The 72,089-nt window shown below is 32.2% G+C and overlaps 1 protein-coding gene and 1 long non-coding RNA gene across 2 annotated transcripts; one reads left to right on the forward strand and one right to left on the reverse strand.

Annotated features, from left to right (window-relative positions):
* Nucleotides 1–2,674: 2,674 nt before the first annotated feature.
* LOC140445353 (uncharacterized) lies at nt 2,675–33,132 on the forward strand. Its single transcript, XR_011951387.1, has 3 exons — nt 2,675–3,188; nt 24,194–24,299; nt 32,963–33,132. It is a non-coding gene; the product is annotated as an uncharacterized lncRNA (long non-coding RNA).
* Nucleotides 33,133–47,625: 14,493 nt separating this feature from the next.
* On the reverse strand, nt 47,626–51,677 carry LOC140446744 (uncharacterized). Its single transcript, XM_072539335.1, has 3 exons — nt 51,520–51,677; nt 49,385–49,490; nt 47,626–47,829 (listed from the first exon to the last, which is right to left on the reverse strand). Exons 1-3 carry the CDS (start codon nt 51,609–51,611, stop codon nt 47,671–47,673), a joined length of 357 nt encoding a protein of 118 aa, XP_072395436.1. The 5' UTR covers nt 51,612–51,677; the 3' UTR covers nt 47,626–47,670.
* Between the last annotated feature and the right edge of the window lie 20,412 nt (nt 51,678–72,089).

Below are 72,089 nucleotides of genomic sequence, written 5' to 3' on the forward strand. Positions count from 1 at the left end.
TTTATTATCAGTTGTACAGTCGGTTACTGTATCAGAGTTTAGTCACAAATTGCTATATCCTAGTTTAGTTTTGTTGCGTATATCGAAAAGCAAAGAACACGTTTTAAAACCTCTTATTCGGAACTTTCTCTAGAAGGAGATGGAGCATTTTGTAAACCATGCGGCAAATCGGTAAGTTTTATTTTTTCTCTTTTTTTCTCGTTCCACAACATAACTAAATTCTAAAGCGGTTTTAGAATTGTAATTTTTTTTTAATTCTCCGATTTCAAGTAGAAAAAAGTACTTTATTGACCAGCATTGTGGAACCCCACTTCATAAACGTAATTTGGAAAAATTAAATTTCTCTAAGTTAGCCCAAATATCTCTGCGGGATAGTTTAAGCAGTTCAAAAAAAAAGGAGGAAGACGCATTTAAATTTGATTTATGCCAGATGATGATTGCATCCTCATTCCTCTATATAAAGTTAATAACCCTAGTTTTAAATGCTTTTAAATCCTTACCGGACGAGAGTACATTGAGAAAACATACTGTGGAAAAATGTTATGTGGAATGTATTTCAAAAATTAAGCGGGAGTTAGAGGGCAATTTTTGGTATATTACCGTGGATGAAACGACAGATGTATGCGGCAGGTATATAGCTAATTTAATGATTGGAATTTTGAACGAAAACTTTGGGAGAAAACCTTATTTAGTTGCCGTTAAAAATTGGAAAAAACAAACAATTTAACAATAAGTCGATTTATACAAGATAGTTTAACAAACTTCTTTTTACCCAACGCTATACCAGTGAATAAATTTTAATGCTTTCAGATGCTGTGGCATATATGTTAAGAGCTGCTGTTAATTTAAAGATTTTTTATCCTAATTTAATTCATTGCACTTGTGTAACCCACGAGGTAAATAGAATTGCTGAAGAGATAAGAAATCTGTTTCCGTTGGTAAATAATTTTATAAATTTTATGAAAAAAGTTTTTGTAAAGGCTCCGTTGAGGGTGCAAATATATAAAGAAAGACTTCCCGGTGTCCCTTTGCCACTTAAACCAGTAATTACAAGGTGGGGAACCTGGCTCGAAGCAGTTTTTTTTACTTTGAACACTGTAATGAAATAGAATTAGTTATGTCAAAATTTGATGATGATATTTTCGAAGCCATTCGAGAAGCAAAAAAAATATTAAAAAATCCCAAATTGAAACAGGTACTCGCTTATATCAATGACAATTATAAATTAATAGTTACCACAATTCCCTTATTAGAAAAACAAGAGATAAATTTATGTGAGTCAGTAAAATTAATAGATAATTTAAAGACGAAAATTAAATTGGCACCTGGAAGTAACGGTCAATTAATTTAAAAAAAAATGAAATATGTTTTCGACTTCGAAGGTTTTTCGTTTTTATCTAATGTTGCTAAAGTTTTAAATGGGACATTTTCCGAGGAATTTCAAATTATGCCAAATTTATTATCCGCTCTGAAATATGCTCCAATTACATCTGTCGATGTCGAACGTTCGTTTTCAATCTACAAATTAATTTTAAGTGATCGAAGACATAGTTTTAAGACCGAAAATATTGAAAAACATTTAGTTGTTTCTATTAATGATAAAGTTTTAAGTGGTTACAATGTTTAATTATTAATTTACAGTTATTTAGTTACTAGTTTATTTATACTAATGTTATGATTATGATGTGTAAATATACCTGCCTTAAGTTAATGTTACGTTAATTCACTTTGTACAATAAATAATAAGTTATATTCCTTTATTGCCTATATTTTGCCTAAATGTTAATATTCCTGCCTTTTTAATAAACATCTTTGCCTATACAGGCGCCTGTTTCTTCAATTTTTGTTGCCTATAAATCCGAGCTTTACTGATCACAACTGGATCGAAAATAGGGTGAGGGCCAGAATTTTAAAAGTTCAAAACAGGAAATAGGTTCTAAAGATAAACGATACAATATGGGACTTAAAAATACAAACAAAATAGAGTATGTAAACAAACCATACACATCAAACTGGAAAACAGACTAAAACGTAAAAACATAAATAAAGAGTATGAAGGGTACAGAAACATCAGGAAAGAAGCAGCCAAAGAATTACTAGGCATGAAAGGTAAACAAAGAAGAACAAGAACGAATTACTGTTCTGACAAAGAATATTAAATTATAATAGAGAAAAAACAGAGCATATTTAATGATGCAGCAGGGGTACAGAACTCGGCCACTAGAAGAGGAATATATATAACTACGCAACGAAGAAAAGAAAATCCACCGCAGAAAGAAGAAAGAAACTTTGACAAAGAAATTCAAGAACTACAAGATCTAAGTAAGCCAATAGAGACCAGAAAATTTTACCATAAAGTGAACAAGAGCAAAGAGGAATTCAAACAAAAGAAGTAACGAGATAAGGAGGGTAATATTGACAGAAGAGCAAGAAAAACTAAGCAAGAAGATGGTATTCCTGAATGAAACCAAAAATGTTTTAGATTTTATTGATTTATTAGATGTTCATTTGTAATGCTTCACTTAACGTTTTTTTTGTAAAAATATTGCTTTTAGTTATATATTCTTCATATGACATACTCAATATAAAAAATAAATTCTCCGCTACTGATACGCTTCTTGGTAAAACTCATAAGGACAGCCAAATTATACGATAGCTTACGATATCACGCGTATGTTTCATTTCATCATTTGTTTGCTGGAGTATAGTTGAAAGTTACCGGTGGTGCAAAAAAAACGAAAAATAATTTGTCACTTCGAAAAATTACAGTTCTGGCGGATGAGTTTAAAAAATATAGTTTGTGTCGTCTCTCTTACTTCAAATTTAAATGCAGAATATTATTTTAAAAAAAGCCACAGTAAAAATTAGTAACATTTAATTGTAAACTTGATTTGTATCTAAAATTTATGGTAAAAATATGTGTTGTCAATAGAATGGTTACTAGTTCATGATACACAAAAATATTTAGGTTATGTTATAAAATATAAACTTTGTAACAATAAATACTTTAAGATAAAATATTAATATAAAACACGTTTATATATTATCCAGCAATATAATCGACAGCGTATGCTTAAAGTAAACATCATGAAATATTTATTGTTATATATTGTTATACTGTTAAGTTTTACAGCTAATAAAGCTGTTTATTGTGCAAACATACCAATATGTCCAAATCCCAAGGAACAGTAAGTACCGTTTGCTGAATACAATTATGACTATAACTTAAGCTTTTCTCAGTTTTATTCAAAAACATCATCCACTAAGAACTCCTTTCATGATTGCTTTACAAGTAAATTATGTCACTTCTAATAATAATTAAATATAACATTTAAATATCCACATCGTTTTGTTGGTATTTTGTTCCAGTAATAATTCTGTTCGTTTTCTTCGGTAGAAGGTTTTAGTAATGGATCATATTCTTCTCCATAAAATATCATTTAGCTGCTATTTTTCTAAAGCTATTTTTATGTGGCATTTTAAAGTAATTACTATTTTATTGGGAATAAGCCACAATTCAAAGTTAAAGTAAGTTAATTGACGTTTCAATTTCCACTTCGGAAATCGTTCTCAAAATACAAACATTAATAATATGATTTACTTGATAATATTTGTATCTTGAGAACGATTTTCAAACGATATTCCCAATAAAATAGTATTTTATTTAACTGCTTAAACCCATTAACGACCATATTATTTTTCAAATTTCAAAATTTTACTTATACATAATCATCAGTAATATTGTTCTGAATATGGAAATATTCATGAAATTTTCCAATAAAATCCTTTATAAAAAGGTATATAAAAAACTCCGTCGGGCTATGTTAAAAAGACAAAACGTTTTCGGAATAAGTATTCCATCATCAGTGTCAATATATTACATGAATCTAGCCACTAAATATGAGGGTAAAAACCCTTTAAAAATTAATATGTGAAGTTGAGCGTCCAATCCAACGGTAACTTTACCATCCTATTTGTAAACACGACATAATGTAAACTAAACTTCACATATTAATTTTTAAAGGGTTTTTACCCTCATATTTAGTGGCTACATTCATGTAATATATTGACACTGATGATGGAATACTTATTCCGAAAACGTTTTGTCTTTTTAACATAGCCCGACGGGGTTTTTTATATACCTTTTTATAAAGGATTTTATTGGAAAATTTTTTATTATATGGTATACAGCCAACTACAGGAACTTAGTTTCCTTGTGGATTCATGAAATTGTTTTATGAATTTTCATTTTTGAATTTTGACCCGTTCTATAAATAGATCACTGGGCGTTAGTGTTATAATTTTAAGTATATATAAATAAGTTAAAAACAGTTATGGGAATTAACATTTTTACTTGCATTTAATAAAAATTTAATCAAATAAAAACAATTTTTAGGTTTGGATTTACATTTTTTCTCCTGAACATCGTCTCTGCTCTTTACGTTTCTCCATGAAGTAATCTTTCTGATTTAATTGTATGTCCGTAAATACTTTTGATGTGTTCTAGATCTTTTTACTATAATTTTTGTCTATAAGTCAAGTTTAGGTAGGGAGCTGCTATATGTATGCTGAATAGACCGACGAAAATCTAATAAAGTCATATTTGATCTACTAACTCGTTTTTAGAATATTTTAATACTACTTAGCCCCCATTTTAATAGCATGTTTTTCAATAAATCAGTAGTGCTGATTCATACCTCCTATGAATGTATTATACAGTGTGTAAAAGCCAAATGGAATAAATTCATTATTTAGTTTACTGTACATATTTATAAAAAATCCCGAAACACGTCAAATTTAAATTATAACTTGACATTCTTTAACGTGAAAATGCAACCCCTACCTTCAACCCCCATAGAATGACAGGTACAACCCCCAATTTTTAAAATAGGAAGTATAGGCTTGTGATATATCGTTTGAAAGGTCTTTTCATTCTTCATTCAAAAATGTTGTCGCTTTCAAGTTTATTAAGATTAATTAAGATGAAATAAATTAAAATCATGTGGTTACCGAAATTTGCTTAAATATACTCAAAACTTATTTCCCGTTTAGGTCTTGATAATGAGAAAGTGAACAAAAACCATGGCAATGTGGTTTTTAGATGGTAACCATTAAAAAACTTTAAAGAATTTCCGTGGCAACGTTATTTTAACACGCATTAGTAATTTGTTTTATTTAAGTTGTCAGTATTTTAATTTAAGTAAAAAGTTCGTTCAATTCAATTCTGAAAAATGGTTAGATTAACGGAAATGCATAAAATAACAGTTTTACAAATGATTGGTTACGGAGATAACACCCGAACACAACAGGAAGTAACTCGCCTATTTCATGAGAAATTTCCTAATTTACCGCCTATATCCCAAGGAACAATAAGTAAAATAGAGAAGCAGTTTCGCGAGTTTGGTCATGTCAGGCAGATAAAAAAAGCAGCTGCCAATGCACTGAGTGATGAACTCAAATTAGATGTGTTGCTTGAGTTTCAGGAAAATCCACATACAACGAGTAGACAGGCATCCACTACATTCAATGCTAGCCATAAATCGATAGTAAACATATTAAAAGAAATAAATTGCATCCCTATAAGATGATACCTACTCAGGAGCTCATGGAAGACGATTTTGATAGGAGAACTTTTTTTTTGTGAGCAAATGATGGACATGTTGGATAACAATATTATCCAATAAGAAGACGTTATGTTTTCTGATCAGTGTACTTTTTCACTTAACGGGCATGTTAATCGGCAAAATTGCCGCTACTGGGCTACGGAAAATCCTCACTGGATGAGAGAAGAACACAATCAATACCCTCAAAAGGTTAATGTTTGGGCAGGGATTGTAGGAAACAATATCATTGGTCCCTTTTTCATTGAGGACAACTTGAATGGCAACAATTATTTGGCACTACTTCAAAATTATGTCATTCCAACGTTGGCAAATTTATATCCTGATCTAGAAAACCCTCAAGTTCTAGCGAATACGATATGGTTTCAGCAGGATGAAGCACCACCACATTACCAACTTAATGTCCGGCAGTACCTCGATACTACAATATTTCCCAATCGGTGGATAGGGAGGCGAGGATCGATTGAATGGCCAGCGCGATCACCTGATCTTACATTATTAGATTTCTTTTTATGGGGATATGTGAAGAGCCATGTGCACAAAACTAAACCTTCTGATTTAAATGACTTAAAAGAACGAATAACGCTTGCGATTAGATCGATCACGCCTGTTATGTTAAATAATGTTAGAAGAGAGTTTTATTTGAGATTAGGATGTTGCCAAGACGTTCGCGGTGAACATTTTAAACATCTACTTCATTAACATTCATAGTTCTTTTTCGTGTTCTACATTTTATTACGTTTTGCATTACATTTTAATTTTTGATTATATTGTAGCGAATTTCGGTAACCACATGATTTTAATTTATTTTATCTTAATTAATCTTAATAAACTTGAAAGCGACAACATTTTTAAATGGAGAATGACAAGACCTTTCAAACGATATATCACAAGCCTATACTTCCTATTTTAAAAATTATGGGTTGTACCTGTCATTCTAAGGGGGTTGAAGGTAGGGGTTGCATTTTCACGTTAAAGAATGTCAAGTTATAATTTAAATTTGACGTGTTTCGGGATTTTTTATAAATATGTACAGTAACCTAAATAATGAATTTATTCCATTTGGCTTTTACACACTGTACACTTGCGGTTAATAAATAAACGTTTTACTTTGAGCTTGTGATTCTATCTACTAGCTTGTGCGAGAGTTTCTATATTATCTGTTATAAAATTGGATGCTATAATAACACGCTTATTATCTTCCATCTTTTAACAAGTATTTCTTCATTTACATCAAATCATAAATATGATCCATGCGTTTCTTTACCAATAGTTTTTATATCTTGTATAGGACACTTCGCTTACTCATTTTTTCGATAGGTTCCTGTTGCTCGGTATTCACATTTTTGTAAATGAAATAATAAATTTTTGCTGGTAAATAAATTGTAAAAATAACACCCAGTGGCTTGCAGGTTTAGCATCGCAATCCAACATATCGAGTACTGCTCTTGATCCCAAGCTATTCGCGATCATTTGTACACTGTAAAAAGGGGAAATGTGAATCAAGTATAATTGTGAGAAAACTGATTTTAAAAGTTTAGTATTTAAATGGGAATAAGCCACAATTGAAGGATAAAGTAAGTTTATTGACGTTTCAATTTCCACTTCGGAAATCGTTCTCAAAATACAAACATTAGTTTAAAAGTTTAGAGCACCACATTTTAAACACTTTTACTTTTGACTACTTTTCATATATACTGTTTTGATTGTTACACTGTTTTCGAAAGATTGCATTATAATTTTTACTTATTTTTGACATTATTTATTTCTTGGCTAGCCTTTTTGAAGTAGTGTAAAAATTAAGAACCGGTGTTATTGCAGTATTTATTCGTAAATAACTAGGTGCTCGTTTAGAACTATATAACTTAAAATAGTTAAACTCTGGTTTTTTTCTTTTTTTTTTTTTATTAGTGGCTTGTGTGACTAGTAGATTTTCAAAATATTTTATTGTTTTTGGTCCACAAAATGTCTTTAATTGCTACAGATCTTTAAATTTAGCATAAGATATTGGTGAAAGTGCTAAAGGAAACATTTTTTAAAAACAATAATAATAATGATATACATACCATTGTATAATTTTTGTGGCAACTTAAATTGGCCTTTTGGGCATACTTCATTTAGGTTTTTGAAAGGTTTACGAATCACAGAAGATTCCCAATGACCATTGTAACTTGACCTGTGTTCATGACCATTGTAACTTGACCTGTGTTCAACTGTTCGGGGATGAGCTTTAGAAATTTTAAACTGTCTGATGCAAATGAACATTTCTTTTTGTAATAACAATCCCGAAGTATTGACCAATTCCTAATCATTAGTAGATCTACTTCAATCACCTGAAATGGAGAAGGCTTGGTCCTGCACGTACGGATTTAAGTAATTAAATCTTGAAGATCTTTAGCTTTTGTCTTTTGACATACCAATGCCATGTCTCGATCACACTCTAAATACGAATGTCCACGCATTGGAAAAGTGACAGCTGATAGCCTCTTCGCAATGTGAATAACGTAGTGTAGGAAACGTAACATTGTAAAGTTTTTCCTTTGTCTGCCACATAAATCTTAAAATATTCATATACGTTGCTTACGTTTCCGTCAAGACAAAAAAATATAAAATAATGAAGAAATGAGACAACTTAATTTGAGCTTTTTCTTTCAACTATCTCTGGATAGCAATAAATGAAAGTTAATTGTCTTACGTCAATTATAGTATACATCATTTGTTGTAATATAAGGAAGAATTAGATTCTTCTGGTAGTCTAAACCAATGGCTTTCATTTCAATTGTTTTCATTGCTCTTTTTATGGGCAGATTGTTTTCTTTTATAAAAATCTTCAGCTTTTGCTTTGTGTATACTGTTGGCAATATATAACTTTCCAATCTGTGCTTCTATTTCTTGACTTAAGACTTTAGTACCAACTGGAAGATGTTCTAAAGATAGTTTGAGTGATTTCATTTTTGCTAAAAATTTGTCACACTCGCTGCATGTATCACTGCGTGTATACCCGAAGGCAATGTTGAATTTTGTATTAAATATCCCTCTATAAAACTCATATGAAACAATAGGATTTTGAAGAGCTTTGTACATTTTATACATTTTTTTTAATATTCAGTTTATCAGGTAAGTATAATTTACTGCTTTTGTTTTATTTCTGCTGTACTGGCTTTCTCTACCCTTGACTGATTGAATATAATTTACACAATCAACTCGTTCGGTTTTTTGTTGGATTTTTTGGTTAATCCACGTTTGTATTTTGGAGCAATCCCAAACATTTTCAAACTGAATTGAATAAATGCTAAATACGCTAAATGCTAAATAATATACAAAGGTTTCGTTTTACGATGTTATCGGCAGTATATCTAACTTTGTATGAGTAGAATGCATCATTTAATTTAGCCACCTCTTCTGGTTTCCTGCTTCTTCTTTAATCAACTGGTCGCACAGAAATAAGGCCACCCAGATAATAAATTTGCTCATTATAATTTTGTAAATTAAAATGATTAATTATAAAATGCTTATTCCCTTCTGTAATTTTATTAAAATATTTCAATCGTTTGCACTTACAGTCATCATCTGTTTCATGAACTCGCAGTACTTTCATAACATTTGTCATGCGTCCAGTTTTTCTTTTTCTCTTCGATGGTTCGTTCTATTTTATCATTTGCACAAAATGTCTTAAACACTCTTTAATAATTACTATTAATCTACGTTGGTCGCACCTCCGGCAAGGTTTTTTTATATATATACACTCAGGTGCAAAAAAATCGATCCATGGGTATTATTTGCTGAAAAAAAAAACGTTTGAAGATATTAGTTTTAAATCAGGTATATATGTAAAAGTATATATTAGATTAAAATAATTTTTACAGATTATCCAAAAAATCATTTATTTATACAGACATACGCCAAAACTCAAAAATACAAGAATATTCAAAACTTTCTGAAATTAAGAAAAACATTGATAATAAATCAATATCTAGTGTTTCCCCCTCGGATTCTTATAACAGCCTGTACATGTCTAGGCATTGGGGTAATTAATCTCTGGATATCAAATTGATCCAATTGGTCCCATATTTCTTGAAGAGCCGCTGTAAGTTCAGCCAAGTTGTTTGGACGGGGTACTCGTGCTCGAAGACGTCTTCCCATCATATCCGATAGATGTTCTATGGGATTAAGATCGGGACTGCAAGCTGGCCAGTTCATACGGACAATTCCCACCTCATCTATATATTGGTTAACGATTCTAGCACGGTGAAGACGCGCGTTGTCGTCCATAAAAATAAAATTAGGTCCATTGAAAGGAGCAAAAGATACCACATGCTAATCTAAAATACTTGTTATGTATCTTGTAGCAGTCATAGAACTATCTGAAATAACTAAATTAGTATGGGCTTATGATTTGATGCCAGTCCAAACCATAACGGAGCCCCCCCCCCCGATAACTTATTCTTTCCGCAATATTACATTGAAAATATCGCTCTTCGTGTCTTCTCCAAACCCTTTCTTGGCCGTCTGGTGACCTTAGACAAAATCTGGACTCATCTGAGAACAATACATTGCTCCAATCTGCATCACTTCAGTTTTCATATTCTCTTGCAAAAGCAAGGCGAGTTTTGCGATGTTCTATGGATAGTATTGGAGATAGGGCTGGCCTTCTGGATAATAAATTATCTTCTACAAGTCGCCGACGAGCTGCCCATCTGCTTACATCTACATTTCTCACTTCGCTCAGACGATTTAATAGTTCAACTGAAGTTAGATGCCGATTTCTCAAACATGATGAGACCAGAAATCGATCATCTCTTTCGAATGTTACCCTTCTACGACCTCATCCTGGTCTTCTTGTGAAGTTACCGGTGTCGCTAAAACGCCGAACTGCTCTTTGAACCGAAGATCGACTAACACCCAACATTTCAGCTACATAATATTGGCTACGACTATCTTGAACTAAAGTCAATGCCCTTGCAGCATCTGTCGGAGTTAGAGACATTTAGGAAGGATAATTAAATAAAAATATAACACGTTTTGAAAATAAAATCACCACACTAGTATGGTTGTTGAATTAAAAACAACATTCAATAAATATTACTTGCTTCAGACTCTTTTTGACAAAAACCTCAAATACCAATTTGTTTTAAGAAATATAAAAAGCAATATTAAAAATATTATTTTATTTCTAATATACGAGGGTACACCTACATTTACTAAATTGGAAGTAAAAAAATATTGGATAAATGCCATTTTTAAATATACAACACAAACTATACAATACGCGTATTTTACAGATCATTATCTGGCCGCATTTTGGCTTTCTGTCGTGCGCGTTGTTCCATAGGAGTACTGTTCGTTCTCGTTGCAAGATATTTCGGATTTAATCTTCTAGGTATAGTTGTATACAGGGTAGGACTTATATATTGATACATTTGATCAAACTTACGGCAATACCACAAAGTAAAAGAAAAATACATATAAATAATGCTTTTGTATTAAAATATATATTAAACATAAATATTGAGAAAATACAAATAAACAATAATTTTAAACTTAACTATCGTCTACATTAAAAATCGGTATCACTATCATCGCTATCGTTTAAATCTATAACTACTCTATTTATAACGTTTTAGAACTATAAGTATTTTTATTCTAGTTTTTTGACATGCTTTATACATTTTTCCAATTATCTGCTGTAGTAGGTATTATTACATTCGGTCTTAATTAAATCTACAGCAGTCGAAAATGATTTAGGGGAATTATTATTTTTCCTCACATTACTTTTTAATTGAGACCAAAACAATCCTATTGGACTCAGTACAAAATAGTAAGGAGGTAATCTTAATACTTTATGGTCATAATTTTGAGCTAGCCTGTCGATAACATAATTTTTTTCACATTTAACTAATTTTAATAGTTCTACAAGTTTGTTTTTTTTTTGTGTAAGAATCCATAAAATATATTTCATCTTTTGATAAAAATTCTTTAAATTTCAGCTTTGTTTAAATTAGTGTTTGGAATTTTACTCTTTAGTCTACAATGACACGGAGCATTATCCAAAATAATAACGCTATTTCTGTTTAATTTATGTAGTAATTGCTACTCAAACCACTTTTCAAACAAAGTACTGTCCATATCTTGATGATAATCTAAGCGACAATCACTTACGCTCTTAGCAGAAAGTAATAAAGCATCTTCTCCCCATTATGATTCTACCCCACAATGTAAAATACAAACTCTGTTCCCTCTAGAGGGAGGAATATTGGTGACGCATACTACATCGGTCCAATATTTTTTAACTATATCGTGGGTGTCGAACCAAGTTTCATCCAAATAATACAAGTTCTTCCTTTCACTCCTAAAAGACCTTAGACCCTCCAAATAATCGAATCTCTACTTTATTAAACGGTTGGATTCCATAATTGCCTGCCGTTTACTCACTGTTTTAAACATAAAATCATTAGATTTCAAAAACCTCCAAAAAGGAGTTTTATGGCACTTGGGGATTGTTTCTTTGTTTCTTAATTCACTCAAAAGTTTATTTAAAGTTGATAAGTTATTTACTGAATACATATGATATATTTTATTTTTCGTATAGCTGATACATGAAAATTCGGTAATTTCGGATATCCTTTCTTTTTTTTTTTCGTAATTCTGGACCGTTTTTTATAAGTTAGTACACAACGGATCGTGGCATTTGTGTCAAAAAACACCCGTATTTTTTATCGCTTCTGATTTAACCATCGTCGAAATAAAAATATATTATGTTACTTTTTAAGGAATTCTGCTCGGAATTCTGTGTTTTTTATTAATTAATTATTCGGTAAATATGATTAACCTTCCTAATACCGGGTGGGGCGAATTCTCGCCCCAGGTCTTACTTTTTTAATAATATCTGTAATTATGTTTCATCAATCGCTTTGACGGTTTAGGACATTGGTAGTTGATGTATTAAGATCACAAAGAAGTAGTAAAAATCAAAATAAGGAGAACAGAAAATTAAATATTCTCGTCAGATGTCGCGGAAATGTATGTGGGGCGAGAATTCGCCTCACGTGGTATCGAGTGTTTTCACGTTCTACAAATCTGATTTTATCAGTTTAGACAGAAAGTTTTGGAAAATGGTTACTAATGACTGTACTAATTACTTGCCATGATTTGTCGCATTTTTAGAAAGGTTAACTAAAGAGTATTTTAACGAGTACTTACCGTAAACGTTAAGCATGATTTTATTTTCATCGTGTGTGAGATAAATATATCGAGAACGTTTTTCAGGTTTGGACTCGTCTTCACTTTCTGAAATAGTGGCAGGAATGTACAAAACATTGTCACTAAACATTTCTATATTACTCATATTTATAGTTATTACACTGACTTCTGTTCTAAATGAACGACAAAAGAAAAATGAAGTTCTTTTTTAATAAATTTTTCTCTCACAAAAGTCCATTTTTCCCAAAATTCCAAGAAATTTTCCAATCTCTTGTAAACACTGGCTCTACGTACCTAGAAGTTTGTAATTCTAAATTCCAAGTACAAATGCAATTAACTGATTAAATTTATATAGGTACACAAAATTATGTTTAAATTTTTATTAACCAATCGTTAACAACTCAAAATTGAAATACGTACCTGGCTACATCTAGTTTGTATCATTTAGTAAACTACCTTTAAACTTTGGATAGCATTTAAATTTGAACCTTATATAACGAAAGACTAAGGGTGACTATTTGTTACAGCATTAAGGGAGTACAGTTATTTTGTATTTAATATCGGCCCGGTCTTTTAATCTGGGGAATTCCATCCGAATTATCTTGCAACGGATAGTACATACTTACTTTGGTGGCAATGACCGGCTGACCGGAAGCTGATCGTATCGACGAAATATGACCGGCAGTGCTAGCTAGCTCCAACAGACCCGTGCTTGTTGGCTCGTTACAACTTATGTAAAATTGGCCCGATCCGACCGCCGCTATCCTGGCTGTAGCAGGAGTCGCAATAGTGCGCGTTAGCTCTTAAACATTGAAAATCTTTTATACATAAACTTTTAAAAAATATTTTAATTAAAGATATACTAGATATGGATAGAAATGGTCTGCGAATTATCCTAGGTCTCCTAAAGGGGCACTGTTGTCTTCAGGGCTAAACACAAGACGGCGGAATACTTTCTCTGCAACTGCGAGAATACTTTCCCCAAGACTTCGTAAATGTGTCACAAAAGGCCCCAATAGACTTCGTTAAAAAGGCTGGTCTGAAAGGATAACTTTAGTCGAGGGCTGAGCCACAATAGACCACTTAGGTCGAGTAAAATGGTGGTTAAGATCCCGCTTGTGTTGATACTAACATAACCTATCATACGTGTATGCAGATATACGGGACATAATAGTTTAAAGTCGAATCCGAATGACTAAAAGTAGACGAGGAGCATTACTAAGATTATGACTTCCTTGTTTGTTAGTGCCTTAGAAGCGGCGACCAAGACAATACTTTTTAATACTGAATATTTATGTATAAAACATATTATTTGTTTAAATCCAAAGTAATTATAATTACTCATAATTTTTAATCTGTTATTTTTTCAATATTATTTTTAACTTCAAAATGGTCATAGTGCTTTGTCGTAGCCTAATATCAGTGGTCTTCATCACTATTGTAAAGTGACTGACACAAATCTTATTTAGTCGTAACTTAATTAAAAAAATCATCTTTTGGCAGCTAATTTTACGAAAACTAAATAATATTCAATCAGTACATGAAACTTAAGGTTTAATAAAAAACAGGCTCAATTCTATTAGCGTATAAGACTTATTTGACGTCTTTTTTTGACATTGAACTATCGTCAAGGTTAATATTTTTGATTTTATTCAAGTTATTTTATCAAATAAATGCTCACAAATAGATTAAACAGATAAAGAAATATTGTTTAAAAACAAATAATATCAAAGATGAAGTGGTTACATTTTTAATGTCTACTTATAATTAATATTGTTCTGAAGCTATTTTCTTGTGGCATCTTAATGCAATTACCATTTTTATTGGGAATAACCACAATACAAAATTAAAATAAGTTTCTTTTTGACGTCATGATTTCTACTTTGGAAATCGTTCTGAAAATACAAAACATTTATAAAGTAAACAAGTTAGGATTTTTGTTACTTGGTGAAAAATTCTTCTAATAAGTTATTTTATTTGACTCATTCGTATTGACAATTCAGACATATATTATACATTAGTAGACGATTTTAAAATGATATTGCAAAATTTGTTGAGTTGCGATCCTTGGACGACTTTATTGTAAGGTAGTTCATTTGATTACATGAAATCAACTTGAAAATACTCGTCATAAAAATTATAGCATGGAATTCGTCTTTAAAAAAACAACCACATGCTTTGAGTATTTGGTCTCACATTTAGTTTACTCTCAGTAAACATCAAACTCTTATTTTATATGTAGGTTATTAATAAAACATAAATGATGTATCCTCCATATATGTTATTTACTTACTTCTAGTGGTATTTTCTTTTCATTGGTTTGCTCCTTTTAATACGGGTAACCAGATCCTACTGAATTCTGCCGAGGAATTTGCCACGCATTTAGTATAAATAGAGCAGCTTCTTTGATTTTTTTCTTTAAAAGTATTCTAGGCAAACTATTTACCAAAATTAAAGTATACTGATTTATCAAAAAGATTCTAAAGATACAACTTTTTAAGTGCATCCTGTACAGTATCACCTACATAAATATTCTAGGCCTATCGCTCGTGTCGGAAGAGATTTGGGTGTAGTTCTTTCAAAATTCATGTATAATGTGTTTGTGTTATCTTTAAAATTAAAATGAATTTATTATCCTTAATAATAAAGAAGCAGCTTCAAAAGGATTAGAAATCAGCTGGCTCAAAAGAAGTGATTTAGTCTCGCTGCGTAAACAAGAATTAAAAGAAAACTGGGAAATTGAATGGAATGCTTTTTGTAACAGAAGTAACAACCTTTATACAAAAATTCACCCTGTTTTACCTACTGTGCCTTTTGCTGCAAGAAGTCATCCCAGTAGAAGAGTATATTCAAAGTTTGTTAGATGCCTTGTTAATCATGCTACTGTGAAAGCCTATCTTTATAGATTTAATTTAAGTGAAACCGAACTTTGTGATTGTAATGGTAACACTGATGATATCAATCATTGGATGCTCGGGTGCATATATAATGATGCTGCTATTAAGTATCTATTGGAAAATCTGATAAAAGAACAAATACCTCTTCCTCAGTGTCAATCTTCCATTTTATATATCTCTCGTCATAATATTAGGTTTAACCAAATTTTTTGGGAATATTTAAAAAGGACTAAAAGAAAAATTTAGGATGGAATGTGTAATGTGACTGTATAAATCTAGCTTTGTTCCCTCTGTCTATCCTTATGTTATATAGTTACCTCCTAACCGTTGCCTGTCTCGTGTTGTAATAAAGTCGCTATGAAAGGCACCTTAGCGTGAAAAGTATCCCTACATTATGTAATCGCTTGTTGGTTCTAAATATTCACTTTAAGTTGGTTAGGGCATTGAATGAAACGAATGAATGTATGGTTTTTTATTAATCTACTGATTCTTGTGATACTGACGTTTACATTATATTTTTAATCTACCTCTATGCGAAGTACTATTTTGTTAACAAATGCAATAGGTCAATACATCATTAACAAATTCAAGTAGTCAAATACATTATCGTGGCTGAATGGATCAAGTTATCCAAAGCCATTAATTAAATAAAAAAAATCCTTAATAATTTACACTCGTAACAAAACGAGCTCAGGTAGAGAAATAAAATGAAAAATTTAAAGCAAAGCTTTAACAAAGCTTACCTTTAATATTTTGTAACGAACAAAAAGTTCTTAAAAGTGTCTAGGAAAATTGCATCTTATTGCAAAAAAGTAAACATTCTGAATTTAGATATTAAATTACAATTGAGAAGTGCTTATATAAAACTAAAATTATTATTGCATCATATTGCAAGAAAATAAACATTTTGTATCTTGGTATTTAGTTCAAAGATAATTTTCACTGTTCAATCAAAAAATATAAATTTGTACAACTTGAATTATCCAAATGCTTGTGCGGCTTGAAGAAAGGATATAATTCTTACGAACTAGGTATTTAGGCTGTAATTTTAGAACGTTAAATCTATTGGCAGCAGAAACATATATCCACCACAAAAATGTATTGGATGGGGCGGTTAAGCAAACGGGATATTCCACAAAAGGCACTTATAAAAAATAATAAACCATAATATATGTAATGGCGATCAATTATACTTTCTGGCTTCAAAACATATCATACTCTAAATTCATAATGATTAAGGTAACATCGGGCCAAAAAACATAGTTCTTGCAACTATTAGTGTTCCCGGTCTAAAATAAATATATTTATTTGAAATATAAAAGAAAAAAGTGATTTTTTGGCTTATCTTATCAAAAGACCACCTAAAAAAATTTCGCCCTGTATGCTGCAAGTTTAGAAATATAAAAAGAGATAAATTGCGGGGAGGTAACCATCAGTCGAATTTTTTTGAGCTAAAATCGAAACTTACTGAACTGCAGCTGAATCATTGGCAAGGTGATTTAGATGTTTCCGTACTTGACATATAGGTGACGGGATAAACATTAATTTAAATATTTAATAATAATTACAATTTGTACGAATGATAAATAATTCACTTTTGAAACGGTTACGGTATAATACATGTCTGAACTTTTAATATGAATGAGTCAGATAAAATTAAATTATTAGAAGAATTTTTCACCAAGTAACAAAAAACAAAATTTGTTTAATTTGTTTTATATTTGCTTTATATTTTAAGAACGAGTTCCAAAGTGGAAATCGAAACGTCAAAAATAAACTTATTTTAAACTTAATTTGTAGTTTATTCCCAATAAAAATAGTAAATACTTGTTATTAAAACTCTAATGGTTTTGCTTCTAAACTTTATAGCTAATTTAATTGGACAGTGACCGTGAGGTTGTAATATATATTGGGAAGATCTTTTATATTGGCCTATTATTGATACAATTTTGATCTTTGTTTATCGAAATCATCTCCAATATACATCTTTTGTTTTAGTTCTTTTCTTTTTCCAAAATCTGTATATTTTTAAAATTAAAAGAATGGCTATTTTTGGAGTATTCCCTGGAAATTATTCCAATCATCCAATCTCGTTTCGCAGAATATTGTTTCAGATATTGATTTAAGTTTTTTTAATAAAAGTAACTAAGAAGTTACTTTCTTAAAAGTTACTTCTTCTGCCATCGACTCAATGTTTCAGCTAATAGGTAGTAGGCGGAATGTATATTTTCCTCAGTATCTTCCAGAATCTTTTATTTGACATTTTAATTTTTGATTTATTAAAATAATAATCTATTAAAAAAAGATTTAAAAAAGTTCTTGTCTAAAGAACATAGGTGATTTTCAATTTCAATCGTCCGAAAGATAAAAATCTACGACAGAAATCATATCAGGTTGAAAGGCTTAGAAATATCCTCAATATCTATTTAAACTTGCCTACAGCTATAATAGATTGAAAGTCAATACGGGAAAAATTAGAAATATCCAGAAGCATCAAACTCATAGGCCAGACGGATCAAAATTAGGGCCAACTAGAAACGTGAAAGAGAAGCTGTAATAACATTTATAATAAATACAGTTCATTCCATTATAAATAAATAGGGTCAATTGAACGAATAAATGACCACAGATGAGATGGGTGGACGACATAAAAAGATTAGTCAGAACAAATTGAGAGTATGTTGTTCAGGATAGACATCGATGGAAGGAGTTGAGAGAGGCCTTTGTTTAAAAATGGACGAGAGAGGGCTAAGCCCTAAAGCGAAAGTTAGTATTGTGGTACAACTACTTCTTTTATTATCTGCTATAAGTGTCTTCATTTGACCTTGTCAAATGCTATGCGATAATCTATAAAACAAATGTATAGTGGGACATAAACTCCCTAGATTATTTGTTTTACGTCTAGAAGATGTTCTCTAGTACATGTAGTTTTGGTAAATCCAGTTTGATTTTAAGGTATTTCTCTCTCTAGGAAAGTTTTCAGTTTTTAATATATAAGATATATAATTTAATATATAAAAAAGATAGTTCTACAATTATTGTCGTCTTAACAGAAGCTGCCTTTTTATGTATTGTTGTTATTTAAAATTTGGTCTAGTCGTCAGGCCATTGCTTGGAATGCCATATTTTACTACAGAGTAACTGAAGCAATTTTATTCTGGCTTCTTTTGTGGCTTTGAGCATTTCTGCTGTTATCATATCTGGACCTAATGCTTTATTATACTTCATTTTACTGATATCCAGTCTTCTTTTATTCTGGAGTATATTAGATTCTTTGTCGATTTCTTCAGGGGTTTAGTGAACTGCGTTCACTGAAGTTCCTGGCGTTAATCATCTTTATATAGGATATACGAGCCCCTTTCCATATTAGTTTGCCCATCTATGGAATTTGCAGTTTAAGTCGATTACAATAAACAAATTATACTCTGCAGGTTTCTTTAAGTTTCCATATTAATCAATATAGCAGTTTTATTAATATTTGTTAAAAACACCACCCTTACAGTTTTTTAATTATTTTCAACAATAAAAATAAATTCATAAAACCCCTGGCTATGCATTCACTTTTGTCAACATACGTTGATTTTTTCATAATTGATTTTTTAATAATAGAGGTAGCTATGGAAAAATGACATCAAAACCATAATATGGTCAGTTGCTGTCTGTCAAATGTATTTTGTAGTATTGTAAAGCTTTTTATTTTTTAATTCTGGAAAATCCAATTCGGAAATCACAAATATGCTGCAATTGTCACGCTATAGTGTAAGAAATATAGTCAGAAGATACAAACTACAGCTTCGGTCGTCACAAAACATAGAAATGTACGAAATTATAAAATAACCGAAGCAGATCGAAGGTTCCTATTCATTATAAAAATTTACGAGCAAATTATTTGGAGGTAAGCGTTTTATGGAGTGACGTTATTGGAAGATACGTTTCTAGTTCAACATGTCACTGAAACGCCCATAAATGAGGATTTGGTACTTACAAAGTAAGTTTTATAGTTGAAAAAATTAGTTATTTTAAGAATTGTTTTTAATAAATTTTATTTTACTTTAGGCTAAGGAAAAACCACTTTAAAAAAACAAAAGAAAAAACGACCGCGATAAACAATAGAGCATAAAGATTGGACTCAGTCGCAATGGTATTCAATAGAATTGAGTGATAAGTCAAGATTCGAGTGTATGTCGGAGGCAGTAGGAGTCGCGTCATTCGCAAAAAAAAATTAAGCTAAAATGTGTGGGAAAGTTACATTTTATCGATAGATTTGTAAACACAGACAAATATTTGAATATTTTAGAAGAATCTCATCGATTATGGAACACCGTTTAACATCAGCGGAAAATTTTGTCTTCCAACAGGACGATGCAGGTTGTCATACCTCAAAAAAGAGTAAAAATGGATTGAAGATTATGGCATACCACTTCTGAAATAAGTTTCTAACAGTCTTGACTTGTCCCCGATAGAGACTTTGTGGCGCGAAATGAAAAAAGCTTTGAGAAAACATCCTGCTAGCTACATCAACGAGTTGAAGAAAAAACTGCAAGAAATATGAGATTCGTTTACATTAGAATTTTCTCAGAACTTGTTAAAACCTCGAAAAATTGTGGTTGTCATTAAAAATAAAGTGGATGTAACTCAGTGGTAAACTTTCACATTTTTGAAGTTATACTTCTATACGCGCATTCGACGTTGGGAATTTGTACAGGAGTGAATCAGCAAAATCATGACATATGTAAGGTATAGGTAAGAGAGAGACAGAAGACATATTTTTTTCTCTCTCGAGAATAAAAATGTTGCTTTTGTAAATATATTTAATATTTATTAAGAATATTATAACAATGAATAATGATTATTAGCACTTAATTCAAGCACAAAAAAGAGCACAAAGTAACGTGGCTAATACCTTGAACAACAGATGGAAACCAAATAGACCACATCCTAATCTCAAAAAAATGGAGAACAATTTTACAGAATGTAAGATCTTACAGGGGAGCCAATGCTGATTCGGATCACATTTTGGTGATAGGCGCATGAAATTGAAGATGCTTAAAGATAAAAACGACAGAAAGAAAAGAAAGAGGTGGAATCGGTCGAAACTAAATACAGATAATGCAAACAGAAAATTCTGCACTAAATTGGAAGAAAAACTACTAGTCCTAAAACCATCGAACATAGATAAAACATGGGAAGACATAAAAGATAGTATCTTAACAACAGCAGAGGAGACGATAGAACCAATGGAAGACAATAAAAGAAAGGATTGGTACGATGAAGAATGCGAGCAAGCTAGTAAAGACAAGGACAAAGCAAGACACAGGTGGTTGGCCACAGGGAAACAAGAAGATCTCCTACACTATAAAGAGAAGAAGAAAGAGTCAGACAAATGCTGCAAAACAAAAAAGAAGAAATGGATCGAAGAATTACTGCAGGAACTCGAAGCCAATAGTAATGACAATGCAAGACTATACAAATACATAAAATCACAGAGAAAAAAGAGATACCGGCAAATATTGGAAAAATGGAATGGGAAACACACTACAGAGAACTGTTTAAAAAGAAAGACGATGCTGAAAACGCAGAAAATGAAGAACAAACAGAAAACAGGAATAGAGAACAATCAGAGCCTCCCTCATACAGCGAAGTACTGGCGACCATAAACAGATTAAAGACAAGGAAAGCAGCAGGACCAAATGACATTATAAATGAGTTCTTCAAGAAAGGGGGAGAGGAACTAGCCCACAGAATCCACAACCTAATAGAACGAATATGGGAAGAATAACGCATGCCGAACCACTGGAATTGTGGTCTGACAACACCAATCGCTAAAAAAGGCGACAAGACGAAATGCACTAACTACAGGGGAATCACGTTATTAAATACAATGTACAAAATATTAACTAATTTGATCAGACAAAGAATAGAAAAAGAAACTAGAATAAAAATAGGTGAATACCAACATGGATTCAGAGAAGGTAAGTCAACAATAGATGCAATAGACATTGTAACGCAAATCGTCGAAAAAAGTTACGAGCACGGAATAGATCTACATATACTGTTTATTGACTACAAGCAAGCTTTTGACAGTGTAATAAGGGAGAAGCTAATTAAGGATATGAATCAATTAGGCATCCAAGAAAAACTAATAAGTCTCACGAAAATGACGATGAAGAAATCCAAGGCACGAATCTTAACAAGGGAAGGCCCGTCAGATGAAGTACAAATGGAGGTAGGTGTCAGACAGGGAGACTCCCTGTCAACAACATTATTTAACATTGCCATATAGGGGGCAGTAAGAGCAGCCAAAATTATGGGAACGATTATCGAATCTTCAGCCCAACTGATAGCGTATGCAGACTATATTGCACTGGTTACTAGAGATTTAAAAACCATGCAGAACATAATATTCATACTAGATAAAGAAGCAAAGAAGAGAGGGCTAGTAATAAACCAAAGCAAAACGAAATACCTCAAGTATTCAAGAGAGTATACGAACATAGAGAAAGAAATTAAGCTTGGTGCATATACATTTGGAAGAGTACACCGTTTCAAATACCTGGGAGTGATGGTGAATGACAGAAATGATAGAACGGATGAAATAAATGAACGCATCCTACTGGGTAATAAAACCTACTGGAACTACCAAAAATTCCTGAAAGAAAAGCACATTAGTAAGAAAACCAAATTAAAAATTTACAAGACTGCAATCAGGCCAGTGATCACCTATGGTGCAGAGACGATGTGCCTAACACAAAAAGATGAAATTAGGTTGGAAATCTTAGAGAGAAAGATAATTCGACGAACAATGGGACCAGTGAGGATAAGTGTAGGCGAATTTAGAAGATTAACCAATGAAGAAATTAAAGAAGTCATCGAGGGTGAAGACATAATCAAGTTCGTGAAGACGCAAAGGCTCAGGTGGCTGGGACACACAGAAATAGCTAACCCAGACTCTACGCTAAAGCGAATAACTGGATGGAGACCAACAACAAAGAGACCAAAGGGGAGACCCAAAACAAGATGGAGAGATCAAGTCTTAGGAGACATAAAGAAGCTGAGAATCTACAATTGGAAGGAGCGCTGTAAGAACCGGAAAGAATGGAGGAAAATTGTAGACAGGGCCAAGTCACACACGCTGCTATATTAATAAAAAAAAAACAACAGCGGACTGACTCTCCGCAATAAATGAATCAGAGAGCCCAAAAGGGCGGCAAACACTCCGCCAGGAGTAAATAAGCCATGATGATGATGATGATGATGATGATGATGATTAAGAATATTATTATTATTCCATTCTGTTCAGATTTGTCTTGAGCCTCGTTAGGCATGTTAAATTATAAATTAAAACGTAAATATCTCAAGAAAGTTAAAATGTGTACTTATATACACAACAAACGACAATGAAATTTTGTATCTGTAAATGTCAGACAAATTGACAGTTGTATCACGAAACAATATTTTTATTTTATTAATATTATTATCATGGTAAATTACATAAACATAATATGTGCGTGAGTAAGTTATGTATATTGTCATTTTTAAATACTTATGAATATTGCATTTTAATTTGTATTGTCTTATTATATTGAATTATGTTGCAGTGTATTGTATTGTATTTTATATAAGTAACAAACTAAACAATGAATTTTACAGCAGAGTATATGTAAAAAAATTTTTTTGCATTCAACTTCTTTCATACATAATATGAAAATAAAAATATACATTTTTATCATAATAATGATTCAATCCTTCATTTACTATTTTCCTATTACAGGTCAAATGTTGTTTATATACAGCAAACGATGCACCATATACATATATACCTAATTCTGTTTCTCTTTCTGCTCTCTCTTACCTATAGCATTATATATGTAATGATTGTACAGATTGACTCCCATATAAATTTGTAACGGCGAACGCGTGTATAGAAGTATAACTTCTACCGGCAGTCCCACTGGACTTTTAATATTACATATTCTATGCCTTTTTTTTTAATTTATTATTATTCTGTTTAATCAATAGTTTTCATTACGTTATAAAATATTTCCTTTAATTAGGAAATTCAAAAATGTTGGTTGATGCATTAAAACTTCTAAAATTTACGCTGCGCTTTTATTTTTGTTCTCTAAAATGTAATTTTCTAATCAATCTAACGTTTAGCGAATTGGTATGGGAAGGGGCTCGTATATTGGGCACCTAAAACATAAAAATTTCATACATAATATATACCACAAGTAATGGTTTTAATGCTCCAGTGGGAGGAAGAAACTTCAATAGTCCTTTCACGTGGTCCACAGTCACACCTCGTAGACCTCCCAATTTTTGGCAAGTCGAAGTCGACACCTGGGGTCAATATAGATCACTTTGTGAAACTATGATATAGACTTACCACAGTATTTTTTTTCTATATTTTATTTGTTTGGTAAATAATTTTGTTATTAAAACTAATTTACACGTGCCTAATATATGATATTTTAGGGGAACCCTAGTCGCAGATATTCAGATTGAAAAAAATATTTTTGACTCAATTTATGTCCGAATACCAGAAAGTGGACTTCTTGATGCTGCCATATCATGTATAAAGGTAAATAAACTGATTTGAATACGGATCTGTTATAATATAATATTTTGCTGGCTTATGTTCGTTTATATAAAAGAAGAAAGGTATTAAAGCACATAGATAAAAACCAGTTTTTTTTAAACGAGGTCGTACTTTTTTGTGTCTTTATTCACAAGTAAATAAAAATGGTTACAAAAATAAACTTACCTTAGTAAAAAACACAAATCCTTTATATTTTTAAACTTTTAAAATGACCAATAGTGATGTAAAGAAAAGAACAAAAAAGTAAACAAAGAATAAAACTATTAAATGGTAAAAGTGGCACTATTTTAGTCGATCAAACATTCAGTGCAAATATCCCTGGGATGATCCTTGCGTGCAAGTTTTCCACATCTTTGGTATGACAACTCGTGGGCAAATATAACATTGCTTCACGTATATTTGTTGGAATATTAGGAGGAGGGGTACGATTTCTTGAACTGCGAGCAGTACGTGAGCTCGTCGTCTAATTTTTCTTGGCAGGGGAGATATAGTTGATCTATATTCAATTTGGAGTTTCATTAGATGCCATGCTAACTTTTAAACGAAGTCGCTTTTTGTAACTTCATATACACAGCAGGCATTTATCGCAGATATATTTTTAGCAGATCATATAATATAACCTTGAGCCACCGATTTGTGTTTCTTGCTACATTGTATTTTTCACATCTTTGGTCAACTTTATCTACAGTTATTTTAGTATGGTTGTAGGTGACGATTTCGTGTTTCTTCTTATTATCAGTTTCTGGGTTAATCGCATTATTATTGTGCGTAGAAGAAATTAATAGAACAGCCTTATTTTTTTAGCACAATAAGAAACCATGGTGAAATTTTTCTAAATACCAAAAAGTATTTCACGTTGGTTCTTTTTCATGGTACCAAGTAACTTGGTTTTTTTTTCTTCTAATAGTTTTTTTGTTAGTGGCACACAGGTAAACCAATTATCCCCAGTTGTGTTGAGTTTTGTTCCTTCTACAGGGTGCACTAACCTCAGAACTATATCTTCACCAGAATAACTCAGCTTGCATGGTCCTTCAGGTTGTGTTGCAACGTAGGTTTCGAGATTAAATTTGTACAAGTTCTTTATATTCACTAATGCAAACATCTTGATTTCATTTCTGACAGGCTTACCAGGTATATATTGTTTTTAGTTATTTATTGTTACAACATTAAAATAAATTCACGAATTTCACCCTATTATACGTTAATCTTGCATCTCTATCCCTTTCGAACCTATTTTTCATCATCATCATCAACTAGCCTTTAACGTTCACTGCTGAATATAGGCTTCTCGCATGCTTTTCCACTTGGTCCGATTTTGCGCCATCTGAATCCAATTTGTAGTCACTCTTTTTATGTCATCTGTCCAGCTCGTTGGGGGTTGACCTCTATTTCTGTTAGCTTGTATTCGGGGTCTCCATTCCAAAATTCTTTTTGTCCACCGGTCATCAACTGATCTTGCTACATGACCTGTCCATGAACCTATTTTTACCTTTTTCAATATATGTAATATTCGAAGTTATCATTTCAATAAATACGTTACTTAGGAAAATATTTTTTAATTAGCCAATTGCTGAAATCGCTTTTCGTAAATCATCTTTGGGACCAGGAAAATGCTTTATAATATTATGAGAACGAATACGTGTTTGTAAATTCCCTATTTTTTTTAAACTTGGTTGTTTAGTCTTTACCCAAGTAATAATTTTTAATGCAATTGTCTTCATCTATAAAATGTCCAAGTGTGACATATTTTCATGTTCTCTTGGCGTAACCTCTCGTTCAGAAGTCTGATTGGTGGTCGATTTTCTCTACAATATACTCTTCTAGTTTATGTTTATCTTCATCATCCTCAGGAGTTTCTTCACCACTCGACAACTCCTCATACCATCTCCTCTAATCTTCTGGTTTTGTACTACTTTGAACTCTACATCTTTTAGGATCAGGGTCAGACATATTATCTGTTCGTCTGAAATATAAAATTAAAATCAACTAATAACTAAACACACATACATACACACCCAAACTCTCCCCCACACACACATTCATTTCAAACATGCAAACACACCCACTCAGTTTCGACAGACTCCACTGCCGTCTTGTGATTTAACAGTCAAAATTTAATTCGCAAAAATTGCCAGGCAACAAACTTCCATACCAGTCGAAAATATTGCTGGAAAAATTTTCTCTCTTATGATATATACGATAAAACCTTCAATTATCAGATAAACTAAAAACTGTAACGCGTTTAGTCGCGCAGTTTACGATTGTGTAGTGTAGAGCAGTGCTATTTGAGTAATGGTAAGAAAATAATGCTAACAGATCGGCGGCGTTCTGATCGAGAGTGGTCTACGATCTAAGAAGACCGAGCGAATAACGAAGGGTTAATTGTGCCTTAAAAAATTAGACCTCTTAACTTTTTTTGACATATTCTAAACTAAACGCTAACTTGTGGATACCATGATTTCTAAAAAAAAAACTGGTTTTCAGACAACTATCACCTTATATTGGGTATATTAACGTTTTTAGAAAAATAACTCCAAATTTCATCTGAAAAAAGTACTATAAAAGCACTACAATGGATAGTTGTCTAAAATAAGTCGGATAAATAAAAAAAATAACTTGGAAGTCTTCTAAAATAAGTGTATCTAAATTTATTTTTTCCATAGCTTATGTTAAAGTGTTGCTATAACAACTGTTTTGAGTAGATAAAGTATCACTTTAACCACAAGGGTAGATAAAGTGACACTTTAACAGCAAGAGTAGATAAAATGTTTTAACTTTTTTTTTATTCAATAAAATTTACAAATTCAAACATTATTAAGGATTAAAAACAACTGAAATTTTACAATTAATATTATTAGAAATATCAATTTTTGGAGCATCACAACTTGTACTCGTTTGCTTAAACACTTGATTCGAGGTGGACTGGATCAACCAATCAACTGGATTGATTTTCTGGTCCGCCAATTATACACTTGGATACAGCAATCTTATTACTTATTAACTCTTCAATGTAAGATTCTGCAACAGATGACGATTTCCATCCACATAAACGTTTAACTTTTACTAGATCAGCTCCAGAATTTACGAACATAGTAGCTGAAGAACGACGGAAACAATGCCCCGTGTACATTTCTGAATTTACAAGTTTTAAAAAATCGGCAATCTTCTTGGGGATATTATATATAGTGTTAATCCCCACCGGCTGAGTAATGCACTTTTGCTCTCGGTAATTTACAAAAAACTTACTGTGAGGTACGTTTTTGGGGCGCAAGGCAATATACTTTCTCACAATTTCCAAGAAACTCAGTCCACTTTTCTTGTCAGTAATACAAAACGACCTTTCCTGCTTGGTTTTAGTATCAGATAATGAAACGATTATCACCGATTTTTTGTCGTCCACTTTAAACACTTCTAACTTGTACAATTCATCGAACCTAGTCGCTTCATGCACACCAAAAATAGCAATAACCTTCATCAACAAATAGACGTCATCAGAAGCTTCTGTCAGAAATTTAATAATGTCATCTGACTCCAGGATTTTGAACCTTTTAGCTTTGTATCCTCCACTCAGGTTTTTTAGTAAGGTGGTTAACTTGCTAAATTTAGAAATGTCACAATTTTCATTCAACAACAACGTACGCTTCAGCATCGAATAATACGACTATAACCACGATGGTATCGCTTTCTTTGACTTTTCAGAAAAATACGCCAAGTGTATTTTTTCACCCACGCCATTGGTATTCTTAATGCTTTTCGACTTTTTAAAAGACTGGTATTCTTTCTCATACATCATCTCAGATTTTTGTGGCAACAATAAACTTTCTGCTTCCAACGCTGCATTTTCTACATAATGATGGCAGGTTTTCCTTTTCTTGTGTCAATTCTTTTCCGTCCATTTCGTATTTATTCACTTTGTACACAAAACGCAACAATATTCTTCGTAAAAATCAAAACGTAACATTTGTTTCACATTTGTTGACAGCGTAATTCATATCCCTAGCAACGGAGCAACAAAATTGCGATTTTTGTTTTGAAAAATTACAATTTTCTTTGAAATCCTATTTTTTACCTGAACTTGAAGTCTTGCTATAGAAAAAAATGTTGTATTGCACACGACGATAAAATCGCATTATCTTCTCGAGCATAATTAGCGTCTCGACTGACGTCTCGATGCTAAAAAACGCTCTCGAAGATAAAATACAATTTTATCGTCTTGTACAATTAATAACTATTAATGAATCACTGAAATAGATTTTCCATTACATATTATTATCTATCCCTATATACAGGGAGTCCAGAAACTCTCCTGACAAACGAAGACCAGAGATTCTTCAGTAATTTAACCCAATTCACCTAGTCCGAAAATGTTTCCTAAAAGAGCTAGAGCTCTTTGAAGGTAGCGTCTTGTAATTAGTTATTTTTTACATACCTTCAGAACGCTTCAGTTTAGAAAACCGAAATCTGGAACGATCATTTATCCTTCAGAGGTGAATCGATTTTATCAATTGTGAATTTCTAGTACCGATCATAGGCGCCCGTTTTGGCTGGTCAACGGTTATTTTAACGCATAACTTTTTGTCTTTACGTTTTAAACATTCGTAATACCAAATTATTAAATTTTCAGTTATTCTAGTACTAAAAGGTACTTTAACTTCGATAGAATACACCACTTTCTAATAAAAACGATTTAAAAATTTTTTGTTTCTTCGTCATGAAATTTAAATTAATATTTTTTGCACTAGTTGCCCGTGATCTGTTAATAGAAGTATAACTTACGTTTTTGTTTGTCAAATTGTACTTAGTTCGTGAATTTTATCTTTTAGTTTTTTACTCTGTGGCTTTCAAATATATACTCCATTCCACGAATATACGACTGTTTGGGATTATTGCGACAACGAATATTTTACTGTGCAAGTAGAAGTATGAAAGTAAATTGGTCTAATTATTATTCCAATAAAAAGGGTCTACTGCTAGTATGACATCTGAACTAAAATTATTTCAGTTAATAGATGTTCAGATAGACGCAAAATTTATTGTGAAATTTTATCCGAAAATAACAAAAATTTTTACGAAACGCTCATTTTTACGCAAATGTGTTCATCAGACATTTGGGTAGGATTTCGGTGAAATGTATACACCAAAGAGGCGTGCCGGGTTTCTTTGATATTACACTATTTTATTACTTTATTAGGTACTACAACTGTAATAAAAATAAATGTACTATTTTTAATATAAATGAAAAGAAATTGGCAGAACGATGGTTCAGAAACCAGAAAAAGAATCTATAATATAATATGTATTTAGTTTTAAATATTTGTTTGCTTTGAGTGGATGTACTCTAAACGTTCCGAAAGTAACGGGTATAACATACCGGCTATTGATAGTTAAAGTACCGAGTCGTTACAGATATTAAAAAGTAACGAAAATTTACATAGAGTTGCATATATCGCCGACTGATTTTAGTTTTAAACACCGTCCGTACAGAGGTTTCCGGTGAAGAGAGGTGTCCGTTAAGAGAGAGTTTAATGTAGTGTACTTGTTTATTGAAGCCAAAAATGCCGAGACGTGTTTTAGATGTAGACAACTTTATATTTAATGTACTTTCTTATTTTACTGCTGAGAAAACAAACGGGGGCCCTTTGCGACCTGTTCAGTCCGTACATAAACGTGTGTGTGATGCACTCTGTATTAGTGAAACAAAACTAAAGTCGGTTTTGCAAAAAGCAAAAAAAAGTGGACAAAGTGAACAAAATGTCGCACAATATAAATCTCGCCGACAACCAAAGACTATAGATCTTCCCGAAGGTTGCAAATTTGAAATCCATGAGACAATATATAAAATGCGCGAAAAGAAAGAACATGTTTCTTTAGATTCAGTGCTACAAAAATTAAAAAACAGAAATATATTTAAAATTTCCAGAACAAGTCTCTGGAGAGTTTTAAGACAGATTGGTTTTAAGTTCAAAAAGGAAGACAATAGAAAGGCTTTGTGTGAAAGAGCTAGTGTCGTTCACAAAAGAATAAAATTTTTAAGAAATTATAACAAATTTAAAAAAGAATGTTCTTCCTTCGTTTATTTAGAAGAAACATGGATTTTTGCTAAAGGCGGTATCAAACGAATTTGGCAGGACGAGAGATCAAAATCAGCCTATTATCATGACAATAATGAATATGGAGATGTTTGTGAAATGGTTGAAAAAAACAACTGTTGCCAAGTTTACATGAACCATCCGTTATAGTACTGGATAATGCTGCGTACCATACGGAAATTTTAAATAAGCAACCAACAAACACCTGGACCGTAGATAAAATAAAAGATTGGTTAACGAATAAAAATATTGCATTTCCTCAATACTGTTTTAAGCCTCAATTACTAACGTTAGTTAAAAGTCATGCACAACCAAACATATATATAGTAGACGAAATTATACATAGCTTTGGACATCGTGTGTTAAGACTACCGCCCTATCATTGCCAATTCAATCCAATTGAATATATTTGGGGGATATGCAAAACATATTATGATAAACATATTGGATACAAGGGTTACAGCGACGAGGCAGTCTTAGAAACATGGCAACAAGCATTGGATATTGCCACTCCTAAAATTTGGGGAAAAAGTGTAAAAAAATGTGAAGACTTAATTGAAGAATGGTGGATCCGTGAAGGTCGCATCGAAGCAGTTAATCCTGTTATAATTTACCATCCGAATGAGGATAGCGACGACAGTGATGATGGCTGTGAATCTGATGGCTGATGATAGTTTTAGGAGATTGGGAGAATAAGTAAGTAAGTTTTTTTGTTTTTTTTTAATACTAATTGAATATTCGACTAAATAAAGTACACTATTTAATCACTTAAGTATTGTTACACTTCGTTTAAATCATTTAATTCAAAAACTAACTTGTTTACAATACTAAATTCAATGATAATAACTATATAATTCAAAATCTGAATTACAACTATTCTATAAACTATCAACTCCATATTTATATCATGACTTCATATTTAAATCTAAGGTTTATATTTGCCATAACAGTATTCTAAAAATGGGGAGAATTTACTATTATACAATTCAGCACAATAGACCATTTAAGTCGATACCTTAAACCGAATTTAAAACAGTCGTATATTCGTGGAATGGAGTATAATAATTTTAATTTAACAAAAATGGTTTTTACTAATGAGGAACAGGCTGATATGCTTTAGTGTGTGGCGAAATGAGGTGCAACGCTCGAACAAGACAACGTAGAAACTCTGAAAAATTTCCCAATCGTGATCCCACTTACTCAACATAGACAGCTCTTCATCAACGATTAAGAAAAACAGGTTCAGTGGTTCTAAAAAATGATGAAAGAGGGAACGTGATGATGTTACAGTAGCATATGAAGATGTTATTTTAGAAGATTGTCTGCCATGTATGCTACAATTTCAGAATTTATAAATACCATTTTCTTTTTCTTCTTCTATGGCCTTCATTTATCCATTGTTGGACATAGGCCTCCTCCAATTTTTTCCACGCTTTCTATCTTTTGCAATTGTCATCCACTGCTTTTCAGCTACAGCTGTTATATCGTCTATCAATCTCTTTTTGGGTCTTCCCACTTTTCTTTTTGTTTCTCGAGGTCTCGAGAATATCACTTTATGAGACCATCTGTTGGTGTCTTGTCTTGTTATATGTGCTACCCATTGCCATCTCAATGTCGCTATTTTTTCCATGATGTCGGTTACTTTAGTTCTTCGACGTATTTCGGTGTTAGAAGTTTTGTCTCTAAGGCTTATATTTAACATGGCCCTCTCCATGGCCCGTTGATTAACTCTTAATTTTTCTGCCATTTTTCTTGTTATTGCCATAGTTTCCAATCCATAAGTTGCAACTGGTAGTATACAAGTGTCATAGGTTTTTAGTTTTATGTGTATTGGGATTTTTTTGTCTTTTAAAATAAAGCTCAACTTACCAAAAGCAGCCCACGACATTGTGTCCATAAATATTTTACATAACGAAAATGTATATCCTTTTTATTTTAAAAAGGTACAAGCACTGCTAGAAGGAAATTTTCCTGTTCATGAAGAATTCATGAACAGACAAATCTACATTCACAAAATCTGGAATTTTTAATGAGCGTAATGTACAATATTATTTGTACGTTGCTGACAATTACCACTTTATACAAGAATTTAAGCTTCAGCATAGATTTAGCATAAATGTCTGGATAGCAGTAGTTAACGATTATCTACTTGCCTGTGGAATTGCCTAGTCGGTTAAATGGTGCTGATTACTTACATTTCCTGCAAAATGTTTTACATGATTTGTTAGTTGTCGAACTTTGGAGGATAAATAATCGTACCAGTTTTCATTTTTCTAACTAGCAGCATTCTGGTGGTGTTATAAAAAACTAATATTAAAAGACGCTACCTACGAACATCTCTGACTCTTTTAGGAAGTGTTTTCGGACTAGGTGAATTGGGTTAAATTATTTTAAATTATCTGAGGAATCTTCAGTCGTTGTTTGTCAGGAGAGTTTCTAAACACCCTGTATAAGTGATTTTAGAGCATTCTCAAATTATTATTTTTTCAATGGCACTAAGATTATTGTTAAAAAAAATAGTTCATTTTTAATTTAATATTTATGAATTATTTTTAGATACACGATATAGGAAATAGTTTTGCTGTACCTGTTATAAATGATGGCGGTGTTGGATTTCCATATGTACAAATATCTGTTGAGCACCGAATTCTAAAGGAATTGAAGTATAGGATACAGGTTTTTAAAGAATCGCAAAAACAGTTTTGATAATATATATTTAACTAGTTTGCGTTGTGATTTTTATTTCTAAAATTTTTCCTATGTGGGATTAGTTTTCTTTATTAAATTTCTTTTTAAGTTCGTATCTTGGTCATCCGCCTTGGGCCTCTTGGGAAACTCTGCCTCTGGTAGTTGCTGGATGAATTTAGTAGGTCTGCATCTATCAGTGCCGATCTCAAGGCCGGATAAAGGAGACGTGTTTGCGGCAGTAAGGGCATCCGTCAGTAAAAACCTTGTTACATCGATGAAAAGAAGGCATATAGAAAGCAGTTAAAAGGCTAGGACGGAAGGGACCTAAGAAGCTAGTTTTTAGAGTTGCAACTCTCAATGTTGAAAGCACGACAGCAAAAGGAAGGGAGTTCGCCGATTTCATGCAGAGGAGAATGATTGGTGTACTTCGTGTACAGGGATCTCGTTGGACTAATAAGTCAAAAGATCTTGGAGATGGATGCAATTAATGTAGTTAATGTATAGTAGTTTGAACAGTTACGGCAGAAATGGAGTAGGTATTCCAAGTAGGTATTGTAAGTATAGCCAGAACAAGTAATAGAATAATCAGTGTTCAACTGAATACAGGTAATACCAACGTAAACATCACATGTGCCTACGCCTCACAAGTATGGTAAGAACAGAAAAATGAAGAATTTTGGAGGGCCCTTGAGTGTGAGATGCTCGAGATTCCTATAAATGAAAATTGTTTTATTGTGGATAATTGGAATGGACATATTAGTAAAGAGTTATAATGGTAAAAGAATTTTCCATGACAGACGAAACTACTGAACGGCCCTCAGTCTCCGGCAGCTACAACAACCCCAACCTAGGTAGCGGTTGGAACAGGTTTAGAGCAGAGGGTGCTCAGAATCCCCGGAAAAATCAGGCTACTACAAAGCGCGACAAATGCATATTACTTCATACAATGTTCCTTCCAACAATGAACTTCCTTATATCAGACCAGAAGATGATGGAACTGGAGGAAGAACTGAAAAACATAAAATAGGACATCGTCGACCTCAGCGAAATAAGGCTAAGAGAAGAAGCCCAAATTACTTTTAAATCAGAACACATATTTCATTTTAAAGGTGCAGATGATACTTCAAACGGTGGTGAAAGATTTCTTATACATAGAAAGCGTACACAAAATACAGTTAAAATTATCAGCATAAGCCCCAGGATTGTATATCTTATCTTTAAACTAAATGCAAGATATAACCTTAAGGTAATCCAGACATATGCTCCAACGACTACCCACTAGAATGAAGAAATTGAAAAATTTTATGAAAACCTAGAAATAGCGTTACATGCCACACCAGCATATTACACAATATTTATGAGCGTTTTTAATTGAGAAAATGAGATTTAAACCATATGATGCAGAAGAACCAATAAGTAAGTATGGCTATGGCGAAATAAATGTACAAGGGCAAAGATTGCTGAACTTCTTACACCAGAAAAATTTATTCATAATGAACTCTTTTTTCGATAAAAAGCCTCAGCGTAAATGGACATGGATCAGCCCAGATGGCGGTGTAAAAAATTGAATAGATTATATCACAACAAACATAAAAAAAAATATCAAAGACGTCGAAGTACTCAACACATTTTCAACAGGAAGCGACCACAGATTAATCCGAGCTAAGATACTATTAAATATTAAATTGAAAAGAACAAAGATGATCCTAAAAACAAGAAAAAAAATGGATTCCCTCAGAAAACAACGACCTGTATGAAGATACACCAACCAGACATATACAAGACTTGCAAGACAAAATAGAAGATGTAGATCAAGCAAATCATGGCAAAATGAAGGATCTAAAAGAAACGGAAAGGAAGTGCAGCCCGACCGTTCTGACCCATAAAGAAAAACTAAGCCATAAAGAAAACTGTCCCATAAACAAAAACTAAAAAATACCAAAGGGCTAATAGGTAAAAAAAGACAGCTAATGGAAAAATACGGCTCCCACTACACAACAGTAAAGAAATTAAATAAAGATATCCACCGGTCAATCCGAAAAAACGTAAGAGAAAACAATACAAGAGAAATAACGCAAGAACACAAAAGTTTAAAACTTTTAAGGCGAGATACAAACAACATAACAAACAAAAATATGTACAAAATAAAACACAAAGATGGAAATATTACTATTGATAGAACCAAAATCCTTGAGGTTGTCGAATTATTTTATCGTGAAATGTATGAGAGCACCAACGAAAGGCAAGATCAACCGCTGTCCAAAATCACAAACCAGAAATCAGAATTAATGCCAGAAATAACTCCATACGAAATCAAAACGGCATTTCTAGAAATAAAAAAAAACAAATCCCCTGAAGATGACTGAGTAGTGATCGAAGCGATCAAACTAGGTGGAAATAAAATTATCCAGGCTTTGGCCAAGCTTTTCACCGAATGCATCTACCAAGGAAAAACTCCTTTTCAATAGAATAATGCAGTCATTACTTTATTACACAAACAAGGCGACATAATAGATTTAAAAAAACTACCGTCCTATCAGTTTGCTTTCACACATTATAAACTTTTCACAAAAATTATAAAAAAAAAGACTAAACGCTAAATAAGACTTCTATCAGCCTACAGAACAAGCTAGATTTAGATCGGGATACAGCACTAACGATCACTTACTAGTGACTAAGAACCTGATAGAGAAGTCTGCAGAATACAACAAACCAATGACACTGATATCTGTCGACTAAGAGAAAGCATTCGATACCATAAGACATCAGAAAATGTTAAAAGCATTGACAGAGTTCCGAATAGACACTAACATAATCAAATATATCTACCACAATGCTATCTAGCGTAAGACTATCTGAACAAGAAACAAATAAATTCTGTATACAGTGAGGAGTACGGCAAGGAGGCACAGTCACTCCAAAGTTATTTACGACGCTTTTAGAATATACTTGTGAGAAGGCACATCTGAACAAGCATGGTATCAACATACATGGAAAGAAGTCATTTGAGATTTGCAGATGACATCGTATGGATAATGCAACAATAATGTTTGAAAAAATACATAACGTTTCCTTGGAGGTCGGACTAAAGATTAATATGAACAAGACACAAATAATGACTAAGCTGGTGCTAAATCGAAATTATGCTGTTTAATGGAAGGTATATTGTGCAGACCACATCGTATAAGTACCTAGGGCATGAAATTTGATTGGGTAGAGATAACCAGATATGTGAGTTCCCACGTCGCATAGGATTAGCCTGGGCAGCGTTTGGTAAATTAAACTATGTATTTAAATAGGATCTACCCATATGCCTCAAAAGGAAAATCTTTGACCAATTTGTATTACCTGTACTCACTTATGGAGCGGAAACATTAACACTCACAAAAAAGGTAGTTAATAAGATTCGCGTGACTCAAATGGCTATGGAGCATCAGATGTTAGGTCCCAAATCGCAAACGAAGAAATACGTCATAGAACAAAAAACAACAGACGCCATCGAGAATTGAGCAATGGGCAGGACACGTCACCAGATTATCAGACAACCGATGGACAAAACGTATTTTATAGTGGAGACCAAGGCAAGAAGCAATACGGAGCAGTGGACGCTCACAAACTAGATGGACTGACACCTAAAGCGTGTTAGCAATAACTAGATGCAAGCCGCACAAGACAGAGATAGATGAAAAGAGCTGAGGGAAACCTATATCCAGCAGTGGACGCATACAAGTTGACGGTAAATAGTGGTAAAGAAAGAGCCGGAAAACAAAAAGAATCCATAAAGGTTTCGGGATGGAAACAAGAAATGATGAAGGAAATACTTTGATTGACTTTGCAGCGGCATAGGATTTGGCTGTCACAAGTATGTTTTTTATAACGACTGAAGATCAGTATGTTACCTATAGTAGCAAGTAAGGGGAAGTCAGATAGAATTTGTAGTATGTAGAAGTAAGCTAAAACAGGTTACCCATTTTAAAGTGATAAAGGGTAAGTGTGTAGCTAGTCAACAACGACCGGTGATAGTCGATACGGAGATGAAGGTGAGGCGGAAAGAAAAGCAAGCAGGACACCAGAATTTATAGTGGTAGAAGTTAAAGGATAAGGATTTGGCTGTAATTTTTAAAAGTGAAGTGCTGAAAGAACTTGAGGAAAAACATACGGTAAATGACTGTTGGGAAGCCAACAGTAAAGTTGTGATGCTAGTGGGAGGGAAAGTGCTAGGAAAACATCTGGTAAAAGGCCTCCTAGAGACTAAGAAACTTACTGGTGGAACAGTGAAGTGAAACAGAAGGTTATAGAGAAAAAAGAGGCTAGAAAGAGATATGATCGGTATAAAATAAAGGAAAATAAGAATGTATACAAAGGCGCAAAGAGGTAAGCAAAGCGCGCTGTAGCTACTGCTAACAAAAGATCGTCTGCACAGCTGGATGAAGAGTTGGAAACACCCGAGAAGATGAAAAAGATATACAGCATTGCCAAAGCAAGGACTTGTCATTAAAGGACTTGACCCAAGTGCGGCAGATTAAAAATGCGCATGAAAGAGTATCGGAACCGATGTTGAAATAAAGTAAAGATGGTATGATTAGAGGAGAGAGAGGATGCTTGCATCCTCTCTCTCCTCTGGTGGACCCCAAATGAGAATGTTATACCGCAGATAGCGAGAGACAAAGTTTTCGAGTCGTTAAATAGGAAAATGAATGGTAAGACAATAGAATCTAATGGAATATCTGTAAAGGTTTGGAAGGATCTTAAAGCAGAAATGGGTTGATATTTTGTGACAAATAATGAGCAGGATATATGAGGAATAAAGAATGCCCAATGAATGAAGAGAGAGTATGATTGTATAATTGTATAAAGATAAAGGGGATATTCAGGACTGTAAGAACTATCGAGGAATGAAGTTAATGTCGTACACAATGAAAATTTGGAAGAGAACTGTAGAGTGAATTAAAGAGAGAGATCTCGATAAAAGAATAGTTTAGAAACAGTTTTAAGGCTCGGAAAGGATATGTATGAATCTGACATTTAATTCACATGGTTATATTTCATTAAAATAAAATTAAGCAGCGTAGTTTAAAATTGTATTATGTTTAATTTTTATTTATTCTAAATTCTTTATGCTCATCAAAGTGATTGAATTAATTTGTAAGCACTAGCAGTAAGTTTTTTTTATGTATAAATGCAAACATTCTCATTTCTGATATATTTTTTGACTGTCTTGAAAAAGGAAATAACATTTTCGAGAGCTCGGATAAGCTCAAAGTTGTATTAGCCCAAATCAGTTGACTGCATTACCAATATATATATATATATATATATATATATATATATATATATATATATATATATATATATATATACATATATTTAAAAATTTTGTATATTTAAAATCTATTCTGGAATGCTTTAGGGCTTGTAGAATGGCCCATGTTTTAAATATATCGAACGCTTTGTGAAAATCAACGATTGCCAAGTACAGAAAAACATTTTATTCAGTTGTATTTTTTATTAATTTTCTTATTACCTTATTATCTGCAAATGCTTACTGGAGCCAAACCCTTTTCGAAACTCTGCTGGCTCTACTGGTTGATAAGCGTCAAATTTATTATTTAATCTGTTAGTGATAATCATGGCAAGGAATTTATGTAAATGAGAACAGTGGCTGATTGGTCGATAGTTTTGTATAGGTAGTACTATTGCCTATATATTTTCTTAAAAAGCAGAATTACATTTTGCATCCAGTTTCTGCCGTCCTACAAAATTTTATTACCAGGAGTATCCAGAGATTTTCGACGACTGATCCTCTCATTTTTAATATTTTACAACTCATGTAATTATTAGTCTTATTTTGACAAATAATGCAATTAAGTCGTGAAGTAGTTCAGCAGTAACTTTTAAAGCTTCATTTAAGGAGCCCTATCAGTTTATTAACGTTTTATATTGAAGCTTTTATTTTTTTTTTTTCAGGTCTACATAGCTAGATAGTGTAATACCAAAATATTTTTTTTTTATTTTTCTTGTTCAATACTGACGACATCGATGATTTATGGCCAAAATATTTACATCTGGTACAATCTTCTTTGATTACTAGTATTTTGGTTTTCTGGGCAAGCATAATCATGTTTAATTCTTGTGCTCTGTGAATAGTGAATCTGTGGAATGGTTTCTGTAGAATGTTTTTATAGGCTATTAACATTGCGTCGCCTTACAGGGTATTTTAGCTTCTTTGTTCCACATTCTGTATCGTCTTGTTTATATGATGCATTTCATGACTTTATTTAATGACTATGGATTAAATTAAGTCATAAGCTATTTAAAATATTCATTATAATTTTTAAGGTTATTGCGTCGAAAGAATTTTGTCACGTAAAGGAGCAACACGGGCTCGTCGCGTCGGACCTATTTGTATATATACCCAAAGTCTAAATCTTTGTTACAGAAGTTAATCTGATAATCAGGTAATGTTTTTGTGGATTATCTATACGACTTTTATGATTCCGGAAGTCCAATAAAAAGGTCTAAACAGGTAACAAACAATATTAATATCCCTTTGATTCACATCAAGATATTGCTAACAATTTATGGAATTCCGATAATAAAGAATCTTCTGAAGTAGGTGGCATTGAAAGTGACTCTGAAATTGAAGATCATCTTTCGAAAGCAAGTGAAGAGGATGATCAGTAATTAATATTGCGTGATAATAAAGAAGAATGTGTAGCTACAAGTTCCCAGATTTTAGAGTGTGTAATTTTTAAAACCAAGGATGGAATTAATTGGAAGAGTCAACCACAACGGACAGGACCTATGCGATCCTGCGACATAATAAAAAGCGAAGTACACAAAGCAATGTTAGGCTCTTGGTCAAAGTGTAGATGATCTTGTTGATTCCTGTTTGTTTGTGGACGAAAAAATTGTAAACCAAATAGTGAAGTGTACAAATAAAGAAGCCAAAAAAGTCCTGGGGATAGGGAACTGGAAATATTGGGACTCTACAGAGCTATACGCCTCTATTGGACTACTGCTAACTGCAGGGTACCTGAGTGCCAATATCCATAATGTAGATATACTTTCTAGTAAGTTTTATCAACCTACTATATTTAAAGCTACGATAAGGTTAAAAGATTTGTTCGATTTTACGATAAGCACACGAAGTCTGAACGAAGAAGGAACGATAAAATAGCAGCAATACGCGATGTGTAAAATCAAGTCAATCAAAACTTTCAGAAATACTATTTACCAGGAAAAAACATAACGTTAGATGAGCAGATAAGTATGGCATAAAAATATGGTGGGTCTGTGACTCGGAAACATATATTACCCTTTAGGTGAAATACCATATACAGGAAAAACGGAAATACAGTAGTCAAAGGTCTTGCATCTCAAGTTGTAAAGCAACTTGTTGAGCATTATTATACATCCAAGGGAAATATGACTTGCGATAACTATTTCACTGATCTTACTCTTGCACATGAACTACTGACAACTTCACCAACTCTTGTGGACACAGTGAAAAGAAATAAGAAGAGATTTGTTCCTCGGAAATTTCTACCAAACAAGAACCGTTTATAGAAATCTTCAATTTTCGGATTCACTCCAAAAGCATCACTTGTTTTCTTCGTTCCGAAAAAACAAAGAAGTGTCCTAGTTCTGTCTACCATGCACCACAATGCTTACTCTGCTGATGATGTTGACACAAAAAACCGGATATAATACTCTATTATAATAGTACAAAATGTGGTGTCGATATGCTAGACCAAATGGTTCATAAATATATGTGCAAAAGACGAACTAACCGTTGGCCTTTTGCATTTTTTATAACTATTTTAGACGTGGCTGGGATACCCTCATTTAATATTTGGACAAATTTACATCCAAAATGGAACGGAAACAAAAATGAAAAGCGAATATCGTTTCTTATTTGTGAAATTTGTGAAATATGCAGTAGAAATGTGTGTAAAGATCACTTCATAATTAAAAAAGTTTTTAATTATTGCAATAAAGGACAATAAATGACTAATCTATGGTTTTTTTTATATTCTTTTTTTTTGACCGAATACTTATTAATAATTTAATTTGTCGTATCAATTTGCTATTTTACTTGAGAATAAGTTAATTTGTGGCTTAGTCTCAACTAAAATAGTAAATTGATATGACAAAGTATTAATTTGTACAAGTAAACTAATAATATTTGTCTAACTTATGTGTTTTATTCATTTTGTTAAGATTGTTTTTATCGGCAATTTACACATAAGCCGCTTATTACCATAATCTTTTCTCGGAAGGATTTCTACACAATAATGAAAGGCAACAACACCGTAATCTTTTTCCAGGGTATGCGTAAACATCAACCCCTCTTTTCAAATAAAATGGCCTAATAGATTTACAAAAGTTTTTATTTATTTATTAATTAAGTCTTTATTTGGATCAATACAATAGTTCGATACAATACAATAGTTTTCTTGCATTTCACTATTATGTGCAAAACCTTCGGGTACACGTAAACTCATCACCATTTACCATAAATACCCTCGTACATAGTACAAACTCATCACCGCCATAAAAGTAGGGTTTTCAAAATAGACCCTAAGAGATTGGTAAACTGATCACTGTCCTACCTGCACCCCGGATCAGGTATAGACCATAAAATCCCAGCAAACGGCTAGTTTTTGGGGTACACGTAAACTCATCACCGATTACCATAAATACCCTCGTACATAGTACAAACTCATCACCGCCATAAAAGTAGGGTTTTCAAAATAGACCCTAAGAGATGGGTAAACTGATCACAGGCGTACCTGCACCCCGGATCAGGTATAGACCTTAAAATCCTTGCAAACGGCTCGTTTCTGGTAATTTCACAGAATAATCCAAATCCAGATGTCTTAAATGCAACTGCAATTTATTGGTTTTTATTTTATGATTCCACTAAATTCTATTAATAGCTACCTAAAATCATGCGAAAAGAAAAATTTCTCGTCATTTGCCCTTGTTTCTTCAACATGGATAGTGAACTGCTAATTGATTACGTTCTGAGCGAACGCGGACAAAAAATAATGGTTATAAATAATTTCAAATTTCAATTGCGAAAGACTTTAAAAAAATCAAATTGCCTTTTGTGGACTTGTGCGACGAAAGGGTGTAAGGCTAAATGTCATACAACTGGTGAGTAGAAATGTTATACCGTTTTTGTTTAGTTGTTTTGCACTGGTTTTCGCGAATCATCCTGATCAAACAGAAAAAAATCAGCGTAATTAAGTTCTTTAAGTTAACTGTATAAGATGTTTCTTGTAGGTAAGGCATAATATTACTTTGTTGCTGTAAATTACCTTTTCTGATATTTTTTGAGATTTCTAATTAAATTGTTAAAATCACATTGTTATATATATATATATACATATATATATATATATATATATATATATATATATATATATATATATATATATATATATATATATCTATCTATATATATATATATATATATATATATATATATATATATATATATATATATATATATATATATATATATATATAGGGTATCCAATTAAGTCGGCACCATATGTGAAACCTTTTTATTTTTAGATTTATGAATGTTTGTTTTCAATAAATATACTGAAAAAGCGATAAACGCTTGTAGTCAACGCTGATCAGTTAAACTACAAAACACGACTATTTGGGTGTGCAGCCGAAGACGCTTGTAGTCAACGCTGATCAGTTAGACAAAATTAGTACAAATTACAGAATAAAAATTATTTTGTATCTTACACTAATTTTATAGTTGTCATGATGTTTATAAAATGAATTGAACAACTCATCTGACTCCTACAAATAATGGCGAAAACTAACCAAAAAATGTAAGAAAATTGCTTTTAAAAGCACTGTAGTTGTGGGATCTTTGTACAAGTCATTAAAAGATAAAGTACAGCAAACTGTACTTAAGCATTTCGATGCATTTTGTCACAATAAATGCATTGCTAATTACTTTAAATTTAAAAATTTCCGCCAATGATGCCATAAAATGTAAAGCTGCACGTTTTAAAAATTAAATTTTACTTCGACTTCTATGCACTAATAGCATACTCAAGTTTTCAGATTTTCCTATTTTTTAGATATTTTATATTTACTAACTGTCCAAAATCGTCTATTATTTTTCAGATAGTCAAATAACTCCAAAACGGTAAGATTTAGACCGAATGTATGCTTAACAAATTATCTCGAGAATTCAATAAGAAATATAAAAATGCAATGAAAATCAAATAACGAAGTTGGGGACTACCTCCGATATAAACAACAATAGCACATGTTGACAAATATTTTCATTTTAAAGTTCACTATCGAAATCCTATGCAACTAAATTTTTAGATCTCAAAATCATTTCGATTGGCAGATACGTCTAATAGGCCACACCGTGAGACATATTAATATCTCAGTTAAATTTTAAAGCAACTTGCTTAAAATAATTTCTGAATTTATTAAGTTATCACATAAACGAGAAGTATAACAGGTAAGAGGCAATCTTTCGCATTAGAAACCAGGCAAAAATCCCGGTGATGAGTTTACCTATCTGCGGTGATGAGTTTACCAATCTCCAAAGGATGCCGGTGATCAGTTTACTATATCTCCGAGGGTCTAATAATTTTATGGGGGGCTATATAGTGATGAGTTCGTACACGTCCAAACCTTCAGGTAGAATCGCATCCTCGAGGTAGACCGTATACTATAGTAGCATATTTTTTTTAATCTAGACAATTTAAATTTAACTTTAATAAAAAATCAAAAACAATATTAGAAATATATGGATAAATATGAATAGGACGTTCAACAACAGTGGTGGGCCCAACGGATCCGAGTTGCCTGGTTACGTAAGTAAAATGTGTTGCTCGGATAACGGTTAAATGTTGATATCTTTATGCATGTCTGATGATAGAAAACTACCTTAAAATGCCCTTTAGGGTATATTCAGTGTTTTCCAATTTAAATTTAAAAGTTGGCAAATCGTGAGCCTACCATTAATACTACATATCGCTCCTTAAATACAAAAGCACCACAAGTCAAAATAAGCAAATTGTACAGGAGAGGCATTTACAAAAATAATTTGGATTACTTTATGATTTTTGTATAAACTATGTGTATTAGGTATTTTTTTTTTGGTATCAAAAGATGCGTAATTAAATAGCCTATATATCAATAAAGCAATCTTAACCATAGCTCGAATGGACTGTCGAAAAAATGCAAATAAGTTAGTTTTGTATTTAGACTTTGTCGTCGAGAACATTAAAATTTTAAAAATTAAACCACCATAATTAGGACAATTTGAGTTTTATTTTCAGTTGTCAACCTTACAAAATGTCAATTTATTAAAAAAAAGGCACATACTAACTTACTACATATTAAACTTGCTAAGGGAAAACAAATAATTGTTAATTTTATCATGAGATCATCAATTAAGTCTTTAATATTACCTATAGTAGTAGATAAGAGGAATAAATTTACGTTAAAAACAAAACTTAACCTTTTAAGCAAAAACCTTTAAGAGAAACAGAGGTAACTTTATCTTAAAATAGTATTATTAGCAGTTATAGTCTTATAAAATAAGGCACTAAGGAGAAAGACACCTTCAAAATAATCATTTCCATGATCTACATTAATCACAACCGTATGAAGCACATAAACGTGGTTCTTACAAAAATATTTTTATAAAACGTTTTCTTAAAACTACATTGAGCGTAATGCTCGTAATGAACAAAAAAAAACTTAACGAAAACATTAAAAATCAGTTAACAAGAGTAACTTGTGCACTAATTTAGGGATTATCATAAAAAGATTCATAAAATCTTGGCACTACGTTTTTTTGGATTAGCTTTAGAATGCCTTGCTTCTTTGCTTCAGGAACTGTAAGCTTTGCACTGTAAAGTTGGTTTAGAGTAAAATTATTATCAGGCACTGCCGTTGACTTCGTGCGACGTGTTCTCAACGTAGATACCGACCTGAACTCTTCCTCTTCGTAGGAACTTTTAAAGAAAAATATGCCATTGCTTACTTTATCCGCCTTCAGAATCTTTATATCGGTCCATTTGAATTTATTGCCATCATCATCTATATTGTAGTTTCCTGTACACAGAGGTTTGAGGTCAAAAAAATTCTCATGTGTCAGTTCTTCAACAGTATAAGGCTTTCCAGTTTTATTTGCTGTTTTAATCAGAGTGATATACTGGTCTGGAACGTAAATTGGAGATGATTTCAATGCTCTAGTAATGTTACGTTGGATGACAGAATGAACAGAGTCTCCTTCGTTTTGGGTGTGCCCTTTTATTAGGAACTTATGGGTAATACTCTTGATGTTTGGCAATTCTTGAGTTGCGTATTGGTACATTGCCAGCATGAATTTGTTCTTTTGTTGGCCACAGCAATTATCGCTATTGAAAATGACATCACAAGGTTCCGTGACATTGTCATTCAATTTTCTAAGATACATTAGAACACAGGAGCCAATTTCATTAATACCTCGGGCTCCTTCTCCCTCGTACCATACAAAACAAGTTGTGTCCTTTGTACCGAGCTCGGTTACTGTGAAATTAAGTAGATTTAATTTAGACGTATAATAGAAGCTCGACACATCACCCCGTGGACAAGGCATCGCCGCTTGGAGGTCGTACACAGCCACTACGAAGGTATTACTCGCAAGCTCTTTATCTCTATCTTTTTCAGCTCTAGCGAGAGTCTTTTGCTTCAGGTGCTCGTCGTAAGTTTCTTATATTAACGATTTATCTTCAGCGTTTTGGTAAGCCATGCAATCTTCACATTGATCCTTCTTGATGAAGGATCTGCCAGAAAGATAAGTTAAAATCATGTATAAATATGTTGTAGTATACTTGATATGAAACGTGTGGTCTACCTTCAGATTCACATTTGTGTACGTAATGTCGATGTAGTGCCGCGACTGTTAACCCGCCCTCAATATACTCCCGAGTCGATCGCGACCTACAGTAATGACTTTCTATGCGGGGTATTGAATTGATGTGTGCTTTGACACCATCGATCAGCTCTGAGTCTAAAGTCTTATGGTTGTTATGTTTTCCCCTGTTATCTTTAAGGTGCACACTAGTTTCGGACTGTTTTTTGACAACGGTTCTGATCATAGTATCTGAGATTGCAAGGGTATTCATGAAGAATACTTTACATACCCGAGTTTTTTTATTATTCCGAGTCAGATAAAATGAGTGATTGTAATTTTTGCGACTGCTACCTTCACGAACGTATCTATATTGTGGTTCTACCTTGGTCATGTGATCGTGAATAAACTGTCGTTGGATTTCCAGATCACCGCACTCCCAGAACCTTTCAAAGATGTGTTTTCTTTCTTCAAACGTAAACTCTGTAGAACATTTTAATTTACATTTATCGAAACATACAGGACCCATTTTTTTGGCATCATAAACTTTCTTAGTGTGAATATCTTCGTTATTTTCAACGGAGTTCAGAATATCTAAAGATAACTGACTGTCCGGTAGAGAGCTAATGCCATTAGCATCATATTCATGATAAATAATATTGTCAGTCTGAATGTCAATTGAATCCAGTTCACTAGGTCGTATTGTTGAAGAAGATTGCTGTTCATCTCGAGGGTCATTTATTGGTGGTATCATGTCCAAAATACGTTGCGCTCTTCTTGCCATTCTGAAAATAAAAATAATTATAAGTACCCACCTATATCAAACAATTTACTTTCTCGTAAATAGGCGTTATAATGTATCTATATGGGTAAGTAAAATTTAATTGGTTTTAAGATTTCTAAATTATTTTGTTTAACCCATAAGATTACTCCAAAAACTACAAAAACTTTCCGATAAAACAACAGTAAAACTAAAAATTGCTTTTTAATATATAAAATAAAATCTATTTAGAGATCACTTTCAAATACAAAGATACCATATTTCGAAATATGTAACTTTAGAATAAAGAAATAAGAAAATAATTCCAATTGTTTTTTGCAAAACTAACATAATTCAAAATATGGTAGTATTGCATACAAAAATAAGCGAGAATATGAAATTTATAAACGAAAAACTAACCTATTTTAAAATATTGTACTATTGCACATAAAAATGATAAGATACTTACGTGTATGTGATCTGCAATACGAATGTATTTTTGAATGTGGCACTTTTGAATATATAATTTCACCTGTCTTTTAGCAGTTTTTTGGAATGTGTTAGTTTTTCATAAAAAATGCGTGCACTCGTGCCGAATGTCTGATGGCAACTGAGGATGTGGTAGTTTTGCACGGAACTCAGTTACAGAAACGGTACAAAACAAAACTAACGTATGTGGGTTTACGGGTGCTTTTGATCATAAAACGACGGCTGGTTGAGCGAAATATTAAAGTTTCATCGGTTAAGATGCATTTTATGCAAAAAAATCAGTTTTGATATTTTTTGGAATGTGTGACTTTTGTATTTAAGGAGCGATATTATAACTAACCTATAGATTTTAAGTTGTTAATAAAAAGCAAAAATAAAACTTCCAACAAATGTTAATATTTATTTTATAAAGACATAAACGTATATAAAAATCTATTCTGCATCTTCTGCATGAGCTCTTTCTATATAAACTTTCACGCTATAGTTTAGGCTCTCCATAAGATCAGGCCTTAAGTTTATAACCACATAACGATAATCAGGTCCACCTTCTGAGAAACGTGGCATAGTATTACTACCTCCAAAATCTAAAGCCTATAAACAAATAAATACATAAAAAGATAAAACAGATGTGTTACTTTGAGGTGATAAAATAGTTTGTAGTTTTTTTGTTTAGTTTAAGTATAAAACAATAGTTTTGAAAAAATTTATTTTTAGAATTTTAGAACTTTAAGAAGTTTATTTTTAATAAGATATACAAAGAAAAAACAAATTTTTTATAAAATAATAAAATTGATGGTTAAGTACCACTTAAATTAAAATTATTACCACGAAACCGATGGAACGGCATCTTACTGGAGGCACATTGAAAAACAGACAGAGTTATGTCGACATAAAAAGAAGAAGAAGAAATTAGAATTACGTTATGCAGCTGATAATAGACTATAGTTCTTGACATTAAGATCAAATTGGTGGATATTGACATAAAAAGCGAAAATAAAGAATCAGAAATCAGTAAACGTAATATAAAGAAGACACTTTTTTTAGTAGTTAGTTGGTAAAAAAGACTTATATTTTTGAATACCCTAAAAAAGAACCATTCTATAATTCCTTTTTACTTTTTACATAACTTTGTATTGCATACAAATTGTATGCCTTCTTCTTCTAGCCTTCTATTGGTAATTTTTGGACATAGGTCTCTCCCAACTCTTTCCATCGATCTCTATCCTGAGCAACATAATTTCAATTTGTTCTGGCTATTTTTTTTATGCTATCCACCCATTTCATCTGTGGTCTTTCTTTTTGTTTTTGATCTTACCCAGTCGTTCTTCTTTTTATCTGGCAGTCGTATACCTAACGACCTCTTTCCATTGCCCTTTTTGTTGTGGCTAGTTTAGTCATATTTGCCTTGGTTAGGTTCCAGGTTTGACCATCATGTGTCATGATAGGAAAGATACAGTATTCAAACACTTTGCTCCTCAAGTATTAAGGTATTTTGCCGTTCATTAGTAGCAACTGAGTTATCCAAATTCTGCCTATGTCAGGCTTACTCTTCTAGTGATTTTCACATTTTGGTTCTCTTTGTCAAGTTTTAGAATTTTGCCTTACTTTCATTTATAGCTATATGTCTGAAATCGTCTGTTTTAGTCATTGGGAGCTGTCTGCAAGTTCCTTCATCATAATTTGTAATTCCTCTGTAGTAGTTTAACTTGTGGCTATTAACGTTGATGCCATATGTTGACCAATTTGCAGTTTCGAGGACGTCTTCTAGGTCTAGATTAAAAACCTTTGGATATATTACGTCGCCTTATCTAACTCTTCGCTTAATGGTGATGGGATTTGTATTTTTTTCGTTTAGTTGTACTATCATACATATTTAGAGTCTTACCACGCCCTGGCAAGGGCTCAAGGAACGAGGAGAAAAAATCGCAGTTTTTGCGTTTATTTTGAAAAGCACGTAAGTGCAGCTGAAGAAGAAAAGATCTACAGTTGTCTGTAGAAAAAACTGAAGTTGTCTGTAGAAAACCACAGTCCGCAGCTACGGGTTAACAAAAAGAGAGATGTGTTTGAGGGTTTTATTTATTGTAATGTCAACAGGTGAGGTTTTTATTTAAATAATAAAACTCATAATATACAGTTATATTCTTACCATAACGCAGCTGATATTTCTTTCGTATTCACCAGTCTCGGGCGCTCTTAATGTTACTGATTGGAAAATACCCTCTCTAACATCTTTCTGGTAAACCAAGTCACCACTATAATTTAATGAAAAAAGATAACATGAACAGTATAAATAGTATGTATTAAATATAAATATTATATTTAATACAAGCTAATAGTAATTCTTTCTACAATATCTAAGGATAAAAAAAAGCTATGCACAGAATAAGGTACTTAGATAAAACTGTGTATTTAACTTTTTATTTAACTATAAATATTGGTAATAATCATTTTATCCATCGCTTTTATTTAAAAATCTTGCCTGTTTTTTTTGGAGCGCTTTTTTCTGTCAATAACACTATTTTTCCTGATAGAAAGAACAATAAATTCTGGATATCAGGTTTGCAGATTCTTTGATGTTTTCCCAAATACTTTCAGATTCTTTCAAAATCACGATCAGAAACCAACTACAAATTTTCTGTCACATAAGGTATTGGTTAATGCAAGCCATTAGAAAGTTCAGTTTCTGTCTTTAGCTGAAATGGGTTTGAATGTTCGAATAGTTCTTTCGTGCCGAAAGATCAACAACTACTATGGCTCTCAAACATCTAGTATCATTTTTATTACTACCTATGTACTACCCCAAAAGTCCGAATAGCTATGATGATTGCCGACCTCCGCCGCGGAGATGGCACTTGAAGAAGAAGATGTACTACCCAATTTCACTATGTACATAGTGTTTGTGATAATTCGTGCTATTTTTCTGCCAGGTTTTTGTACTGTAAAAGCCAAATTTAATTCTTGATGTGACACTCATTAGCAGTAACTGTGTCATAATTGTTACAGGTATCGCTTTTAGCATATCAGAAAGACAATGTAAACTCATTATTGAAAAAGAAAAGGCACATGCACTCTAACTTTAAATTGATCTTCTACCTAATCCAAAAAAACTTTTTGTCAAAGATATAACTTTAACATCATTGAAAGAGACAATATTTGTGAGAGATATTTGTTGTAAATGTTTTACATTTCTTATGTTATGGGACATCAGATGTTTTGTTTCACTGGCAGTTATATGTTTCCCCCGATAGTGGTTTGCTTTTCCCACCCCATATATATATATATATATATATATATATATATATATATATATATATATATATAGTTTGAGTTTAGTTCTTGAACCTTAATATATATTTTTTTAGTGGATTTTCTTGGGCTTAGGTTCATAAAAAATTTTGATTTGATACTAAGACATTTTCATATATTTTTTCGACGTTTCGGCAGGAAATCCATGCCTTTTTTAAGAAGTAATATTGACTATAAAAACATTTTATGACAGACATAATATGGTTTAAAAGTTAACTTTTGACTTACCAAGCATGTAAAAATTCGGTAATAACAAGTAGACGTCACAATTAAAATAATATTAAAACATAGGACATACCCACTAAGTCACTACATGTAAAATGTATTTTAAATCTAATGTGTTGTTTATTGATGTTAGTTTATCGTTTAAACAATCAGTTATTTTAACATCATAGGCGTTCTGAGGAATATACATATTTTTATATTTAAAATTACTTTTTTTTACTTGTTTGAATATTTTTATGCATGCGCAGAAGAGGTATGTGTTGCTTATGGTTACACTACTCCTTTATTCATCAGAAAAACAATTGTTACTTGTAAAGACTAGAGTTATGTGCTTTATAATGTTATACATCCCCTTCGTGCTAAAAAACTTTACATTTTTTGAACACATATTGCTTCTTTTTGACTCCAGCATCTCATTATCTCACTAAATAAATTCTCTAGAGGACTGTAAATCCTCAGCTTCAGACAATAGTCATAACATATTCATTTTCATTGACCGCTGGATTTTGTATTTCGTTACATAACCCCTTCATGCTTTCACCTCTTCAATTATCAAACACCACCTAGTTTAAAGAGTCCCTTTACGATTGCAACGTCTTAAGGCTCTTCGAGGGAAACCAAATGGGGATATAAACAAAAAAATATCGACATAAACATAATTGTTTCAATGTTAGGAGAAGAGCCAAATGAAATTAAATAATTTGAACGTAAAGAAAACGCAAAAATATAAAACATGTTTGTAGAACTTACGGGTCTAGAGTATCACCACAGGCAACATTGCTCCAACTCCAAGCAAATTTCAAAGCACAGCAAATAACAATTATTGCAACAAGTTTTTGCATTTTAACCTAAAAACTTTCCTTTATTGCAACATATAAATCGACTAAATATGATCATTGATACAAAACCACTTGAGATAAATCACATAAGAGATAACTATTTTTATTAGTAGATAATAATTTTTTACTTTGAAAAATGTGGTAAACTAAAAATTTGTAGTTTACTAAAACACATATTTTACAATACTTATTACATTTTCCTAAGACAAGAAACATTTATAGCCTGATCAAAGAACGCTACGGCTCCAAAAAAATTCATCAAGGATGAAAATTTGGGAATAGGTAGATGTAAGTGTCGAATATTAAATAAAAACAAGTTTAAGTGTCTAAAGTATCTCATTTTTCAAAAATTTTAAAATTTTTTATGAAAAGGATTGAGTTTTGGGCTGTATTTCAAAAGTTAATAAAAAAAATACATTTTTTTTTTAATTTTTATCTGCATGGGTATCTTAAAAATGTGTATAATGTGTTATATAGTTTATTAAAAGCTTTAGTAGTTTCTGAGATGCACTTTTTGTAACTGCTTATTTAAGTTACCTATTTGATGTGGTGGACGGATTTTTTGAGGTGCAAAAAACTGCCGCTCAAATCAAAAACAGCCTTCGTATCAAACACCCATAAAAAAGATGATAAAACAAAGTACTGCAACTGTAGAGGTGTAAGTGTAACAACTCTATTTCTAGACTTTACGGCAAGATTATGAAACAAGGAATTTAGAACTAAGTTACGGATTAGAAGGAACAAAGTGGATTCCGCATAGAAAGGTATTGTACTGACAACCTGGTTTGCCTAAAATTGCATTTAGAAAAAAGAACTTAGAAACAAAAATATGTTATTCGTAGATCTCAAGAAAGTCGATGATAGCATAACCCTCAGTGAATTGTGTGTGAATAATTTTCATATTATTACTCTCATCATCCAAATAAGATGAAAATGAACCTTATAACAGGATTAAAAGAACGTGTTTTAAAACTTTCTCATCCAGATTATCTACAAGAAGATCTTCAATTATTAAAAAATATTCGAATTGAAAACTCTTATCCTCCAGATATGCTACATAGGATGCTTTTTTCTAATATTGGTAATATAAATAACTTAACACCATTTATTGCTAAATCTCAAAACATTGTATCTAACAATCAGAACATCTATTATCATTCACTACCTTTTATACCATCATTAACACCTAAATTAATACAAACACTAAAGGTTATTGACAATATGAAAATAGCAACAAAGAACATCAAAACTATTTCATCTTTATATTCCAAAACTAAATATCCTATAGACAAATTTGAAAAAACGAATTTAGTGTACAGCATTTGTTGTACTCAGTGTGAGGCTGAATATGTTGGTGAGACCGGAAGAAATCTTTCAAATCGCATTATTTCTCACAAAAGTGATTGTAGAATTAAAAAACCATCTTGTGCTTTGGCAGAGCATGTAATCGATAAAGACCATATTATGGATTTTGATAACATTAAAATTTTATGTACTGAAAGTAATAAATTTAAAAGGACTTTTTTGGAAATAGTTTGTATTAGCAAAAGTGATAATAATTTAAACAAAAGATCAGAAATTCAAAATCTAAGCAAAATATATAATTATATTCTTTCTTTATGATTTATATATAAAACTTGTAAAATGTCATATTTAATTCTCCATATATCTGTTACATTTTTTCCGACATCTGTCAACGGTGAATAAATCTTCTTCCTTTTTGTTACTAAACAAAAAAGAATGTTTAAACGAAATTTTACTTTTGGAAATATAATTGTCAAAAGTAAAAATTTTATTTTGGCATTTATGACATTGAGGCTTATTTGTAATTGGTTGCTATTTTAACTTATTTATAAATTCAATTATTTTTGTATTAAAAAAATGTTTTCAAAATTATAAAAAAAAATTTCAGAGAAGCATTTATTAGATTAGGACATTTTTATATTAATTATTTTTAAGATGTATTAGCAGAAATTTTTATTTACTAAACTAATTTTTATTTTGTAAGTTAACAAAAATTGTTTTTTCTTTCTAGTTCAACCTTGTAAGATATTTTGTCTTTTTAGCTCTTGATAATAGTTGTGTAAACACAATTAAAAGCTCGAGATTAAAAAAATAGTTAAATAGCCCTTTTATTGACTCCAACCCATAGAAAACAGTTGTACATATATACCCATACAAAACAGTATATATATATATATATATATATATATATATATATATATATATATATATATATAAAAAATGTGCACTCGTAAGTGAAAGGGATATTTTCGGTCAATTTGGAGATTAAAAAAGAAAAGTGTTGTGCTACTTTATCTTTTTATTGAATACGTTTCGCCCACTATTCAATGGGCATCGTCAGTTCATCTAAAAGAATGGTATTAGCGATACATCTAATATAAAAAACAATAAGTAAACGATCTTACCTTTAAAAGATCTGTAGCATTAAGATATATATATATATATATATATATATATATATATATATATATATATATATATATATATATATATATATATATATATATATATATATTAACTGTTATTTTCTCCTATTCTACTTTCTTATCTAATTTCGTAGCCAACCTCTTAACGTGGTGTTCGTAGCCAACCTGTTAACTTGAAGTTTTTCAAATTTAATAAATCATCATCATTCTGGCTTTACATCCCTACGTGGGCCCATAGCCTTCTCAATAATTTATCTCTAGTCGTCCCTATCCATCGTCTTTCTCCGCCAAGCACGCATTCCCATATTTCTTATGTCTTCATCGATGTTATCAAAAAACCTTGTTCTAGGTCTTCCTCTTCTTCTCTGGCCAATGGGTCTATCAAGGAGCGTTTTTCTAGCTGGGGCATTTTGTTCCATCCCTATTAAATGCCCTATCCTCCTTAGACGTCCTATCTTAATATGTTTTACGATATCAGGTTCCTGATATATTCTATAAAGTTCGAAGTTGTATCGTCTTCTCCACACTCCATTGTCATTGACTGCTCCATAAATTCTCCTTAGTACTTTTCTATCGAAACATTCTAACATGTTTTTTTGTTAGACTCCAAGTCTCTGAACCATATGTTAGAACTGGGCGTATTATTGTTTTGTAGAGTTTTATTTTTGTATTTCTAGATATAATTGTGGATTTAAGGAGATTGAACCCAAAATGGCATCTGTTGGCGGTGCAAATTCTGCGGTTTATCTATGCGGTAGTATTATTTTCAGTGTTAAGGAGCGCTCCCAGGTATACAAATTCGTTCACTACTTCGATGAAGTTATTTTCTATAACAAGTGGTCGTAGTATTTGTAGTTGCGAGCTTATTTTCATACACTTTGTTTTGTTAGTGTTTATTGGGAAACCCATTTTTGTACCTGATTCTTTTAATGCTACATACGCGTCTGGTACATCCTTTTCTGTTCTTCCAATAATATTGATATCATCAGCATAGGCCAGGATTTGCATTGATTTATTATATATTGAACCAGTGATTGTGATTTTTGACAGACGTATTACTATTTCCAGAGTCAGATTGAACAGTATATATGAAAAAGGGGCTCTCTGGCGCAGCCTGTTATTGGTTTTAAAAGGTTCAGACAAGTCTCCCTGAATTCGTACTCTACATTTAACTTTTTCATGAGTTAATTTTGTTAAATTTACTTACTGATTTGGTATTCCTAGCTCTTTCATTGCTTTGAATATTTCTCTTCTATTCACAAATTCGTAGGCTGCTTTGTAGTCTATAAATATGTGATGAGTATCAATGCCATATTCCAGCGTTTTTTGTTTAAAATTTCTTTCAAAGTTGCAATCTAATGAATTGTCGATTTACCACCTCTGAAACCAGCCTGGTATTTTTCTATTATCCGTTCTGCATATGGTGCCATACGATGACATAGTACTGTGGAAAATATTTCATACGCTGCATTTAGAAGCGTAATACCTCTGTGGTTAGAACATTCAAAGATATCTCCTTTTTGTGTATGGTGTTAAGTATTCCAATATTCCAATTATTGGGGAGGGATTTCTGTGTTCATCTTTCTTTTATAATTATGGTATCATGGTTACCTTCTTTATATAGTTCCTCTGGAAGATTATCTGTTCCGGGTGATTTGTTTTTGGCTAGTTTTTCATTTGCATCTTTAACTTCAAGAATCGTTGTTGGTTCCTCTTTCCTCTAGTCTGTTCACCTTACCTCATCTATTTCGTCTTTCAGGTTTTCTTCTTCTATTCTCCATCTATTTAATACATATATCCTTATTGTTAATAGTCTCCATTCTGACTTCTGTGTTGCATTGAATCCTTTTTTGTTGATGTTAACGTTCTTATATAATGTCTGTCTCTCTGTTGTGGTTTTGTATATATTTATATTCCTCATTTAATTGGTTTCGTTTTTTTCTCTTGTGTATTTACTTTTCTTCTCTTCTTTTTGTCTGGTAATTATCTACAGTTGTTCTAGTTCGTCAGGTAAACATCTTTCTCTAGGCTATATTGTTTTCTTTTGTTGCGTTCTTGCATTCATCGTCAAATCAATGATTTCTACGGGCACAAAGTTCCGTTCCTATTTCCTCTTTGGCTGCTGCTTGAATGTCTTTCTTTATTCTGATCCAGTAGGAATCAATATCTGTCTGGCCGTCTTCATTTACATTTTGATTCCTTAGCCTGTTGGTGATGTTTTCCGAGTACCGTTCTGCAATTGTCGCATCTCTCAGCTTTTGCACATTCCATTTTATTGTATCCTTGACGAGATATGAAGGAATTTGAGGGCATCAAACTCTTATCCTCATTGTTGATATATCTGGGTATCTACCTGTTCATTTCTTTGACTTCCGCATACGGAGTCCCAAAAACCAACGACCAACATCTATTTTATTTTAGGGAATTTAAAAAAAACATAACTTTTTATGAACCATTTTCACTAATTGATTAAGTAAAGAAATTATGAAAATTCCTGTCACATCCTGGATATCACATTTGCTACACATTGTTTGAGTACTACTACATCCTTCTCCTGCACAGCGACGTCTTTTGTTGTTAGGTATAAATATTAAAAGGTGTTTGTTTCCTTCGTACCTTAGATTGCCTAAAATCCTATTAGGCAAAACACTAAATTTCGAAGAACTGGGTCTTCCTCCATGCTTCGAAGCATTTGTATATTTTTTAAGATATGACTGAGCAATACATTTTCTGAAATCTAATTGGGAAATCTTGAGGTAGTGGTGCTTGTAGGGTTTTCAGCTGTTACTAATACTTGCATCAATAACCCATGTGAAGATATACCACCACCACTTCTTTAAACGGATTCCAATTCTATATGTAGAGATGTTTTGGTCCATTAAATTTTTTCTTCCCTTATCATTGTTATATTTAGCAATGATTTGCGGTCTTGTAATTTGCACATATTTTTTTGCTATATCTACGCACAGTTCCCACAGGCGCAGCATCATAAGCTGTAGATGCATCAGCCGCAACGTCTTGTCTACCCACTTTATAAAAAAATACCATGATCGCTTTCAATACATGAAGCAAAACTACCACGGTCCAAATTTTTCAATTCTTATTTTCTCGGTGTTGGACAAGTTTTAGGAATTCTGTTATCTCTAAAAGGTCTCATAATATTATATCCTTTTAATTTCAAGTAGTTAAATACGTATTTTTGTCAACGGAATGGTAGCTTTTCCAAAGGTTTCCTAAACTGTGGTGTGTATATCTTTTCCTTTACCTTGGTAAAATTCAAAATCTAAAAGATATCCATTGTAGAAATTGAGCGCCCACATCTTGAAACCAAATCTAATTGGCTTTGCTTTTATAAATTGCTTGTACCCGTGCTTGCCAGAGTATCGAATCATTGACTCCTCATAAGACAGGTGCTCAACGGGAACAAAATGTTTATGAAAATTATTTTTTACCATATTTGCAAGCGGTCTAAGTTTAACGAGTTTGTCATTAGCATCTTCTTTGGAGATATCTGCGCAGTGCATAAATCGCATTATCTGAGTGAATCTTTCCCGTCTTATGGCATTATAAACTACTTCATTTCGCATGTCAGGCTGGCTGTCCCAAAAATGTTGCTTGCTAGGTTTGCAGTCGTATCCACTCACGATTAAAATGGCAATGAAACATCAAATTTCTTCCGCCGTAATTTGAGGATCTGGACAGTTTTTAAACATGGCATACCTTCTTGTTTCTGTTACTAACATTTGGATAATATTATCATCTAACACTTTTTCGAACAGAGCAACAGGATCTTCTATATCTTTTTTATTACTTTGCACAGGAGAAGGTCGTGCATGTGACGGAAATAAATCACAATTCTCGTTCCAGTTGATTTTACTGTTAAGCTTAATTATTTTTTAATATCGTCCCCCTCTTCCTGGTTTTCAAAATTCTCATCTTCTATAGTTTCTTCGTCTGTATTTTGTTCGGATGCATCATCTGAAAGAACTTTGTCACCATTACTATCTCTATATTTTTTAAATCTAATTTCCACTTTGGACAGAAGTTGACGGCCAGTTAGATTGTTCAAAGTGCCTCTCTCATCCTTATTTCCAGAATCCTCATCCGTTAATTCACTGGCATCCTGAGGATCAATGAAGATTTCATTTGCATCATCTATAATATGCTAATTCTATTACTTTTTGTAGAGTTAAACCTCGTCTAGAAAGAAATAAAGAGTATTAATACTTATTTCAAGGTTGAAAAGGACACGTACTCAAGAGAGCCTAGCGCTACATATATGTAACTCTACAATTCAATGCTGTTTTTATCAAATATACACAAAGTATTTTATAAATTTTTACAGAAAACAACACAAAAGCATTATCTAACAGTATTTTTGTAAAAATATCATGCATTTTACTTTAAAAATAAGATTTTCGTAACACTTACTCAAAACGAATGTTATGCTCCATGATAGTTGCTAAATTATAACTGATTCAAACTACAGTTACTCACTAACTAAAACAACTATCAGCGTGGCTTTGCACAGAATGCTTTTTATGTTTGTTTTGAATGCCTTACACCGCCATCTATATTGATTATAGCCAAACTGAAACTTCATGTGCAGTTTTTTAAGTGGAGCATTTTTCATATAAAAATGCTTGCACGTCATTCAAGATTTACGACGTCAGAACCCCACAGTGTTGCCAAAACATCAGAATAGTTAGTAAGTGAGGAATTTTAAAAATGTCAACTATTTGTCAAACTATTATATCAACAGTAAATACACTTAGTTTTAAGACTACTGCAACACACTAAAATCCATTAAAAAACATTTTAATACAAAATTATATATTCTAAATTTTGAACTTACCTCTTGTAAAAACGTCCCCCATTTTTTTTTGTTCCAAATAATCTATCTTATATGAAAGCTTATCAGTTTTCTACAGACTATTTATTTGTTTTGGCATAGCACAATCACAATACACAACAATAATTAGTTTTTAAAGCTATTGATCTAAATTTAATATGTATTTATAAATACACTTTATTAATATATATTATATTATGATCAAATTGTGCAAGAAATCAAAACATAAACAAAATTCTTACTCTAAAAAAGCGGCAACACTTTATACACTTTTGCCACACGCTGAACTGTCAATAAAATTTGAAGTATTGCTGTATCAGTTGCGTACAATTGTCTAATCTATTTAATTAAAATTATTATTTTGTGGAATATTTCAAATATCAGGTATATTTCATAAAATTTATATTATTAATAGTAACAAATATTTTTGGTTATTTAATCAATATAATTCTAAAATTTCCAATATTATGATGATTTTATTTTTCTGATTATTACACCATGTTGACGCCTATGAAAGATCGAGCAGTTCCGTATGGGTTTCGTATTATTAGCTGTGTTAGGAATATTTGAAGTCTAAGGTTGACGTTCTGGAAATTTTAAATATAAGAGACGTCACTTTATATAAATTGTGACGTGCAAGCATTTTTATATGAAAAATGCTATACCTCTGCAAGCGTTACATAAAAGTAACACTAGGTCATAATGGGTTGAGTATAAGATTACTGATAACAATATGATCGTGTGTTAAATTTTTAAGATTTAATAAATACATGTTCGTAATGACAATATATTTCAATGTTTGTTTTTTTTAAGTTATTAACTGTGTGTTTAATTTTTTTAAAGACTTAGTAAATACATTTTTTTAGATTTAGGTACTATTTTATTTTAAATTTTATCCTATGAACGATATAGCTTTTTGGTATTATTTTTTTGAGGATATAACTTTTTTAGGTACAGCTCTAGATATATATATATATATATATATATATATATATATATATATATATATATATATATATATATATATATATATATATATATATATATATATATATATATATATATTGTTATGCTATTTAAATTGTATTATATTGCTTACTTAGGAAAAATCCTGTCTATATTTATTAAATGATCTAATCTCCAATTTATCACAATAAATCAGCATTAATTAATTACAATCTCAGGCTATTTAAATTGTACTATTTACCTTTGATCGTGGATTCAAAATATTTTCCAACTGGCTTCCTAATCGGGATAGGTAATATGACCTGAATAAAATACATAGAATTTCAACTGAACTATGTGTGAGATGTCCTTTATTTTAATGAAATTTTATATAACAATCAATCCTGTAATATTTGCAATATACTAACTTTAAATATATGAGAAGTTGTTTTCTATCATGGACCCAAATGTTATTTTACATTGATTTTTAATATGTTATAACTAAGCTCTTTTTATAATTCTTTTTTTTTTTTAAGTGATCGCAAAATTAACTGTCTCTATTATTTATTCAATTTATTTAATTAATAAATGAAAATCACACTCCGGCTCTAATGAAAATTGACTGACCTTTCCTTCTCTGCCGTTGCAATTCTATGGCCACGCCACAACAAAAAAATCCTTTCTCTGCTTCTGCTCCTATTGTGGTCCAGATGACGTACACCTTTCTCCTATCTGTCACTGTATCTGCAACCCAACAACTCGTGTTAGTCTATGCAGCCTCCTTTTGAGCCAATCTCCGCGCCTGTTTACAACTCCAAATGTTTCCGGCTTCGTCTGCTATTAATATTCTTATACCCTTTGGTTTTCTATCTCTCTGTACCCCGTTCCTCACACTGGTCAGCTTTTACACAGCAAATAAACACACCCGGTAAATTACGTCTTCGGAACTTCAAACAAACACAAATCACAAAGCTCCTTCCTTCTTGGACGACTAAAACTGACTAACCAACCTTTTTTTCTCTCTTCCATCTCATAGCCAAAACCAACCTTCTTGCATTCAAAAATTGACCAATAAAAATCATCCACCTCTGTGACGTATATGGTTACCAACCAACTCTCTCTATAAAACGTCATTCGGGTAATTCCAGAAAACAACCTTCTTTAATTATTCTAACTAAATCTATCTGCTTTACAAATATTTCTTACTAATAGCTACAAACGATACCTGTTTCTCAATTCAATGTCTTTTGTTAATAAACTTATACCGATATAATCTTTCGGGGAGAAAAACCACCGCAAATCCCGGTCTATTGTTGCAACACTTTCTATATACACTTTTATTCCGGGTAAATCCATTCCACAATAACCGACTTATTTAAATTTCTTATCGATAATATTTGAAAGTCTTGTCTCTGAGGCCTAATGAACAATTCTTCGAACAACTTAAAATACATATTTTGTCTTATACAGGATGTTTGAAAATTTATAGGCCCGTGTCTTTATGAAATATCAATAATTTTAATTTTTATTTAAGTAATAAAATTTGTATATCGGTTTTTTATTGCTTATGGACATTCAAAAGTACAACAAATCCCCGCCTTTGTAATCGATAAAATTTATCAATTTATGCAACTAAATTTTCTCGAGGCAAACTAAACGCGCTTCCTGTATGCGAGCTGTACTTATTCTACGTATTATCCTATCCTACTATCTACTTTATACAAATTTAAATCTTCATTCGTGATATTTATATACATCATGGATATTATAAATACCTCTGATCTTTTCAGAATCCATATGTTTCAACTCATAGCTGTTTACTCCATCTTCGTTGTTTACTGTGTATGGCCCTTCGAAAACAGGCATCAATTTTGCGCAAATACCGGTCTGAAGATTTGACACTCTTAATGCTCTTACCATTACTTTGTCACCCTTTTGGAAAGTTACTGGTCTTCGTTTCCTATTATGACCCTGTCTCTGGATGTATTTCTCATTGCTTCTTCTTAATCTCCTCTGAACGGTTTCTATAACCTGTCGATACTCTCTTTGTTCTGGATCTTCCCACGGTCTTATCGGCATGACCCCTTTCATGATGTATTCTGGTGTTTCTTTCGTTACTGTACTTGGCATGGAATTTAGGTACATCTCTATTTCTCCCAATTTTCTGTCCCATCGCCGATGTTGACCATCCGTTGCAATGCGAAGAAATTTCGTTACCTCTTGTATAAATCGCTCAGAAGGATTACTTTGGGGATGCCTGATGCTTACAAAGTTCGCCTCGATTCCCCGTTCTCTCAGCTGTCCCTTGAAACGATCATTTCGGAAGTACGTTGCATTGTCTAGTAAAATTTTTCTTGGGGTTCCTACCGTAGCGATGAAATTGTCTATTTTTCTCAATATTTCTTCCCCTTTTGTGGTGCGGCAACTATATAATTTTACGTATTTTGAGAACACATCCACCATCACCAGAATATGCTTGTTCCTTTGCGTGGTCACAATTAGATCGCTTAACATGTCGATGGCTATACTGTCCAGGTTGTTCCGGGATACAATGCTCTTTGCAATATTTTCGTTTTTAAAATTCCTGCTCTTGTATTTCTGGCATACTTCGCATTTCTGTGTGATCTCTTTTGCAATGCGGTAATCTTGTCGACTGATGTAGTTTTCCCCAAATACAAGCCATACCTTTCTACTGCCAATATGTCCATTTTCCTCGTGTAGTTTCTTGATGATTCTTTCTGCCAATGTCGGTGTCACTAAATATAATTCCTTTCCGTCTATTCTCTTAAAAAATATCTCGTTTTCTAGCTCTGCTCTTCTCTTTTCTCTTTCTTCTAGGCCTTCCTGGTCGGTCCTTATCTCATTTAACGAAAATATCCCTTCGTCTTGTGTCAATATATTCAATCCCACATGTAATGTAATTGTCTCCTTTTTTCCTGTATCTTCGTCCCGTGTTAAAGCGTCAGCTATTATGTTGTCTTTCCCTTTGATGTATCGAAATTGGAAATCATACTCTTGTAAGAGCAGAATGCCTCTGAGTATTCTGTTATTTACCAATCGATTCTTCATGATGTGTATCAATGCTGCATGATCCGTTTCGATGGTGAATTTGGCTCCCAATAAGTAAAACCTTAATTTGTTTACGCAAAATAGTACACTGGCGAATTCCAACTCGGTGACACTGTATTTTCTCTCATGTGTTTTAGTCACTCGAGATATAAAACATATCGGAACCTCTTGGCCGTTTTGTATTTGCGACAACACTCCTGCAAATTTCTGTATCGACGCATCCGTACGGAGTATAAACGGCAAATTGTAAATAGGGTGATATATTTTTGTTCCTTTAGCAAATTCTTGTTTCAATATTTTGAAAGCTTCCTCCTGTTCTTCTTTCCAATTCCATTTTGTCCCTTTCTTTAACAATTTTATTAAAGGAATTTCTTTTTGTCTTAAATCGGGAATTAATTTCTTGAAATAATTTATCGTACCGAGAAACCCTCGCAATGTTTTTAGATTTGTTGGTCTTGGATATTCGTCGATGAGCTTTACTCTGTCCTCGGCTAGACTTACAGTTTCGGTGTTAAGTTTGAAACCCAAATAAATCACTTCCTTTTGAAAAAATTGACATTTTTCAATGTTTAGTTTTAATCCCGCTGTGTCCAATTCTTTCAAAATTATTTTGATATGTTCCACATGACTCTGCATATCTTGTGAAAAAATTAATAAATCGTCGATGTAATGGACGATGAACTCTTCATGGTGATTCAAAATGGTATGCAAAGCTCGTACAAGTGCTGCACAGGCGCTTTGTAATCCAAACGGAACTACCTTAAATCGGTATACTATACCATCAATTGAAAAGGCAGTATAGTTTCTACACTTTTCAGCCAAAGGTATTAACCAAAAACTATGCTTTAGATCAATTTTTGAGAAAATATGTGATCCCGTGATTCTTCCAAAAATGGCCTCGATATTTAACGGTGATTCATATTGTGATACTGTGTGTTGGTTGATATTTCGGGCATCTAAACAGAGTCTTAACTCTCCACTGCTCTTCTTCACTATCACAATTGGGTTAATATAGGGTGAGTCACATCTCTCAATGATTTGATCTTCCAACATTTTTTTGATTTCTTGCTTTACTTCTTGCCGATACTTATAAGGAATTGGATAAGTCTTCGATCGAAAATTTCCCAAGTTTTTCACCTCAAATGAGTGCTCGTATTTTGTGGCCACTCGGTTTTCCTCATTTATCAGCGTTTCATAGTCTCTTAAAATTATACGCAAATCATTTTCTTTGCCTTCTCCACATATCAATTTTTTGTCTCTCCCATCAAATTTTTCGCACATATTCACCGTGTACTCCGTGTCTTCTTCAAACACCACTGTCTTCATTGTGTCCTCTTCATTTTCCTTTGTTTTTTTTTTTGTTGGGCTCGTCTCTTCTTTTGAGGAATCCCAAGTTTTGCTTTCATTTCTTGTTAAAATTTTTCCATCTTCTTCTCTTGAGCTCGTCTCATCTTTTGAGGAATCCCAGGTTTTTTTTTCTTTGATCTTTTTCAGACCTTCTCCCCTCTTTCTTCCTTTTCCTTTCTTCGTCGCCAGGTTCATTTCCACCGTTTGTTCTTTCTCTGATTCGTCCGTAATTTGTTTCTCTTGTTCCTTATCCTGTTCTTCTTCTTTTTCCTTTGTTATTTTCATCGTATTGGTTTTGAAGTCGATCACTACATGTTTTTCCGTTAATTCGTCAACGCCTACAATCATGTCATGTGACATATTCGGCATTATTACACATTGAAGTGCATACATATTTTTTTTCAATCGTACCATTACTCGTATACCTTCATTTATTGTTGCCAATGTCCGTTTATTTGCGCCCACTAAATTCACCCTAGGTATTTTATAAATTAGACTTGTTAAATTTACTTCTTCGATTAATTTTCTGTTGACCAGTGTTATTTCAGAGCCTGTGTCTATCATAATTTTAATTGGTTTCTCATTTATAAATCCATCCACAAATTTTAAATTAACTCCATTTCTCTTTTCATTGTTTCCTGCCAGTTTAATAAATTCCTTGGGGTGACAAAAAATTCCTGTTTGTTTCTTCGTTTTTAGTGAGCGCCTTCTTGAAAACACGCCTGTTGTTCTTCTGTGTTTTCTCTCCCGTCATCTTCTCTCTCATATTCATTTTCTTCTCTTTGCATATTATTTATTTCTCTTCTGTTCTCTTTTGGTCTATCATTTCCGTATCGGTTACCGCGAGATTCCTGTTCATTCCGTGGGTTATTGTATCTGTTTCCTTGGTATGGGCGGTTATTTCTACTCTGATTTTCCCGATCCCTGTTTTCATTCCATCTCTGGGTTCTGGGTTCATAATTCTCTCTTCCGTTCGGTCTATTTTCATATCCCCGTCTAGGTATGAATTCTCGTCTTGTATAATCTCTTCTAAAATTTTGACCTCTATCTCTATATTCTTGGTTTTCTCTTTGTCTATAATTTTCTTGCGGTCTTCTTTCTCTTCTTTCATGTCTACGTGATTCTCTCATTTGCAAAAATTGACATAAGCTGTCAATGTCCTTGTAATTTTGGAGATTTATGTGGTCTTCCAAGGTATCTTCAAAATGTCGCGATATCAACTCTACCAATTGTTCTGATGAATAATTATATTGCAAATGTTTTGCATTATTATAGAGTTGTAATGCGTACATCTTTTCTGATACGCCCATCCTCTCATGGTATTTTCCATTTTGTAACTCTTTATTTACTTGTAGTTGCTGGATTTTTCCCCAGAAATAATTTAAGAATCTTCTCTCAAAATCTTGCCAATTGTCCAATTCTTCTTCCTTGCTGACAAACCAAAGATTTGCCTCTTCTTTGAGATGGTTTCTGATGGTTTCCTTTGCTGTTGCAAACGGTCCTATGTATTTGACTTTTTCCTTTAGGTTATTTATAAAAGGCACTGGGTGTATTTTCCTTATATCCCCGCCAAATCGTACTTTTACGTCTTCTGTGCTATGTACGATGACTTCCTTTCTTTCTACTCCTCTTATCTCCATCTCTGCAATTTGTTTAAATCTCCTTTCCGTTTCTTTCCGGTCTTCTTGTAGCGCATTTTCAAATTTTATTTCTAATTCCTCCAAATTATCTTTAATTCTCATTTCTTGCTCTTTCATATTATTTTTAATTTCATTAATCTCTTCTATTTGTTGTATCAGTTCTTTCTTTATCCCCTCAACACATCCTTTAATTTCCTGTTCATAGTTTTCCAGACGCTGCTCTATATTGCTCATTGTTTGTTTTGTTTCCCGTTGGTTTTTATCCATTTTTTTGTGATGATTCTTGTATTTGTTGTGACTGTATTTGCATCATCTTCTTCTTCTCGTGCCACTCCTATCGGAGATTGGAAATCATCATGGCCACTGCGACTTTGTTAGCAGCGCGCCTAAAAAGTTCAATCGAACTACACCCGAACCATTCACGTAGATTACGATTGCATCATAGCTAATAATTTTTCTAACATCCCTGTTTCTTTTCTTTCCTCCATTATTGTAGCATTTCCTTCATTATCCGATCCTTCATCAATAATTGTTTCCTCTTCTATCTTATCCTCTTTCCTTTCTTGCGTTTTGCTTTGACTCCTTGTGGTCGACATGTTCGTTAGATTATTTATCCCCGCCAAATATGAAACTTTGAAATTTGTGCAATAATATCCCCGCCAAATATAAAATTCTACTGGTCTGTTGCAACAAACGGGACTTTTCCTGTTCAAATGTAATAACTCTTGAGTACGAGTATCAAATTTCAATATCCCACAAATAAATCAAATGGTAAAATATCAAATGTCAAAATCAATCAAATAATTCAAGTATGGTAAAATTATCAAATGTAAATATCACACAAATAAATCAATTATGGTAACCTATAAATTGTCAATATCACGAATAAATCAATTATGGTAAATTGTATCTTAAAAAAAATATATAAATCTTTATGTCCTCAATTTTTACATAATATTTCACTTTATCCCCGGCATATAAACTTTCAAATATCTGCTCGTCTACTCCTATCCTTTCAAATTTGCCAACTAGAAATATTTTTCAAAGCTTTACACGTTGGGGGCCATTTTGTTATGCTATTTAAATTGTATTATATTGCTTACTTAGGAAAAATCCTGTCTATATTTATTAAATGATCTAATCTCCAATTTATCACAATAAATCAGCATTAATTAATTACAATCTCAGGCTATTTAAATTGTACTATTTACCTTTGATCGTGGATTCAAAATATTTTCCAATTGGCTTCCTAATCGGAATAGGTAATATGACCTGAATAAAATACATAGAATTTCAACTGAACTATATGTGAGATGTCCTTTATTTTAATGAAATTTTATATAACAATCAATCCTGTAATATTTGCAATATACTAACTTTAAATATATGAGAAGTTGTTTTCTACCATGGACCCAAATGTTATTTTACATTGATTTTTAATATGTGTTATAACTAAGCTCTTTTTATAATTCTTTTATTTTTTTTTTTTTTAAGTGATCGCAAAATTAACTGTCTCTATTATTTATTCAATTTATTTAATTAATAAATGAAAATCACACTCCGGCTCTAATGAAAATTGACTGACCTTTCCTTCTCTGCCGTTGCAATTCTATGGCCACGCCACAACAAAAAAATCCTTTCTCTGCTTCTGCTCCTATTGTGGTCCAGATGACGTACACCTTTCTCCTATCTGTCACTGTATCTGCAACCCAACAACTCGTGTTAGTCTATGCAGCCTCCTTTTGAGCCAATCTCCGCGCCTGTTTACAACTCCAAATGTTTCCGGCTTCGTCTGCTATTAATATTCTTATACCCTTTGGTTTTCTATCTCTCTGTACCCCGTTCCTCACACTGGTCAGCTTTTACACAGCAAATAAACACACCCGGTAAATTACGTCTTCGGAACTTCAAACAAACACAAATCACAAAGCTCCTTCCTTCTTGGACGACTAAAACTGACTAACCAACCTTTTTTTCTCTCTCCTATCTCATAGCCAAAACCAACCTCCTTGCATTCAAAAATTGACCAATAAAAATCATCCACCTCTGTGACGTATATCGTTACCAACCAACTCTCTCTATAAAACGTCATTCGGATAATTCCAGAAAACAACCTTCTTTAATTATTCTAACTAAATCTATCTGCTTTACAAATATTTCTTACTAATAGCTACAAACGATACCTGTTTCTCAATTCAATGTCTTTTGTTAATAAACTTTTACCGATATAATCTTTCGGGGAGAGAAACCACCGCAAATCCCGGTCTATTGTTCCAACACTTTCTATATACACTTTTATTCCGGGTAAATCCATTCCACAATAACCGACTTATTTAAATTTCTTATCGATAATATTTGAAAGTCTTGTCTCTGAGGCCTAATGAACAATTCTTCGAACAACTTAAAATACATATTTTGTCTTATACAGGATGTTTGAAAATTTATATGCCCGTGTCTTTATGAAATATCAATAATTTTAATTTTTATTTAAGTAATAAAATTTGTATATCGGTTTTTTATTGCTTATGGACATTTAAAAGTACAGCAATATATATTGAATTGATATAGAATATAGGAGAAAGAAAAATAGTGATTAAAAATAATTTATAAGTTATATACTAGGGAATATTATAAAAATTATTTATGTGAGGGCATTTTTAAGAAATTAGCATATAATAAGTGTAAAAAGTTTTTTTTAATAAATATAATATTGTAAATATATTTAAGTGAGAAATGTGCATAGGCAACCAGATATACATACTCTGAAAGTGACAGATATTTAAATAATAATTACGAATATAAAGTGGGGTTATATATTGGTTTGAAATGTTTAGTTTACATATAGTTACGCATTTGAAATAGTGTAGTTTATTAATTTAGGTTGTTTAAATTATACATAAGTTTATATTCTGATCTGAAAAGCCTAAATGTCAATAAAATTCTTGATAGAAAAGTAAAGAATTCTCTAGAATACAGAATTTAACCTTTGTTTACGGTAGAACTTTCTCGAATATGGTTATGTCTATGGACATAATCGAACATATACTTTTTCGAGAACATTCATATAGAGGAAATAGAACAATTCGAATAGGATTTCTTTCCAGATGATTCTGGAACAATGAAAAGATATAAATACTCGATGATGTGGACTCAAGAGTTCAGTCAGCCGGTCCAGTCAGTCAGTGAGTTAAGATGAAGTCAGTATAAAGATGGTCAGACAAAATTGTTCAGTAAGTTTAAGATTAGTTAGTCAGATTTAGGAAGAAAGTATAAAGTATGCAATAATCAGTGATAAGTATTAAATAGTATTAAAATTTGATAGTATTGAAAAGTATATTAGAAGAATATTATTGAAGATTAAAAATTATGTTATGTATTAATGGTGATTGGATATTGGTATATTAAAAAGAAGAATAAATATAAATGCTATTAAGAAGAAAAATATTTTAAATTGGTGGAAGCTGATAATTGAAAAAAGGAATTTCACAAAAATAAGGATAACCGAAGCTGAGAACGAAGACATTGAGTGGTAATTGAAATCTATATAGTGGAGAACAGTTTTATTTAGGCATTCAGTGACAGAAAGGTACAAAATTTTGTTAATGTAATTTAGTTAGTGTCATAACAATTTCAATTTTAAAGATAGTTTGTTTAAAATTTACATTGTCTATATAATTTAGTTAGTTTCATAAGAATTTCAATTTAAAGATAGTTTATTTTAAATTTACATTGGCTATGTTAAATATATATGTGAGTTTCAAAATAGATATAATAAAGATAATTTAAAAAAGTGCTTACAAACTAATTCTTTGAGAACCGCGATAAAAACCCTATATATATATATATATATATATATATATATATATATATATATATATATATATTGTAAAGACTACGACCGTCAATTTATATTTCTAAAGTATTCAACTAGTGAATTCAGAGGTTTAATCGGTCATTCAGGTTGGCAAATAAAAAAAGAAGTCAACTACTTCATAAGTTTATTGAAGACGTTTCGCTTTATATTTCTAAAGCTTCATCAGTTCTCTAAAATATAACAAATGACATTGAGTTTATAAGAAACACAGATATAGTTCATAACTTACAACTCAATATGTAGTATGTTATCGATGTTATCATATCTACTGTACACTTTACTCCTTATTTAAAACTAACTTAACCAAAAAAGAAAAAACAAAAAACAAAAACAAAAAACACACAAACTTTGCAGAAAATACTGTTCATATTCGTAGATATGAATATTTAAAAAATTTTAAACGAACATTTGGCTTCATTTAGATGGTTCTCCACTGAAGACCAACAAAGTTCTGATTTATTGCAATCTAAGCAAACTACTTGACGCGATACCGAAAATTTTTTTTAAGGGCCATGTGTCACCAAATTCCAAGGTTTGAGACAATTATGAACTTCTACAGGGGACATTGCATAATTAGTTGGACAGGTGGAATTTATATGGCGGAAATATTTGATATATTATTTTTAATTTATGTTTTAATAATACTTGGAAATAGGGGATAATTTTGTTATTATTATGAACAAAAAATACGCCAACTTTTAACTGAAGAATAATTGGTATCATTTATTAAACGTTAGTTTTAATAATTCCGAGAATATTTCCCATGATACTGGACTGTGTGGTTGGATTTCATTCCAATGGTTCCGGAGTGACGTGACGACGCTGGAGAGTGGGAGGTTAGAAAACAGTGATACTACGTCGAAGCTTACTAAGACATATTCTCTTGGTAACTGATAATTATTGATGAATTGGGCACTACGTGGTACAGGAAAGACATGGCGAGCAACCGGTTCTTAAATTACGACTCTACACACCCAATAAGATACAAACATAACCTTGTACAAGCTCTTAGCTTTAGAGTACATACGTTGACCCATACGCGGTACAAGAGGGAATCCTTGGATTTACTCAAATCCATTCTCATTGATAACTCTTACCCCATATCCATCATCAACAGATATCTTTTCTCTAAAAGCTATGGTCATTCTATTTCGGAAGCACCCAAAGGTGCAATACTAGCCTCCATATCCAATAGCATACAGACAAACATTTCCCCGTTAACCCCAAAACCAGCCACAAAATATGCTTCTCTTCCCTATTTCCCACAAATTACGAACAAGCTTACTAAACTATTCAAAAACTTACCCGTCAAAATATCCCTAAAAAATACTAAAACCATTGGAAAGTTATTCTCCAAGTCTAAAACTCCACTAAGCTTGTTAGAGCACACTAATGTTGTCTATCAGATACCTTGTTCAGAATGCAACTCCTGCTACATTGGCCAGACTAGTCGATCTCTTCTAGGGCGTATAACTTCACACAAAAGCGACATCAGACTTTCCAAACCCTCTTGTGCCCTTGTACAACACGCCATTTCCACTAAACATCACATTGATTTCACAAATACCAAAATACTGGTGAAACAAAACAACCATCAGAAACGCTCCTTTATTGAAATGTGTGAGATCCTCAAGAACTCATCGGCAATAAACAAAAGAACCGACATCGACCATTTGAGCCAGGTTTACCACTCTCTCATCTTACGAAATAAATGATACCAATTATTCTTCAGTTAAAAGTTGGCGTATTTTTTGTTCATAATAATAACAAAATTATCCCCTATTTCCAAGTTTCATTAAAACATAAATTAAAAATAATATATCAAATATTTCCGCCATATAAATTCCAACTGTCCAACTAATTATGCAATGTCCCCTGTAGAAGTTCATAATTGTCTCAAACCTTGGAATTTGGTGACACATGGCCCTTAAAAAAATTTTCGGTATCGCGTCAAGTAGTTTGCTTAGATTGCAATAAATCAGAACTTTGTTGGTCTTCAGTGGAGAACCATCTAAATGAAGCCAACTGTTCGTTTAAAATTTTTTAAATATTCATATCTACGAATATGAACAGTATTTTCTGCAAAGTTTGTGTGTTTTTTGTTTTTGTTTTTTGTTTTTTCTTTTTTGGTTAAGTTAGTTTTAAATAAGGAGTAAAGTGTACAGTAGATATGATAACATCGATAACATACTACATATTGAGTTGTAAGTTATAAACTATATCTGTATTTCTTATAAACTCAATGTCATTTGTTATATTTTAGAGAACTGATGAAGCTTAAGAAATATAAAGCGAAACGTCTTC

This window comes from Diabrotica undecimpunctata, chromosome 7 (genome assembly GCF_040954645.1).
Source record: "Diabrotica undecimpunctata isolate CICGRU chromosome 7, icDiaUnde3, whole genome shotgun sequence".
In the NCBI taxonomy this organism is placed as follows: domain Eukaryota; kingdom Metazoa; phylum Arthropoda; class Insecta; order Coleoptera; family Chrysomelidae; genus Diabrotica; species Diabrotica undecimpunctata.

Excerpts from the sequence above, each read along its gene's own strand:
- LOC140446744 (XM_072539335.1), bottom strand. The coding sequence starts at position 51,611 with ATGCAAAAACTTGTTGCAATAATTGTTATTTGCTGTGCTTTGAAATTT. Across the intron at positions 49,491-51,519 it reads TGTGGTGATACTCTAGACCC|TGGTGACTTGGTTTACCAGA; the intron begins GTAAGTTCTACA and ends ATTAAATTATAG. Across the intron at positions 47,830-49,384 it reads GAAATATCAGCTGCGTTATG|GCTTTAGATTTTGGAGGTAG; the intron begins GTAAGAATATAA and ends ATTTGTTTATAG.